This window comes from Vigna angularis, chromosome 1 (assembly GCF_016808095.1).
Source record: "Vigna angularis cultivar LongXiaoDou No.4 chromosome 1, ASM1680809v1, whole genome shotgun sequence".
In the NCBI taxonomy this organism is placed as follows: Eukaryota; Viridiplantae; Streptophyta; class Magnoliopsida; order Fabales; family Fabaceae; genus Vigna; species Vigna angularis.
In genome coordinates this window covers 42,738,480-42,799,427 of record NC_068970.1, presented here as the reverse complement: position 1 = coordinate 42,799,427, position 60,948 = coordinate 42,738,480, and the positions used below count along the sequence as shown (strand labels likewise).

At 33.5% G+C, this 60,948-nt stretch overlaps 2 protein-coding genes and 1 non-coding gene across 3 annotated transcripts; all 3 read left to right on the top strand.

The window, feature by feature from the left end:
* The first annotated feature begins 1,185 nt into the window (after nucleotides 1–1,185).
* On the top strand, nucleotides 1,186–12,540 carry LOC108319726 (putative clathrin assembly protein At2g01600). Its single transcript, XM_017550962.2, has 15 exons — nucleotides 1,186–1,488; nucleotides 1,586–1,655; nucleotides 1,762–1,859; nucleotides 3,088–3,226; nucleotides 3,345–3,472; nucleotides 9,448–9,540; nucleotides 9,663–9,713; nucleotides 10,131–10,196; nucleotides 10,281–10,346; nucleotides 10,447–10,527; nucleotides 10,630–10,710; nucleotides 10,881–11,051; nucleotides 11,121–11,202; nucleotides 11,305–11,426; nucleotides 11,940–12,540. The coding sequence occupies exons 1-15, from the start codon at nucleotides 1,399–1,401 to the stop codon at nucleotides 12,291–12,293; spliced, it is 1,692 nt and encodes a 563-aa protein (XP_017406451.1). The 5' UTR covers nucleotides 1,186–1,398; the 3' UTR covers nucleotides 12,294–12,540.
* A 1,840-nt stretch (nucleotides 12,541–14,380) lies between these two features.
* On the top strand, nucleotides 14,381–15,895 carry LOC108319683 (uncharacterized). The gene is made up of 2 exons (XM_017550906.1): nucleotides 14,381–14,959; nucleotides 15,791–15,895. The coding sequence occupies exons 1-2, from the start codon at nucleotides 14,381–14,383 to the stop codon at nucleotides 15,893–15,895; spliced, it is 684 nt and encodes a 227-aa protein (XP_017406395.1).
* Nucleotides 15,896–22,678: 6,783 nt separating this feature from the next.
* LOC128195155 (small nucleolar RNA R71) lies at nucleotides 22,679–22,781 on the top strand. The gene has a single exon (XR_008246727.1). It is a non-coding gene; the product is annotated as a small nucleolar RNA R71 (small nucleolar RNA).
* Nucleotides 22,782–60,948: the final 38,167 nt, after the last annotated feature.

Here is a 60,948-nt window from a genome sequence, read left to right as displayed (position 1 = left end):
ATCAATCCCACTATTTTTTTCTTTTTCTAAAAAACGTTCATTAAATATATTTTTATTATCAAATGAGGAAACTTTCAACCAATCTTTAACTCAAATTCTTTAATATATGAGTTAAGAGAGCTTTTTAAGTGATATTAATGAAAATAGTATAAAAAATACTATATTTTCATGTCAACATCAATTGAAAGTTATTATAAGTTTTGATAGAAAAATAAAGAAAATGATATTATTAAATGATGATTTAATTATTAAATATATTTAATATTACATAATTTTTTATTTATTAATAATTGAAATAATCTTCATCAAAATAAAAGATAAAAAGTAAAGAAATTAAAATTATTTTTTATACATAATAAATCAAATAATTAAAATTATATATATTTTCTTTAAATTATGAAATTCTATAATTTAGTTTGTATTTATCGATGACAGTCAAACTTTGTATCTTATTTGAATTGTCAAGTCAGTCCGATCCCTTGTCAGCATCCCCTGAATGAATGAATGAATGAGTGAATGTGAACTTCAAAGTTTTTTATGATATAATATCTTTTTCATTTATAAAACTTGAACTTGGTAATGCTCTTCATTCTTTTATTCATATTATATTAAAACATTGTAATTAAAAATTCAACTTTGTTATATTAATTTTTAAAATGCTTTTTAGTTAAATTAAATATAAAATGGAATAAACATTTTGTTTTCAATGAAGATTGATGAACTTTGAATAGTCGAAACTAATTGGAAAAGTTGGACTTAATTACCTCTTGAGTGCTATTATTTATTAATTTGATTTAGTCTCTCTTCTAATAAAAGTCCAATCAAATCCTTTAATTTTTAAAAAGTGCAATATTTTAGATCTTTTAAAATTTAATAAAATCCCAAAATTTAAAAAAGAAATGATATATCTGTAGTTGGATAATCTGAATAATTTGGAGTTGGAGATAGCCATTCCTTAATTAGCACTTCTGTTGTGATTGTGGAGTGAGGCCAACCACAAATTTACTTCTGCACCTTTCATTAACCAAAATTTAGTTTCATGACACACATATACATATTCAAATTTCAATGTCCTTCATTGCAAATAGTTAACATTAACTAAATACTAATTATTGCGGACACCGACCCTTGCTAATAATACTATATAATCATCGTTATCATAAAATAAAATAAAATAATAATTATAAAAAAAAGAAAGTTATTAAAAAAGAAAAAGATAAAAAAAACCGATGATGATTCACAGCGAAAGAGGGGCCGCAAAAAGCCAAGGTTGTCGGAACTGGATTTGATTCTTCACTTGCGCTGAGTCTTACGGATTTCTCCGATCGAAGTTCGTTACTTTCTCTCTCTTGATCGACACCCACCACGCGTTAGAGAGAGAAACTCGAGAGATCGGAGATGGGTACGCTTCAGTCTTGGAGGAGAGCCTACGGTGCGATCAAGGACACCACCAAAGTGGGTCTTGCCCATGTCAATAGCGATTACGCGGTAATCCCTCTTTCCAAAGATAGGATCTTTCTTTGCTTTTTTCCTATCAATTTTGCCTATTTGGGGGTGCATGTTTGATTTTCGTTCCCAATTTTAGGATTTGGATGTTGCCATAGTCAAAGCTACGAACCACGTCGAGTGTCCCCCCAAAGAGAGGCACCTCAGAAGTGAGTGATTTGTGGGTCTCAGATCCGAATTTATTTGATCTTCTTTTTGGTTTGGTATGGAGAGATGATGTTCATGATATTGAATCTTTTTACGGGTTTGTTGTAGAGATTCTGTTTGCCACGTCTGCTGTTCGACCTAGGGCTGATGTTGCTTACTGTATTCACGCCCTTTCCCGGCGGTTGGCAAAGACGCGCAATTGGACGGTAGGATTGATGATAATAGTGATGTTTAGACAAAGTTCATCTGATCACTTGATTTGATGTACAATTTGATTTTGTTTGAGTTTTCGGTGAATTGTTTGTTTGTACGTTCTTGGGCTTGGATTGTTTATTTACTTTATGGATTGATGTTGTTAGGCTTGCGGCATTTCTTGGTTTTTCTATTCCTTTTGGTAGGAAAAGAGAAAATAGAGATTGGTGTCAGAAGATGTGATACAAACTTTGGAAGTAGTTCATCGCTTTTAAATTCTTATTCGGATTCATGATGTGAAATTGCATGAATGTGAACCTAATCGTATTTGGATCCCCCACTCTAATTGTGCTATTTCTGAATTTCGATGATGACTTGTGGCACGTGGCCTACATGATACCATATACTGAAAGAATTCTTTTGATGAAGGATTGAATTCAAACCCATTTTGATTGAAGATGTGTTAGTTGATCCAATTGTTTGATGATTCCAGTTCTTATTTTTTTTTCTTATTACCGCTAACAACTGCACTTCCTTATGTTTTGTTAATTTGCTATGCTCTGGTTTGATAGGTTTCTCTTATAAGTTTATTATTGTGTGCCAAGAAATTGTATTCACTATTTCCCATCATTGTGGGAGGTTGTCAGTGTCTGCATTTCTCACATTTTATTGAAGGATCAAGCAAGCAGTGATCCGAGTCTCAGAATTTGCTTTGTTGTTTCTTTTCTAATTTTCATTTTTAGTTGATTAGTTTTCACTAATAACTAAGTAAATGCCACCTTATTCTGTTCCTCTTATTAAACTTCTGTGATGGAAATGTTGAAAACATTTTTTTACCCGATTAGTAGTTAATTTCTATAGTTGTCTGGGAGAGAATAGTATTCCATCAAACAAAATGACCATTATTTCTCTCTCTCTCTCTCTCTCTCTCTCTCTCTCTCTCTTCCAGTTATTGTTTAAAAACATGGGAAATTCTTGTAATGTAATGGAAGTTCTAAATACCACCAACATGGTTTAGTTATTTTTCTTAAGATGTTTTCATTATTGATTTATCAATCGAGCGTCTAATATTTACTCAATTTATGCCTAGGTCTAAGAAATGTCAACTTTGAGCATAAAATATGTTTTCTGTATCTGTATTTTTAATATCGGTTTCTCATTGTTATTATATAGTGCATATATAAGTAAATATAGATGTAGATGTACGAAAGGTTTTGTTTCACTTACCTGGCTTGTTCACAGGTGGCATTGAAAACACTGATAGTCATCCATAGGTTATTGAGAGAGGGTGATCCTACTTTTAGAGAAGAACTTCTTAATTTCTCACAAAGAGGACGGATTCTCCAACTTTCGAATTTCAAGGATGATTCTAGCCCAATTGGTTATTTTTTTTTACCATATCATCTTTGTATTTTGTTCTTTAACTTTCATATGGGCTTAAGTTAAGTTTCTGACTGCACTATATAACTTTTTGCCTGTATGATTTTATTTGCTTGCAGCTTGGGATTGCTCTGCCTGGGTACGTACTTATGCACTATTTTTAGAAGAAAGACTTGAATGTTTTCGGATTCTGAAGTATGATATTGAAGCTGAGCGTCTACCCAAACCTGCCCAAGGGCAGGAGAAGGTAATATCAATAAACATCTATCATACTCTTTTGGGATAACTAGTAATATGTAGCTTTTGCTGGTCTAGTTCAGAAATAGTAGCCAACTTGTTCTGCGGTATTTTGATAGTTGTGGATTCTTGGTTTACTATTTGGTGTATCTGTTACCCTTGAAATATTTATCTAGAAACTGCAAGTTTTTGGCAAGAAAGAAGTCCTTTGTGTGTGTGTATTTCATGCATGTTTTAGAGGATTCTCAGTATCATTAGTTAGAGAGGTTGGAACTTGGAGGGACAGGGATTCGGCTTAAATAGAAGGAGTGTAGAAGGGAGTGGATTTTAAATTTGTTAACGTTGGGTAAACAAAACTGTGGTTGTAAGGCGAAACCATTGGAAGAGAGATTTTTCTGCTTGTTCTATTCATTTTTCAGTCAAGCAATAAGATAACTCTTTCTCTTTATTTCCATTGTGCTATGATGCACAAACATGATACAATATAACGCGTATCAAATATGTCTAGTTGTAACATCTTGAAAAATATAGGATATGATGTTTAGATACACACACACACACATATAGATAATTAACAAAATAAAATAAATGATATTGTAATTTTTTAAAAACCATACTAAAATTGAAAACCATTACTAAATATTATTCAATTTGAACATACTAAATATACTAAGCTCAAATGTATATATGAACTTGAAGTGACAAATTATAGTTTTAAACATTGCTCAATATAAAATAGATATTGTAAATCACTACTAATTGTCTATTGCGTTGAAATAGGAATAGTATCAATTTCATCCCCTCCTTGAGCATCATTGTCCATATCTAGAAAATACTGCCATTCTGAGGTTTCTAACATCATAAATACCATTCCGTACATCTCCAGTAATGTGCCACTTCTTAGTGTTCCCCTGGTTGTATTCTTCACATCTCCTAGCCAAAAGTCACAAATTAGTATGCACATAAACCAAGTTTTCTACTCATTTAGAATTCAATTTTTCTTTTCATTGAGTTAAGGAATGAATAGGTACTCCAATTTTTTTCGCCATGAGATGATGTGCAATATTGCACAATGAGCTTCAATGCTAGCTTTTGAAGGAGAGGTGTAGAAGAACCATGCATCACCCACCAAGATTTAGGATAGAATATCCACCTATGTTCAATTGAGTTAAAAGAATTAAATTCTTTTGTTTTTAGAGAAGTCAGCATATTCAAGGGCAACCTCTTGCCTATCCTCATGAGTTGTGAAAAACTTTTTCAAACACTTATTCCTCTCCCTAGAATTCTCTTCCTCCTCATGTTGGGGATCCTATTTGAAGTCTCTTGATGCCATTCTTCTCTAGTACCAATAAATACAAATTGAGAAAAAACTTTATACTATAAAAAAATTAGTAACTTTCCAATTATTTACATATGAATTATTAAAAAGATGAGTATTGATAGGATAAATTTTCCTAGGATTCAAGGACTGCGCCATGCAAATGAAAGGAGTGCAACTTTTAGTCTACCTAGCTTTGAGTACATTATAAACTTCATAAAATGTTGATGTATCATTTTCTTCTTCTTCTTTCCTATATACATGTCTTCACTTTTGTATTGTATTTCCCACATCTCAGAGACCAAATGAGGATGTCATAGATAGGCTAGGCTCAACCAAAGCTAAAGTTATATGCAATTTTGTTTTATCACACATCATTCAAAACAAAGTCTTTAAGAGCTTAAACCTTGCCCATATCATCCTTTCTATAAGAAGTCTATTCTTCTCCAATAACCATGAATTGCAAAATTTGTCCAAATTTAAAATCTTCTCATCATCATTATAAGAGATGACAATTGTGTATCCACAACAAGTAAATTCAAATGGTTAAAATAAGTGGAGTGGTTTGTGATAAAGTTTCTAATAAAAGAATTATCATTAGTCATTTCTGTAATCCAGCTTCATTCACCATAAATGACATTATTTCTTTCAATATACTTTGCTACATATATGTTCTTCAAGGCAAAACTCAGTGTGTACACAACATAAGGTGTCCAAAAGAACTATAAGAGATGCCGATTGTGTATCCACAACAACAAATAAATTCAAATGGTTAAAATAGCCAATCTAGTGGAGTGGTTTGTGATAAAGTTCCTAATAAAAGAATTATCATTAGTCATATCTGTAATCCAGCTTAATTAACCATAAATGACATTATTTCTTTCAATATACTTTGCTACACATATGTTCTTCACCGCAAAACTCAGTGTGTACACAACACAAGGTGTCCAAAAGAATCTAGGAAATAAATTTAATGCTTAGTTTTATTTAAGTAGAAGCATCAAGAACTTTTGAAAAAAAAATGGGAACCTCCTCACAAGTGGCCATAAAATTAATTAAAGGTCTTAGGGAATCTGTTCATCCATCAAAGGTTGTGCTGACTCTTCTTTTGTTCCATGTTGATTTAATTAGTTTAAGTAACCTTCAGACACGTGCTTTCTCTTGATGTAATAGTGTTGTCCTCAAAGCATTGTATCTTATAGGAAGAAAACCACTAAGATTATGATTTGCGTCAAACAAATATGAATTTACATAATATATGTTTCTTTGAGGGTTTTAAGGAAACCTAGTAGAATAGAACATTCTAGCTATGAGAGCTTTGAGATTTTCTCTATCTTATAAGTCCAATGCCCTTTCTAGAGGACCACTCTTTTTTTTTTTTTTCAATGAAGTTTTGGTTATCTTTAGTGGATAAGGGAACATGTTCGGGTTTAACTCTATTTTTAGCCAATTCAATAATCAATTCTATCAAATATTTATCATTGGAATTTGAGCACATACCAATTCCAGACCCATAAATTTTCAATAAATAGGCCTTTACTCTAGAATAAGACCTTAATCAGTTTTTTAACAAAAGTTACAAGACCATCTCTTGTTTTCCCCTCCTTCTATTCGACTGTCTAATAAACTAACATAAGCCCATAAAGGAGTATAAACAAGTTGAACATCTTTTTGAAAGGAACTTAGAATTTCTGAGTTAGAACTAGAATACATTGGTATTGTTGTTGATGTTTTCTTTACTCACCAAGTTATCATAAATAAATATTGTTTGTTTAAAAGTGAATAAAATAAATAATAGGAAAGTAGTACGAAAGAATAAAAAAATTTGTCTACAAAAGAAAGAGAAATACCTTAGGATTGTGTCAAGCTCTCCCTTGTAAACCGTAACAAGAATAGAAAATTGAATACAAGCACCAATCGGCATCAAATAGTTTTCCATCTTGCACTGCTTCAAACAGGTTCCAGAAGAATAAACAATTTGACAGACATTGCTTCAAATAGTTTTCATGGCTGCCCATGGCATCAAATAATTTTCACTTGCCGTACACATTAATAGAAAACTGAAAGTGACATTTCACGTATATAAGAATGTCTTTAAGGTCGTTATTGTATCTCTGGCTATCTACCCACTATATTGTTTTCTCTCAATTTCAAAAAAGAAAGAAAATATATCCCTCAAAACCACAATTATCTTTTCTGATTTTAAAGTTGTTATAAATATTGTGCATTTTAAAACTGTTATGTGAATTGAGCATTTAAAAGTTATTATGCGTTACTATCTATTTTTATTTTACAACTGTTATGCATGCATATTGGCTGATATGCGTATTGTGCCTTGGCTGATATTCATATTGTGCATGATATCTTATCTGCATTTTTTAGTTATTGACATGGTACAAATACATATCTGTAGACTATTTGTGTTAGATATGTCCTCGACAGATACGTTGGAGTGATCAGTGTGTTGGTGACACAGACAGTGCAATTGAGTGCCTAACTATGATGTGCATGATCTATTTTGGGTTCATAGAAAATTTTAGGGTATCTTTTAACTTGGGGAGAAGCGGCCCTTTGTATGTATATATGCTTTGTATGTTTAAGGTGTATTTTCATTCCAAACTTAAGAGTTACATTTGCTATACCAGATATGGAAAAAGATTGAACTGCAATTCTGCGTTCTAAGTCTTTGTTCCCCCTTTTTTCTTATTGTTCTGGATGTCTCCCGTTTATCCAAAAGTAGGCTACCCCTCCTTGTCGGATAAGCTTCTTTTCTAAAATGCTGCATTGTGTACTTAACTATGTCTGGCTTCTATTACGCTTGATCCTTCAATTATACTGAAATGTTTTTGAAGGTCAATTTAAATTGTAGGTTCCTCTGCCATCTTTTGATTTTCAAGTTAGTCCTTGCAATTTAAAAGTTTGTAATTGGGCTTTTATAGTATAAAAATTTCTAGTTGGGTCCTTGAAGATTTGGCTACTATTAGAATCAGAGATCTGTGGGGGGATCTTCAGAAATTTAATCAAATTATGTAGTTGTGAAACCATAGAAAATTTGAATTTGGATCCCAGCAAACCAAAAAAATTCGATTGGATGCCTTCTCCTTTCATGGTGATCATTATTGTTAAAGGACAGTGTATGGCAGCAGATCTAGGTGGGTTTGAGGAGTGTAGATGCAGCCTTATCCCTGCAAGCAGAAAGGCTATTTCCAGGATTTGAATGTGACTTCTATAAGGGAGCACTGTACATTGCAAATTACTTAATTACCTAGTTACCTATATTAAGGACTAATTACCAGGAAGCACTGGCATGGCAAATCAAGGGCGTGTTGTGTGGCCAACACCTCTCGGACACAGACATAGATGTCTCTAAATGATAAAATTTTTTTTTCTTGTGTCTGGCATAGCTTGGCAATGGGCTAAGACATCAAGCCGGCACCTATTTTTGGCCAAGCGCCTCTCCTACACTATAAAATAATTAAAAAAATTCAATTTATATTATATTATAAACAAACAATAAAATTTATTTTAAAATGATCTTTCTTAGCATTTTATTTTGTTTGACTAAAGGGGTTCTTTTAAGAGATTTGTTTCATCTTGTAAAGAGAAATGGTAAACATTCATGTGATAAAACCCCCTTGTGTGTATATGCACAAATGAGGAACATATACATATATGATGTTAAACATTACATAGGGATGGGACCAAGCCTATATACAAAATATATCTAAACTCTCTCTCAACTTGAAGCATATATAAATCATATGCACCAAGCATGTTATGAATGTGGGCTCCCAATGGTTTGGTGAGTATGTTTGCTTGCTAATTATTAGAATTAACAAAATGAGTAGTAATGTGTCTTGATAAAATATTTTCTTGGATGAATTAGCAATCTATCTGGATATGTATGGTACTCTAGTGATATACTGAATTCAATGCAATATCAAGAGCAACTTGGTTATCACAAATGAGAGTCATCATATAAATTCCGAAATCTTAGTTCTTTAAGGAACTTTTGAGCTAAATAAGCTCACAAGAGGCAAAAGCCATCACTTTGATATCATGTAGAGAGAAATCCCCTCGGGTGTATATGCACAACTGCGAAACATTTATACATATATCTTACAAAGCATTACACAGGGATGGGTCCAAGCCCATATACAAAATGGATCTATAATATATCTAACTTATTATGTGGAGATTATTTTGTAAGCATGCTTTGTAAAATGACCCCTATTTCCCTCTTCATATTCTGTGTGAGGATTATTATCATCTGAAAACGTAAATAACTTTACTTTTAAAGTTGATATATAATTTTTAATTTAATTGTCAAAACACGCTCATATATGTGGAGTTGTGGAATCTTATGTTTTTATTTGTCATGTACCTTTATCGGTGTTAAGGTTGGTGCTTCATAGGTAATTAAAATTTGTTTTGAAATTTTCAAACAGTGTGTAATTTTTAGTTTTCTTAGTAAAAAAATTAATTTATTAGAGTGGAAGAAATTCAACAAAATATTTTTATTTACGTTAATGGAATTGTGAACATTTTCATTGAAATTGTATTGCATGCTGTTTGACGTTAAAAACTTCTAAATATGTTTAGTTATGGATTTATTGGATATTTTTGTTTTTGAAGATCTTCATGTTTATATCTGTTCTTTCAAGCAGGGGTACAGTAAGACCAGGGATTTGGATAGTGAGGAGCTATTGGAGCAGTTGCCTGCTTTGCAGCAGCTGCTGCATCGCCTTGTTGGTTGTCGGGTAAAATTATGTATCTATTATTTTTCTTTTATGTCGACCAGTTTATATCAATTTGTTTTAATGATTTTTATAATAGTGCATTTTTCTGATAAAACAAAGTGATTATGTTCTTGATTTTGCAGCCAGAGGGAGCAGCTGTTAGCAATTATGTGATACAATATGCTTTGGCTCTGGTATATGCATTTTTGTCTCTTTATCTAAATTTCCTCTTTCTATTGAGCCAGATTAGCATTTACAGATAAAATATATAAACATTTTAGAATGTTATATTAGTTTTTTCTCAGCATATTGATCTTGAGCCTATGGAATTTTTTTTTCTTTGATTTCTGTTTATATGGATTAAACATTTAAAATGTGAATGTTGGATTAGAATTTGAAGTATGATTGGGACTTCGACTATCATAAATATTAGGTTGTTGATAGTTGGAACTGGTTTCAATTATTAAAGTCTGTTTAGGAAACGAGCAACAGCATGGCGCCAATTTATGATCATTGTTAAATGATTCCTTGTTAGTAAATAGTTGTTAATTTGGGGCTGATGTAACTGATGACCAACTTGATATTGATCTTGCTTCTTTTGTTCATTCTAGGTACTGAAAGAGAGCTTTAAGATTTATTGTGCTATTAATGATGGCATTATCAATCTTGTTGATAAGGTAAATTTTCTTATCCTTATTTATGCAATGGGTATCAAATTTAAATAACTTGTTATGTACTGAAAAATAATAATTTCCTTGTAGTTTTTTGAGATGCCCAGACACGAAGCTAACAAAGCCCTTGAAGCTTACAAACGTGCAGGTCAACAGGTGATATTTTGCTGCTTGTATTGCTTTAAGATAAATACTTGGGTTTTTCATTTTACTTTCATCATGTGGTGCTTGTATTAAAACACCCAAATTGTTGCAGGCAGCAAGTCTATCTGATTTCTACGATGTTTGCAAAGGGTTGGAACTTGCTAGGAATTTTCAGTTTCCTGCCTTAAGAGAAGTATGTCTCTACACTTACTGCAATCTCATACTGTGATTTATATAGCTTTTCCTGTTCAATTTTTGTATAGACTTATAATTATTTGCATTGTTGATTCTCTAGCCTCCACAATCTTTTCTTACAACCATGGAAGAGTACATTAAGGAGGCACCACGAGTGGTTACAGTTCCAAGTGAACCGTTGGTTAGTATTGTTTATTTAATTTATGCAGAGCGTAGGTGTCACAGTTCCTTTGTAAATTGGTTTTGTTGTGATTTTGTTAAGCTGAATTTTTGTTGAACAACAATGTATATTTTTCCATGTTTTTTTTACATTCTAGTTCTAGCCACTAATTTATTCTGTTGTATCAACAGCTACAATTGACTTACAGACCAGAAGTTCTTGCAATTGAAGATACCAAACCATCTGATGAAGAACAGGAGCCGCCACCAGTTCCGGTTGACAATAATGTTGTCTCTGATTCTGAACCTGCACCTCCTCCACCACCACCATCTCATAACAATTTTGAAACTGGAGACCTGCTGGTAGGCTTTTGGATCCCAAAGGTATATGTTTTTTTATGATTTATTTTCCTCATTGTGTCCTTGTTGCAGGGACTGAATGACACTGCGCCTGATGCATCCCTCATAGAGGAAAGAAATTCTCTTGCCCTAGCCATAGTCCCCACTGAAACTGGTGAGTTTTGTTTTTGGCTTCTTCTCAAAGGCGCTGCTGCTTAGCAACATTTAGTGGATTGTTTTCTTCATCCTATGAAATGTGACTGTTTTGTGCTAATAGGCACTCCATCAGCTTTTAACTCAACTTCTGCTCAAACAAAAGATTTTGATCCAACTGGATGGGAGCTTGCCCTGGTCAGCACTCCAAGTACTGATATTTCTGCAGCCAATGAGAGACAATTGGTAGGTCCTTCACCTGAACTTTTCTAGATTGTTAATATAAATATGCATTGATATCATTGTGAAAAGTTTCTCAATCGAAAGCTACGTAAAATATTCACAGTTGGCTCATAAGCGGACATCAAGTTAAATGTAGATCACAAGGGAACTTTCATATCAACAAAAAAATTAGTTTCCACTCTATTACTTGCTCCAAAAATCAATGTATTATATGATTTCTAAGCCATAATATTTTAACTATTTACACCGGTAATATTTTCCATAGATAAACCTAATAATATCTCATTATTCAACCGATTAACCATTGAAAAGCGTAAATTGGTGATGCATAAGATTTGGTGTTAATCCACTGTTTCAACATATGCATTACAAGAAGGAACTGAGGGTATGAATCTTTTATAATGAGACGTTTGATCTGTGAACATAGGGTAGAGAACATAAGTGTAGATGGTCCACAGTGAATGATGAGAAATATAATTGAGCTGTGTTTGTCATACTTTGATGATTGAATGTCAGGCTGGTGGATTGGACTCTCTCACTCTTAATAGCTTATACGATGAAGCGGCATATAGATCTCAACAACCAATATACGGAGCAGCAGCGCCAAATCCATTTGAAGTGCAGGATCCATTTGCTTTATCAAGGAGCGTCCCTCCCCCCCCTGCTGTTCAAATGGCAGCAATGCAACATCAAGCAAATCCTTTTGGACCTTACCAACCATTTCAACCTCAGACACAGCCACAACAGCAGCAGCAGCATATGTTGATGAACCCAGCAAATCCCTTTGGGGATACAGGATTTGGAGCATTCCCCCCCAATGCTGTTTCTCACCCACAGAACAATCCATTTGGAAGCACAGGCTTGTTATAAGAATGCATGCCTATTTGGAGATACGAGGATGTATTTAATCAATCAAGTTGGGTTGGTTTTGTGCAAATTGTAACATGGGTTTCTCATTTGTTGTTAGATATAGATGTTTTCTGGAATGGGAGGGTGTTGTGCCTTGTAAAATCGAGATAACACAATGTATTCATCATTTTATGATATACATAATGGTGGGAGCACTTTCTTTGAACATTTCCCAGCTCGAGTAATTGGAATGGAATACTTTTACACATGTTCATATAATCCACTACTGTGTGGTTGTTGTATGTTTGCAAATTAAGTGTCTTGTTTATAGAATAAACTAGCATTACGCATATCTAAGCCCTAGAAAACTTATTAGGTTTTTTTGAATTGGGGAAGATTGCGTTACCCGCCCATCTCTAATTAATTTATTATTTTAAATTGTTTTAATTCTTCTCATTTAATTATTTTAATTACGTACTTTTACAACAATTAATTATATAACGAATTTCCACTTTTACTATACTCGACAATGAAGCCTTTCTATCACTTTTATTTTTTATTTCTACTTTATCGGTTATTTATTATCAATAAATTGATTGATTAACTATTACTGTTTTTTTTAAGTTTTGAATTCATGGTTTATTTTTATTCGAAAATGAAATGTTTCTATAATATGTTTGTTATTTTTAATCTAATTTATTTTGTTATTTATTAATTGACTTTTATTATTTTTTAATTTTAGAATTTAGAGTTTATTTTTATTGGAAAGTAAAACTTTTTATCAATTAAGTATAAAAAAAATACTTGAACAAGAATATCAAAATTAGTTTTTTTAAACTAAAATAAGATCATGTAAATTTGTTTTTTCATTAATATTTTACAAAATAACACTTTCATTAAAAAATTAAAATATTTTTCTGATATTAATCTATTTTTATATATTATAATTATTTATTAAAATTTTTAAACAAACTATAGTTTTCTAAAGTTGGTGTATAAAAATAATTTAAAACAAGTAATTATAATATTTTTTACTGTTTCTTAATAATTATTTAAAATTTTATTTTACGAAAGATAAGTTTATATAGATATACACATTATAATAAATTTGATAACAAATAGTAATAAATTATAATAAATCATCACTGATAATAAATATAAATGATAATAAATAATATATATATATATATATATATATATATATAAATAAGTAAACAATGATAAAAAATAAAAATAGGGTTAAATATGCTTTTAGTTCCTGAACTATCATGCTATTTTGGGTTTAGATCTTCTTCGAAAGGTTTATTCATTTTCGTCCTCTTAGTTTGAAAATTCGTATTTTTAGTCCTTAAAAAACAACGACATTAGGTTTTTTATGAGGTGGCTAATAGTGAGCTACCTGTGATGCCAACTTCCTTGATAATTGTGTCACGTTGCTTTTTTATTTTTTTCTAAAATCAGATTAAGTATGTGCCACATATGTTTTATTTTCTGAAATCAGATTAGGGATTTTTGTTCGTTGAAAATAATTAGGGTTCTTAAGTTATCTTGAATCAATTGAAGGAAAATTAGTTTTACTCGAAGCAAGGAAGCAAGGAAGGTGTTCGTTGCAGTGGTTGTCAAAGAAACGGTGGTTGTGAAAGAAAGACGTAAGAATCAAGGTAATTTTTTGGTTATCTTTTTCGTTTAGGGTTGGTCGAATTTGGGCATAAAATGTTGATGTGTCAATGTAGGTGTAAAATGGTTTTCGATTGTGTTTGCATCACATGGGAAAGTTTTTTAACAATAAGGGACTACAATATGTTGGAGGAAAGATACAAGTGATAAAAGGAGCTGATCCCGATCGTTGGTCGTATTTTGAAGTAGTGGGAATTGTTAAAGAATTCAAGTATGATACATAGTTCAAGCTATGCTGGAAGGGGTCGAAACAAAGACTGATGAATAATCTCAAAATACTGAGTGATGACAGGGAATCACTTTACTTGGCTAACTATGCAGAGGAGAATAACGAATAGGTTGAAATCTATGTGCAACATGTTCCTAGTGAGGCAGTGGAAGTTGACTTTCTTACTTTTGGTGAAGAGGCAAATGAAGGACACATAGATGAGATGGAGGAAGAGGTTTCCAAAGTGGGTCACGAAGAGGTTAATGTACATGAGGAAGAAATGACTGAGAAAGAGCGTTATGGTGGTAAGGAACATGATTATGGTGGTCACGAACAAGAGGAGGTTAATGTGGTTGTAGAAGAGGTTGAAATGGGTGAGGAAGAGGGTGATGATAGTGAGGAACAAGATTCAGATGTTAATGTGGCTGTAGAAGAGGTTGAAATGGGTGAGGAAGAGGGTGATGGTGGTGAGGAACATGATTCAGATGTTAATGTGGCTGTAGAAGAGGTTGAAATGGGTGAGGAAGAGGGTGATGGTGGTGAGGAACATGATTCAGATGTTAATGTGGATGTAAAAGAGGTTGAAATGGGTGAGGAAGAGGGTGATGGTGGTAAGGAACAAGATTCAAATGTTAATATGGTTGTAGAACAGGATTATCTTCATGGTGAAGAGGAAGGGGGAAATGTGGTTGAGGGGAAAGTAGAAGCTTCAGGTGTAGAATCTCTGGATGATAGTAAAGAAGAAAGAATGGCAAATGATGATGATGGGTTTGGTACTCAAAATGATAGGTGGAGCAAGATCGTAAAAATATTAATCCAGTTTTGGATAGGTGGAATAGAATGAAAAAGAAGAAGAAAACTGTGAGGAGAAGAAGCAATGTTGGGGAAGGTTCATTTATAATGAATGAAGAAGTTGGACAACATGACATCAATGAAGAATACAATACTGATGAATTGGATTCAAGTGTAGATAATGATGACGGTGTGAGGTTGAAAAGGGAGAAGTTTCGAAAGTATAGATGAGATGATATGAACAAGAGCTTCAAATTCGAATTGGGGATGAAGTTCTGTTCATTAAAAGAGTTTAAAAATGCATTAATGGAGCATAGTGTTTTAAATGGAAAAGAAGTTAAGTTTGTGAAGAATGATCTCAACAAAGTTAGGGTAGCCTGTAAAAACAAATGTGGTTTTCTTATTATAGCTAGCAAGGTAGGAGGCAGGGAAACATTTAGGGTCAAAACCCTAGTTGGACGACACAGATATGGAAAGATTTTTGGAAATAAAAGTGCAAGTGTACAATGGATTGTAATTTAGTCTTTAGGTTGCAGGCCCTTCATTGGGGTAGATGGTTGTCATCTGAAGACAACATATGGTGGTCAGTTGTTGGTGGTAGTGGCTAGAGACCCCAATGACCAATATTTTCCACTAGCTTTTGCTGTGGTTAAAAATGAATGCAAAGACACATGGAGATGATTTTTGACACTACTGCTGGGTGATATTGGTAACATTCATTTTCAACGTTGGGTTTTTATTTCTAATCAACAAAAGGTAATTTCATTTTGGTGATTACCTATTTTTCATTTCGTAGCATTCACATTATTTAATATTGACCATAATGTTATTGTTTTTGCAGGGATTAATGATAGTTTTTGATGAAATTTTGAATGGAGTGGAGCACAGGTTGTGCTTAAGGCATCTGTACAACAATTATAAGAAGAAATTGGTGGAGGGGTGCTGATTCGAGACCTTATGATGGGGGCTGCCAAGGCAACATTTCAACAGGAGTGGGAAAAGAAAATGGGTGAGTTGAAGAATGTTAACATTGATGCTTATAATTGGTTGCTTGCAATTCCAACTAAATGTTGGTGTAAACATGCATTCAGTAGTTATCCTAGACGTGATGTGTTGATAAATAATTTGTTCGAGTCATTTAATAGTATAATTTTACTGGCAAGAGACAAACCTATCATAACTATGATGGAATGAATTAGGACAAACCTATCATAATGGTAAGGGAACAGTTTTAATTTCTTCACCTCTAACTTTATTTATGCCAAGGCTATTGTTATCAAGAAAAATTTATGTTATATACAGTTTGGATTGTGTTTTGGTATATTCAATTTCAAAATTTTACTTCTTAATGGACAACATAATATGCATTGTGTTTTTTCAAAGTCAAGCTTTGACATTTAACAAGGACAACATTAATAAGATGAACCATAATTTTGAGACAAACTGAAGTACCAAATTTTATTCAACCATAACTATTAATTACAATTCATCTTCAACAAAAATATAATACAAAAGAAAACTGTTAATGTCCATGACAAAACAAAGAAGAACAATATCATTTTCCCAACTTTCTTCTCTTGCTCTAATTTCCTCTTTAGCTTCTCGTTCTTCTTCCTTAGATAACAAGTTTTTCATTTTCCAAACAGACTTCAACTTCTTTACGTTTTCTTTCAAAGCTTCCTTCAATTTCAGGAACTCCTTCATAAACCCATTCAAAGTAGTTACAACTTGAATTACTCTACAATTAAAATTACACACCATTAATAAAAAATTCAACACAATAACTAAAGGATTTAGTCACTTACTGCCCAATTTCTACATCTAAAAAATAGTCTTCCTTTATTCTTCAAAGTATTTGCCTTCAAAAGCAATAATGTTTCCCTATAACCACACAATTTTGATGGTAACCGAGAAGAGGATCCACAACTTTGCGACATTCCCGAACCAATGATCCTTCACGTGCAACCAATTCCTCCACTGTCACCTTTCATTTCACTACAACAATGAAAACAAAAATAAATAACCTATATCAACTTACTTCCCACTATTCCCACCAAAAACCTATATCCCCAATCCATCCCTCTATTCCCACGAAGAAGACCAAAACAAAACGTATAACTTAAATAAACTTACCTCCTAAACAAAACGAACTCCAACCTTCTGATGTACAACTTTCTTTCAACCTTCAAATCTGATTTCGTGTTTGCCCCCAACTGCATACACAACCCACTTGATTAAAATCTCATTTGTAAGAGATGACGAAGTTAGGTTCAACGAAATATACAATGCACACACTTAACAGTGCAACTGACACATACTTAATCTGATTTCAGAAAAAAAAGAGCAACGTGGCACACAATTATCAGGGAAGCTGGCATCACAGGTGGCTCACCGTTAGCCACCTCATAGAAAATCTAACGCCGTTGCTTTTTAAGGACTAAAAATATGAGTTTCCAAACTAAGAGGATGAAAATGAACAAACCTTACGAAGAGGGACGAAACTCAAAATAACATGATAGTTCAGGGACTAAAAACATATTTAACTCATAAAAATATATAAATATAATTTAGAGTTTATTTTTAATGGAAAATAAAACTTTTGTTTTATCAGTGTAAACTTGAACAACAATATCAAAATTTGTTTTCAAACTAAAATAAGATCATGTAAATTTGTTTTTTCATGAATGTTTTACAAAATAACACTTTTATGAAAAAATTAAATATTTTTGTGCAATTAATGTATATATATAGGTTTAAACCCTCGGATCGTCCTCGTATTTGTTGGGGAATCTCAAGTGGGTCCTCGTTTTTTGAACTGTCAAAATTTGGTCTATATACTTGTAAAATTGTCTCAATTGGGTCCAAATATTTGAAAAATTGAGTCAATTAAGCCCTGTTCGTTAAGTTTTCATAGACGATGTTAAAATTTGCTGACGTGGTGTACATTTAATGTGTTGATGTAAAACTATTATGTAAAACTATTATATTACGTGGAATTTTTAACTAAATTAACAGTTTTTAATGTTGCAAAAAATTGAATTAGTAATGTTAAGAATTTTTTAGGATTAGAATTTTTTTTAAGTAAATAGGGTTAGAGAAAGGGAAATAGGAATTTGATTAGTTAACTCAAAACACACGAGAGAAGATGAAGAGGAACCTGACCCAGCCATCATTCTTCGCCATCATGCAAGCGCTAAACTTGCTCACCCTCCGCGTTTCTCCCTTGGACCCGCTTCGCGCTCCCAACAATGTCGCCAACAGAAGAGCCGCCGCCACCAAGCCCGTCTTCTTCCTCTCTGCATCGGCGGGTGTTGAGACCTCGGCAAGTGTACCGAATCGTACAAGTAATAAATCAGTAAGTCCGAATATCGTTTCCCAAGAGATTTGTTTTGATTCACAGATTGATTAAAGTTTACTAATTTAGCGATTAATAAACGTAATTTAATAACACAGATGAATTTTAGCATGCAGATGAAATTAAAGTGGTAAAAACAGATGAATTAAAGTTCACTGGGGTTGATTTTTAAGTTCATCACTCAAGTAATTTTTCTACTAACACAATTCCTCAAAATTTAGCATCAACATCCTAGGCGCATGCAGTCCTGATCTCTCAGATGACCGTTCAGAATCATTCAAACTAAATCCTAATCTCTTAGATAATTCAGTTATCAGATTTGCCTTAATCACAATGTCACAGATGACTAAGAATTTCCTCCTATGTCTAGGACTCGAAATCCTTTAGCAGTTCTATCCTAGGTCCGCGGTCTCATACATTTCTCAATGATTTAACCGTTCAAATAGCTCAGATTCTCATCATAGGCATGAATAATAAAGATAGAACACAAAATTCATACAAGATCATGCATTAATATAGAAATTACAAAGAGTTTCAGAAATGTACTCTCAACCCCAGTGAAATGGAGTTCTAGCTACACATATACATCATAGAAGCGATAAAGGATGGATTGGATGGTAGAAAGTGGTGAAATTCCACTCCGAAGCACCCAAAACGAGCATGGACACGAGCTGCAGAGTTCCCCCTGGCTTCTCCCCTCCAGAACTCTCTGGTTTCTGCCTCTGGATCGCGTTTTTAAAGAAAGAACCTTAAGTGATTTTTCGCTGGGCGACGAACGTACGCTCGCTGGGCGAGCGTCGGTCGCTGGGCGAGCTGGCTCGCTGGGCGAGCAGAGTCAACTCGCTGGGCGAGTCAAACAGTAAAGTCAACGCGTGAACAGTACAGTCAACGGATGAATAGTGCCGGTCAACGCGTGAATAGTGACTCTTTATTTTCTTCTCCAATCCTTATTTAACTGCAAAATAAACACACAAAAACACTCAAACTGATACAAAATCAACAATATATACATATTATACAACTTTTCATGAGATTTTACTCCATAATGCATCAAAGGAGATTAAAATAAGTGCTTAGGATATGCAATTCTTGGCACTTATCACACCCCCAAACTTGAACTTTTTCATGTCCTCATGAAAAGCAAATTCAACAGAAAAACGAACCCAACAAAGCAGTTAGTATTCCATCACATAATCTCTGTCACAAAAGTAAGGATTGTACCTACACCTCCAAATATTCAGATCAAGTGTTATAACTTCTATATTAACAAGTTCTTGAATCTGAAATGATAAGACAACCAGAAAAAGAATAGTACAAATGTGCTCAATCAGTGTTTACCTCAACCTGCAAGTGTTTACACTCAAATTCACGCTCAAAGTGTCATCAACTACTTCATCAACTTTTGCAAGTCATCTCATATACACATCAAACATTCTGATTTAAATCGAAAGGACTTTCTCAGGTTATAACTTGGCTTGGCTAGAAGAAACATGGTTTTACAAGGAAACAAAACAACACTAAAGAAGAGGAGAACAAGAACATAACAACATTGAAACTTTATTCATCAACTACCTCTTCATTCATCACATAATATATATATATATATATATATATATATATATATTTTTTTTTTTTTCTCTAACTTTGATACTTTATCATATTTACATGATACAATACAATTTTTTTTTTCAGTTTAAGATTCAACTGATTATGATTTCCCCCAAACTTAATTTCTACCTATCATCTTGACAAATATGTTTCTTGTTCTCTTCTCCAAGAGTGTTGGATAAGGTAGATTTTTTTGTAAGAAGCTCAGGGTTCACAACAAATATATATAAGGCTCAAACAGGATAACAAAGGATGAATATTCACATATGGGTAGTCATCTGGCCAAGTAGCTAATTTCATCAAACAAAACTGCCTTTCTCATTTCTAAACCAGAATGCATCTGTATCAATAAGAATTATGCAAAAATCGAATTCATAGCAATAACAACTTCTCACTTGCTTTCAAAGCTGTCTCAGTACACTCAGATATTCAACTTCTGGGTCACAATCAATCAGATTCAAGAACAACTCATATATAATCATAACACAAGTTCTAAAACTCAGATTTTGCAATAACAATCTCACAATCATGCCAGTTATCATGGACAGAATTCCAAATTCAAATTCAAACTTCAAACACACAATTCACAATCAAATCATTGCAGAAACATAAATCAATCCACACAACCAACAGATTCAGATTCAATCCACACAACCAAAAGAACTGAAAACATAAATAGATAGAGTTAGAAAGCTGGGTTGCCTCCCAGTAAGCGCTTGTTTAACGTCTTTAGCTTGACACTAAGAAGCACTCTGTGGTTGAGCCAACGGTTTGAAATCATCCTTCATGAATATTATATGCATGGAATAAGAAGAAGGACTTATTCCTTTCAGATCAGAATTTGACCAACCTACAGCTCCTTTGTCCACTTTCAAGAATTCAGTTAACTTTTCTCCCTCCAGAGTGGATACAACATTGCTGATGATCACAGGTTTATTGTCATCTTTGTCAAGAAAAGCATACTTCAAATGTGAAAGTAGCAACTTCAAGTCCAGCTTCTTTTCTTTTATCTCTTTTTCATCAGATGGAATCTCCTTCAAAGCATCTAGACTCTGTATACATTCATCAATTAACTTCTCTTCATCTACAAGTAAAAATTCACAAGCATCAACAAGAGTTCTTTCAAGAGGTGATGATATGTGCATCGTCTTCTGTGCCATCATGCAAACTTCCTCAAGCTCATCAGTTTGAAAGCATGTATCTTCATCATTTGGGTGAGACATTGCTTCAAAAACATTAAAATTTACTTCTTCATTCTCAACTCTCAATTTAAGCTTTCCATCATCAACATCAATCAATACTCGAGCAGTCTTCATGAATGGTCTTCCCAAAATCAAAGGAATTTCTTTATCCTCTTCCATCTCCATGACAACAAAATCCACTGGAAATAAGAATTTGTCTACCTTTACCAACACATCTTCTACTACTCCATGCGGATATTTGATTGATCTGTCTGCCAATTGTAGAGTCATGCGTGTGGGCTTCAACTCTAATTCTCCAATCTTCTTAAACATTGACAGAGGCATAAGATTGATGCTGGCTCCAAGATCAATTAACGCTTTCCCAATAGTCAGTTTACCAATGGTGCATGGAATTGTAAAACTGCCTGGATCTTTAAACTTTGGTGGAAGCAACTTCTGAATGATAGCACTGCACTGGCCCTGTACTTCTATAGTTTCTTCCTCAATATACTTTCTCTTCTTTGTGAGCAAATCTTTCATGAATTTTGAGTAAGCAGGTATTTGTTTCAGTGCTTCTGAGAAGGGCATCTTGATTTCCAACTTCTTGAAAATATCAATGAAACTCCTGAACTGTTTTTCCTTCTCGTTTCTAGAGAAAACCTTTGGATAAGGAAGAGGTTTCTCATACATCTGTTCTTTCCTTTTCTCTCCCTCTCTCTCTTTTTCAATTTCTCTATCCTCTTTCTCTTCTTCTTCATCTCCCTGTTTACTCATATTATCTTTTTCTTCACTCACTTTTTTCTCATTCTCTTTTTCTTCCAGCATTCTTCCAGATCTTGTAGTAATAACATTGCAGTCTTCCTTTGGATTTACTTCAGTGGTTGCCCCAAAGTCCTTCACTGGTTTTACTTCCAACTTCTTAGCTAATTGACCCACCTGAATCTCCAAATTCCTAAGTGAGGCTTCTGTACTTTTATGGTTGGAAATTGATACCTGCATAAACTGCTGAAGAGTTTCTTCCAGTTTTGAAGTTCTGTCTGTCAGAGTAGGTTGTTGCTGAAAGTTCTGTGGAGGTGGTCTATTGAAAGGAACAGCTTGTCCCATACTCGGATGAGGTCTCCATGCTTGATTAAAACTTTGACCTTGATTATAATTCGTCTGAAGACCTTGATTTCCCATATAATTCACTTCTTCATGAGACATGCTTTGCACTACACATTGACCACTATTATGATTTCCTCCGCATAATTCACAACTTTGAACCATCTGATGTTGAGTTTGAGAAACATTCTGCAATTCTTTAGGTAGCTGAGATAACTTCTTCATTAATGTCTCAAGTTGCTGAGTCATAATCTTGTTTTGAGCTAGTAAAGCATCTTGAGATTGAAGTTGAAGAACACCTTTTTGTTGAAATTGAGCTCTTTCACTCTGAACTTCATTATCATTTGTAGCCATGTTTTCAATCAGATCATGTGCTTCTTCAGGCGTCTTCCATCTGATACTACCTCCAGCTGATGCATCTAACATTAACTTTGTTTGAGATTTTAGCCCTCCAAGAAACAAATTTAACATTGTAGGCTCATCAAATCCATGAGTAGGGGTTTTTCTCAGTAGGCCTTTGAATCTATCCCATGCTTGACCTAGAGTTTCATCAGCATCTTGTTGGAAAGAAGAGATCTCCTGCTTTCCCTTATTGACTTTGGACTGAGGGAAAAACTTATTCAAAAATTTAGCAACCACATCATCCCATACTGTCAGACTATTCTCTGGAAAGGAATTCAGCCACATTTTTGCATTACCAGCCAATGAGAATGGAAATAAGCTGAGTCGAATTGCTTCATCTGGAACCTGATGAATCCTCACTGTATTACAAATCTCCATGAAAGTAGCCAAGTGAGTGTATGGATTCTCGTGGTATAATCCATGAAATTGATTGTTCTGCACCAGATGAATAAGAGCTGGCTTCATCTCCATGTTAGCAGCATTCACCACTGGTCTTGCAATACTGTTGAAGTGCAGAGGTCCTGAGAAAGTATTATAATCTGCAAGAGTACGTCTTCCTTGCCCAGAACCTTCTCCAGTACGATTATCTTCCATTTCTTCTTTGTCTTGACTAGATGAAAAGTTCAAAATTTCTTCAGAAATAGCAGAGGCTTCTCTAGATTCTCTACTTTGTCTCCTTCTTCTGCTGTTGTTTCTTCGAGCAGTTCTTTCAATTTCCGGATCAAAAAGTAGATTTTCAACCTGTTCTCTGCTTCTCATACAAAACACAAACTAAAAGAAAACAATCCAAAAATACACAATCTCTACAGATGATAACAAATATGTACAAGAATTCAAATATAATCACAATACACACTTAGACAATAGATAGCTAAAATCAACTAAACCAGATAAACAACAAACAATCAACGAAAACAAAAACAAGTCCCCGGCAGCGGCGCCATCATTCTTCGCCATCATTCTTAGACAATAGTTAACTCAAAACACACGAGAGAAGATGAAGAGGAACCTGACCCAGCCATCATTCTTCGCCATCATGCAAGCGCTAAACTTGCTCACCCTCCGCGTTTCTCCCTTGGACCCGCTTCGCGCTCCCAACAATGTCGCCAACAGAAGAGCCGCCGCCACCAAGCCCGTCTTCTTCCTCTCTGCATCGGCGGGTGTTGAGACCTCGGCAAGTGTACCGAATCGTACAAGTAATAAATCAGTAAGTCCGAATATCGTTTCCCAAGAGATTTGTTTTGATTCACAGATTGATTAAAGTTTACTAATTTAGCGATTAATAAACGTAATTTAATAACACAGATGAATTTTAGCATGCAGATGAAATTAAAGTGGTAAAAACAGATGAATTAAAGTTCACTGGGGTTGATTTTTAAGTTCATCACTCAAGTAATTTTTCTACTAACACAATTCCTCAAAATTTAGCATCAACATCCTAGGCGCATGCAGTCCTGATCTCTCAGATGACCGTTCAGAATCATTCAAACTAAATCCTAATCTCTTAGATAATTCAGTTATCAGATTTGCCTTAATCACAATGTCACAGATGACTAAGAATTTCCTCCTATGTCTAGGACTCGAAATCCTTTAGCAGTTCTATCCTAGGTCCGCGGTCTCATACATTTCTCAATGATTTAACCGTTCAAATAGCTCAGATTCTCATCATAGGCATGAATAATAAAGATAGAACACAAAATTCATACAAGATCATGCATTAATATAGAAATTACAAAGAGTTTCAGAAATGTACTCTCAACCCCAGTGAAATGGAGTTCTAGCTACACATATACATCATAGAAGCGATAAAGGATGGATTGGATGGTAGAAAGTGGTGAAATTCCACTCCGAAGCACCCAAAACGAGCATGGACACGAGCTGCAGAGTTCCCCCTGGCTTCTCCCCTCTAGAACTCTCTGGTTTCTGCCTCTGGATCGCGTTTTTAAAGAAAGAACCTTAAGTGATTTTTTGCTGGGCGACGAACGTACGCTCGCTGGGCGAGCATCGGTCGCTGGGCGAGCGTCGGTCGCTGGGCGAGCTGTTCCAGCTCGCTGGCTCGCTGGGCGAGCAGAGTCAACTCGCTGGGCGAGTCAAACAGTAAAGTCAACGCGTGAACAGTACAGTCAACGGATGAATAGTGCCGGTCAACGCGTGAATAGTGACTCTTTATTTTCTTCTCCAATCCTTATTTAACTGCAAAATAAACACACAAAAACACTCAAACTGATACAAAATCAACAATATATACATATTATACAACTTTTCATGAGATTTTACTCCATAATGCATCAAAGGAGATTAAAATAAGTGCTTAGGATATGCAATTCTTGGCACTTATCAGCGGGGCCCAAGGTCTCTGCCCCGCAGCGCCAGAAGGACCCCAAGAAGTGCGTGGTGATCACCGGAATGCGCTTTGTGTTCGTGTTCGACAACGACATTGAGGGTTATTACGAGAACCTCCTTGCCGGAGAGAGTGGCATCACCACCATCAATCGCTTCGACGCGTCTAGGTTTCCTAACTGCTTCGGTGGCCAGATCCGCGGCTTCTCTCCCGAGGGCTACATCGACAACAAGAACGACCGCCGCCTTGACGATAGTCTCCGCTACTGCATGTTAGCAAAATAATGAAGATGAAGTTTTGATGATGTCCAAATCAAGTCAAGAACAACCATGACTCATGAAGAATGATCTTTGAAGACTTGTAATCTTTTGTAATAATTGTATGAACATAGGAAAATTAGTAGTTTTATGTATGCATTCAAAAGTGATGTAAAAATAAGCCATAAGCAAAATTCTGTGCAGTGTTAATCGATTAACAGAAGGTGTTAATCGATTTTTCCAGTGAGCCATGAAGAAGCCCAACAATGCAGTGTTAATCGATTAACAGAGGGTGTTAATCGATTAACGTTAATCGATTAACAAAGGGTGTTAATCGATTAACATAGTGAACGTTTGAAAAACTAGCCGTTTTTAGAGCCGTTGAACTATCCGTTGGGTTGTTAATCGATTAACCACTGTAGCTAATCGATTAACACAGTGTGAAAGGCTGAAAACGAAAAATGGAAGAGTCTTTGGATGAGTCTATAAATAGACTCTCATTTCCTATTAAGAAAAACATCCAGAGACACAGAAACTCTTCCCTTGTGCTCAAAATACTCAGAAATTCTTGAGACTTGTGTGTTCTTATTCGGCTTGTGAAACTCTTGTCTGTGGAGCTGTTGAAGTGCTGCTATGGTGACAGAGGAAATAGCCGGTTCATCCTTGGTGTGTTTAAGGAGGTGTTCGGAAGAGAATCATCCTTCGTGAAGTATTCGGAGGAGGTGTTCATCCTTCATGAAGTATTCGGAGGAGGTGTTCATCCTTTGTGAAGACTCAAAGGAGGTGTAGTTTCATCTCTTGTGGTATCAAGAGAGGTGTTTTCTAAACTCTTACAAATTGTATCTTTGTGATTGTAGTTTGTAATTGTTTTGTGTTAGTAAAAAGGTTTATCTTGTTTGAGATAAACGACTGGACGTAGGATTGGTAAGATCCGAACCAGGATAAAATCATCTGTGCAAATTTCTCTCAACCTTACTCTTGCTTTATTTGTCTTTGTTAATTGCTAAGTAAGTTTAATTGAGTAGAAATTAAAAGGCACACGTTAGTATTAAAAACCCTCTTGGTTTGTTATTCCACGCTAACCATTCCGCTGCAGCCGCTCCTGACAATTGGTATCAGAGCTTGCTTTGATAGTCATTCAAATGGCAGGATCACATCAAACCTTTGCAGAGGGTGCTTCTATCAATAGACCACCACTATTCACAGGTGAAAATTACGCATTTTGGAAGGTCAGAATGCAAATTTTTATGGAATCTATTGATATAGATATTTGGGATGCTGTTGCATTTGGTCCTTTTGTTCCAACTAACAATATGCAGGAACCAAAGCCCCGTGACCAATGGACTGCTCAAGATAAGAAAAAATTTGGTAATGATGTAAAAGCTCGTAATATTATTTCATCTGCTTTAACTGTTGATGAGTTTTACAGGATTTCTATTTGTAAAACTGCACAAGAAATGTGGGAAGTACTAAGAGTAACCCATGAAGGTACAGATGATGTTAAGAGAGCTAGAAAGAATATCTTAATCCAGGAATACGAGATGTTCAGGATGAAACAAGGGGAAACAATAGTAGATGTTCAAAAACGCTTCACCAACATTGTCAATCATCTCATTGGACTAGGTAAATCTTTCGATACTGATGAGCTTAATATAAAAATTCTGAAATCTTTAGACAGGTCTTGGCAACCAAAAGTGACTGCAATTTCTGAGTCACAAAATCTCAACACAATGACTATGGCGGCATTATTTGGAGAGTTGAGAGAGCATGAACTTGACCTCGGAAGACTTAATGAAGAAGAAGCAAAAGCCAAAAACAACAAGAAGAGTTTGGCGTTAAAGTCGGAGGTTGAAAGAAGCAAAGGTAAATTGGAAGATGAAGACTCAGACGAAGAAGAAGAATTGAGACTCATGATAAAAAGGCTCAACAGGTTCATGAAGTCTAAAGGTAAAGGAAAATTTAGATACGAAAAGAAAGATAATCCAGTATCTTCCTCAAATTACCGATGCTATGGTTGCGGAGAAAAGGGGCATCTAAAAGCAGACTGCCCAAATCAAAAGAAAGGTGAAGAAAAGAAATTCTTCAAGAAAAAGAAAGCGTACATCGCATGGGAAGACGACAATGAGGCCATTTCAGATTCAAGCTACTCAGATGAAGAAGCAAACATCTGTTTAGTGGTGAATGACGACGCTGGAAGCCAAGTAAGTACATCTAGCGATTCTGATAATTCTAGTCAAATTAGTGAAAATGAATTGCATGAAATTTATGCTGCTTTAATAGTAGAATCTGAAAAATTAGATAAAGCCCATCAAAAATTGAAAAAGGATTTCAAAAATTTAAAGTTAAATTTTGAAAATATTTTTGAAGAAAATAAAAATTTGAAATCAGACTTTGAAAATATTCTTGAAGAAAATAAGAATTTAAAATTAAATTTTGAAAATATTTTTGAAGAAAATAAAGATTTGAAAAATAAAGTTTTATTTTTTGAAAAAGGTAAATTTACTAGTAGTGATAAATGTGCATCTTGTGTTAATCATAAGAAACTACTAGATGAAACAACCGTAGGAGAATGTAGTAAAAATAATGAAAATAAGGTTGTTAAAAATAAGTATGTTCCTAGAATTAAAAATAAGCATAATTATAGAACTCGTAGAACTTGGGTAGAAAAAGGAACAACTTATAGGAACACAAATGTTGTATCATGCTTTTATTGTATGAAAAAGGGTCATACATATAACAAATGTAAAATTAAGCATTATGGTGTTCCAAGTGGTAGATATATTTGGGTTGTAAAATGATTTCAAATTTTCAAACTAACCTAAAGGACCCATACAAAATAGTTGGGTACCTATTGTTTAAAATTTAGAATTTCTTTAAAACAATATTTAAGAAAATTTAAAAAAAAAAAAATTGTTTTTGTTTTAAATATTTGAAAAGAAGAATTAAGAAATTTTTATTCCAAGGTAGATGGAACTATTTTTTTTATACAAAGCATATATAGTTGATACGGGTCGCACCGCATACAAATTTGATTGCAATTAAGAATGCAGCATAGCTAGGATGTGACTCCTAGGTCGTCTCTCAAGGACCAACATTGCGGTTCAGTCTCAGATCACACACGAAAGGGGGGTTTTGTGAATTTTGATTTTATGCAAAAAGATTAAATTAAACTGGAAATTAAACATGACTGAATTCAAAATGGCAAAATAAATTTCAAAATAATAAAGCAAAATTAACACAATGAAAATGAACTTGGAACAGTAAAAAAAAATTGCAAAGAGGCACAGTTAAAGAAATTAAATTTTTGAAAGTGAAATTGTCTCTAAAAATTCCTAAAAGCCATGACATGTTCCATATATTTTATTCAAAAGAAAACAAAAATAAAAATAAAATGAAGCAAAAGGGAATAGGTTCTTCAAATCCCGTGGCCTTCCATTCCAAATTCTTACCACTTCTTGTCTTCTTCTTGGCAATTTATTTCTCCACATACGTGCCTCCCCTTCCAATTGAACATATAATAAAATATTCCAAAACTTATCTATCATTCACGTGACTCAACAAAAAGTGAATTGGAGTTGCATGCTAAATTGGGATGAAGATTAAAGGGAGACATTCTCCTTCTTCCAGCAAGGACGGTGCTTTCCCAAGCAATCAATTAAACTTCTTTTCTTAACTTAACTACCATCCAAGTACCTTACAAATCAACCTCCTTCAAAATCAAATCTGCACTCTCTCCTCCAACACCACTCACGGCTGTACACAACCTACCTCTGCTAATTCTACCAAAACAATTCCACTATCTCCTTATTTCTTCCAGCTGCAGTACCTCAACTCCCAACACGTAATAACCACTTCACTTCTTCCTCGATGTGTGCCGAATGCAGAATTACATCCAACGTTGGTTTCCAAAAATAAAAATGCTTTCAATAGATCTTAAAGAAATTCATGAGAGAAGAAAAGAGAATGAAACCCATACATCTCCAGCTGGCTATGTATTAACGTGTGGTGCTTCCAAAAATCAAAAGTCAAGAACCAAAATTACACCCACATGCAGCACTCCAGTAATGAAACAATTGCTTACTTTCTAAAAGAACTAGTATAATGGAAGATATCATCCAGACCATAACATTCCACGGGTTCCACTAGATTAAAATGCACTTTTCATTCAATGAAACTTAAACAACAATTACTCATGAATCCATTATCAAACAACACAAAAAGATGAAATAAAATACTTAGACAGTAGAACAGAAGTGAAGTGCTTCAATTTGCTTAAACCTCTAACAGCAAAATACAGTGAATTCAGAAGGTGGAAGAGAGATACGTGGGTTCTTTCTTTCAGGCCATGGCAGTGTCTTTCTTCTCTTGCTCCTAACTCTCCAAGAAACTTTCAAAAGCAAAGCCAGCCAAGAAAAATTCTCTCCTTCCCCCTTACAGACCGAGAGCCTACACTCCAAGTTGGCAGCTGGATGCAGTCCTTCTATCTCCAAAAGCAATGTCCCAAAGACCATCCGTCCCCCCAGTGAGTCCCCCGAGAAGTGTATATCCCCTCTAGTTGTTCTGCCTCTCCTCTTCTTTTCTTTTTTTTTTTTTTCATCTCGTGTGTTTCCCACCTTCCAACTCTTTTCATGTCCTCTGCCAAGCTTTTCAGTGAGGATAATATTCCCTCCAGTAGCTGCTCCCTCTTTTTATCCCAACGTACATTTTTGATGAATACTTCCTTTTCCATGGCCCGTGTATTTTTTTATCTTTGCTGCACTGCACTGTGGCTTCTCTAATGAAAGGGGTAAATCCTCAACTATCACTCACTTACTTCAATCTCTCATGCGCTGCTTCTGCCAGATGGAATTTACTTGGGTCAGTCAATGCATTTCCTTCTTCCCAATATTACTTTCTAAGTGATGAAGGGACCCCTTGGCCTTTGGCCGTGACCTTCTTCTATAGAATAAAGGCTTGAGTGAGGAATAAAATCGTGAGCGGTTCTACTTCTTTGATCAACGTGATTTGTCCATTTGCAAGATTCAGAATTTAGTTGAAATTTCTGTGAGCTTTTCCATATTGTGGTGGCCCTTGTCTTTTAGCTAAAAGAGAAATAGATTCCATTTTGTGATGTTTTGGTGTGTGTCAATGTGAGTCTTCTTTTTCAGAATTCAGAAGTATGGCCGTGAGCTCTTTTTTTATGCTTCCCTTGGAGAATAGTTTGCTACCAATTACCATTCCTCTCAAACCGTGAGCACACAATAAGTGGTGGTTCCCACTTTAATTCTAACTTACTGATTGCTTTCCCAAATTGGCTCTAGGTCGTGTGCTTTTAACTGTGTAGCAATTATATCAAGCTAATGTTACGTAGCAAAACCATGAGGAACCCCTCCAATAAGCACACACCGAGAGTTTCTTGTCTTCTCCAATTGAATTTTTCCACTTCTAACACATGGAAATAAATCAATGGAACTAGCTTCTCCCAATTAAATAACACCGTGTACAATAGAATGCTCTCCCAAATGTCCAAGAATGTAATTCAAAATTTTCCTGCAATCATTAATTAAAATAATAAGCTCAGATAATTCAAATTAATTAAAATAAGAATTTCTGACCAAATTACGCACAATTAACAAAAACGGAATAATACCAGACATTTTAGCACAATTCCCTGATCAAATTTGGTACAATAAACTAAGTGAAATTGATAAAATATTGACTCATCAATAGTTTTCAAACGGAAAACATTTGAAAAAGAAGAATGTGTGCATGTTGTCTTTGATGAAATTGTAGACCTTGAGGCAAAACCTCTTGAGTCATTTGAATTACATGCAGGCAATGATGAAGAATTGTAGAAGACAACAAATGAAGAATGATGACAATCCTCAAGATGAAGATCTAAACAAAATGTGGAAACAACCTAGAGGATTATCATTACGAAATTGGAGGCATATCTAAAGGGGTATTTTATGCTTCTATGCTTTTTGTAGTATGTGTGCTATATATTTAACTTCTTTGTATGCTTGCCTCTTTAAAATTCAATAAAATGTATGTTGTTTTTTTCCTTAATATTTCTATGCATACATGCTTTTATTAAGGGGGAGTATAATTTCTAATAAATTTAGGGGGAGCAATTATACATCACTTTTTAATAATGATCAAAAAGGGGGAGAAATATTTAAAGCCTTAAACTTATTTCTAAGTACACTAACAACTGTTTCTTCCTTAAGTTGTGTTTTAAATACAGATTATTACCAAAAGCTTTAAATCAAGAAGGTTTTGATCATCATCAAAAAGGGGGAGATTGTTAGCAAAATGATGAAGATGAAGTTTTGATGATGTCCAAATCAAGTCAAGAACAACCATGACTCATGAAGAATGATCTTTGAAGACTTGTAATCTTTTGTAATAATTGTATGAACATAGGAAAATTAGTAGTTTTATGTATGCATTCAAAAGTGATGTAAAAATAAGCCATAAGCAAAATTCTGTGCAGTGTTAATCGATTAACAGAAGGTGTTAATCGATTTTTCCAGTGAGCCATGAAGAAGCCCAGCAATGCAGTGTTAATCGATTAACAGAGGGTGTTAATCGATTAACGTTAATCGATTAACAAAGGGTGTTAATCGATTAACATAGTGAACGTTTGAAAAACTAGCCGTTTTTAGAGCCGTTGAACTATCCGTTGGGTTGTTAATCGATTAACCACTGTAGCTAATCGATTAACACAGTGTGAAAGGCTGAAAACGAAAAATGGAAGAGTCTTTGGATGAGTCTATAAATAGACTCTCATTTCCTCTCATCCAGAGACACAGAAACTCTTCCCTTGTGCTCAAAATACTCAGAAATTCTTGAGACTTGTGTGTTCTTGTTCGGCTTGTGAAACTCTTGTCTGTGGAGCTGGTGAAGTGCTACTACGGTGACAGAGGAAATAGCCAGTTCATCCTTGGTGTGTCTAAGGAGGTGTTCGGAAGAGAATCATCCTTCGTGAAGTATTCGGAGGAGGTGTTCATCCTTCGTGAAGTATTCGGAGGAGGTGTTCATCCTTTGTGAAGACTCAAAGGAGGTGTAGTTTCATCTCTTGTGGTATCAAGAGAGGTGTTTTCTAAACTCTTACAAATTGTATCTTTGTGATTGTATTTTGTAATTGTTTTGTGTTAGTAAAAAGGTTTATCTTGTTTGAGATAAACGACTGGACGTAGGATTGGTAAGATCCGAACCAGGATGAAATCATCTGTGCAAATTTCTCTCAACCTTACTCTTGCTTTATTTGTCTTTGTTAATTGCTAAGTAAGTTTAATTGAGTAGAAATTAAAAGGCACACGTTAGTATTAAAAACCCTCTTGGTTTGTTATTCCACGCTAACCATTCCGCTGCAGCCGCTCCTGACACTGCATTGTCGTTGGCAAGAAGGCCCTCGAAAGCGCCGACATCGCCGCAAATAACCTTACCATGGTCTCTCATTCTCTCAGATCTATTATTTTTTCGCATTTCTCGCTTTTTTCTTTCCAAAGACAATTTTGTTTGACAAAATCTTGTTCAGGATACTAAATGTAAACACTTATCCAAATCGTAGTTTGCCACATTCAGACTACCTTTTTGTTGTTTCTGTTTCAGTAGGTTTCAATTGCCCCTGGTTTATATTTTGCAGGATAGTGAGTCTGACATCATCAATGGTGTGGGTGCTGAGACGGGGTCATTTGGGTGTTTGACACAAGTTCTTTGTTTGAGTTGACAGAACCCATATGGCTGACACAAGTTCATCTTTTCCCTTTTCCATTTCAGAATCCCTCTTTTCCATTTTCTAATTTCCATATCTGATCAATCTCTTTCTTCTTTTTTCTTCATTTTTTCGATTCAGTTCTTCATTTTTTCGATTCAATTCATTTTTCCCTTTTTATTTTTCTCAAAGCTTTCAAATTTCTCTAATGTTTTATTTTTCATTATGTTATCGGGGCGCCACCTACAACATTTCCTGCAGTTGCTTGCAAAATTCCGACCATCACTCTTCTTGAGGATGTCTATGTGAAGAAGTTCTATAAAAATTCCGACCATCATCGTTGGCAGAGGGGTCCTTTCCGGCCGCGACGCGACATAACTTCCGGCCTTGAGCTTTCCAACTTTGTCATCCAATGCTCCTTCCTCTGCTTGGGTCGTGTTCGGTGCAAATGAGTGGTTCATCAGAGTTGAAGAGAATGCTCTCTTGGATTCCAATTCGTCTTCTCACACTGACCAAATCAATAATTCCCTTTCTCTAACCCTATTTCATTAAAAATCTCCTAATCCGAAGAAATTCCTAATCTGAACAATTAAATAATATAACATAACACGCCATATAACACTTATACAAGATTTAATAACAAATTAAATAACAAATTCACGTAATACAAGACATATACATCAGCAGATTAAGTGTGCACCACGTCATCACAGTTTAACGCCGTCTATCAAAACTTAACAGAGAGGGAAAAATTGGCTCAATTTTACAAGTATATGGACCAAATTTTCACAGTTCAAAAAATGAGGACCCACTTGAGATTCCCCTACAAATACGAGGACCATCCGAGGGTTTAAACTTATATATATATATATATATATATATAAAATTATTTATTAAAACTTCTAAACAAACTTTAGTTTTCTAAATTTGGTGTATAAAAATAATATTTAACAATTAATTATAATATTTTTTACTGTTTTATTAATAATTATTGAAAATTTTATTTTACAAAAGATAAGTTGATATATATATATATATATATATATATATATATATATATATATATATATATATATATTTATTGTAACATCTGAATCACATAGTACAAATATTATAGAAGAGTTATCATATATTCAATAAAATAGAACAATTAACAAGACAAAGAATACAAAGTTGCATTATAGTTATACAAAATAACCACAATTTTACTTTATATGCAAGTTATTGATCCCAAAAACTATGTACAATAGGATTCTCTACTACAACCAAAAAGAAAAATAACATAAACTAGAATATCTACAAGTCTTAACTATCTCCATTGAGTATCTGCTCCACTAAGACATCATCTCCCTCTACTCACACCTACCAAATGATTGATAGGGGGAGCTATGGAAAGCTGAACCCATATCTCACATATGATTTTTTGATGATGACAACATAAATGTTTTATAGTTTCTTGCACATGGCAAAACTGTTGATTGTTTCTATATATGTATTTGAACTATCTGTGACATGTAGGGATGGCAACGGGTCGGGTCGGGCACGGATAGTGACTACCTGCAACCCGACCCGCCGGATAAAATTGTACCCGCTACCCGTCGGGTACCCGTTTAAAAAATACCCGCAGGTATTTTAAAACCCGCGGGTACCCGCGAATACCCGCAAAAAAAAAAAAATATTTACTACATTTTAAAAATAAAATTTAAATAAAAATACAAATATATATATATATATATAATATAAATTAAATAAAATATAAATTAAAATTTAATTTTAATAAAATTTAAACTAATAAAATATAATTTTATTTTATTTTTAATTAAATTTAATTAAAAAATATATAAATTATTTATTTTTTAATTTTTTGCGGGTAACGGGTACCCGCAGGGCGGGTAGTATACTACCCGTACCCGACCCGTTTAGAAGCGGGTATTAAAATACCCGCTACCCGTTACCCGCGGGTAATAAATATTCGCGGATAGTTACTACCCGCCACGGATTTTACCCGCGGGTACCCGTGCCCGTGGGTAAAATTGCCATCCCTAGTGACATGCATTCATATTTTTCATATGAATTTATGTTGGAAACTCTTTGCACATTACATATCTGTATGAATTAATTGATTACACAATTTGCATAATCTGTTAGATTCATCAGATATCAGTACATACTTAATTGTGGAAAAACAACAAGTTTTAACCGATTAGATTGTGGGTATAATCGATTAAAACTTGTGGTTATGCTTGCACATGCTTACTGAGTGCATTGATGTGATTTGAAGGAAAAAAATTTCAAAATTTGTTTAAGTATGATACTTAACAGATTATTTTAATCGATTAAAATGCATATTGTTTGAAAACCTTTTTAAAGAATAGTCATATCTATCTTAACGATCATATTTTTAGATGCTATGACTTGTATTAATTGCTTAATCGATTATGTTCTCTACTTAATCTGTCAAATGCTTTGAAATGTTAATATGGTAAAGTAGAAGGATTTGCTTAACCAATTACATTATTTAGCTAATCGATTAAAATGCGTCTGCATTGATATATCTATAAATACATGCATTGCTTTCTGTTTTCAACAACTTTTATGATTCATAACTTTCATATCTGACATTATTTGTTGAGATTTATTACAGGAGCGTCATACTCTCTTCAAGAATCAAGAATTCATACATTTGGACAATTTCATCAAGATTCTTTGAAGAATTGAAGAGCTTACATTGGTTGATCATTTTTTGCACAATAAGGTGTACTGTACCATACCAATTTTCATTTGCAATCCAGAGTGATTGTGGTTCCCTGTTGCTACTAGTCAGGAAGAAGGACTTAGAGGAGTTCTTATGATTTAGAGTGGGGTATCTCTAAGGGTTGACAAAAAGAGGATTGTTCTTTCTGAAAGTATTTGCTATAAGTGATTTGAAGTTTTGAGGAGAGTACATTGAGAAGGCTGTCTCTGTATCTTTCTTATAAGAACTTAATCATTATAGTGGATTTCCTTTCAATCTAAGGTTGATTGAAAGAAGACTAACTGTAGGCTTGGCCGAACCAGTATATATCATTGTGTGAATTTCTCTTTCTCTTTACTCTTGCATTATTATTAATTCTTTATTGATTGCATTCCAAGAAAGATCAAAAGATTTTGAAAAGATTTTTAAAGAACATATTTTTTATAACGGAAACCAATTCACCTCCTTTTGGTTGAGATACTTAGCCTATCCTTTTCTACAATCACCACAGAAAAATCAACGCATACAAACAAACAACAAAGAGTACACAAGAATGGTAAGCTATTACAAAAAGAATAAAAAATTATTACACAATAAGATTTCATTAGGTTTAATGCCTATTTTGGTCCCTTGAATTGTAACGTTTGTTCAAAGTGGTCCTACATTTTTTAAAAAAGTTCAAAAATGTCCCAATTTGTGTAAAAACGTTTCAAGTTAGTCATTTTTGTTGATGGCGTTAAAAACTATAACGGTGTAGCTGCTTCCCTCGCCAAAACTGAATGAGTTGTCCACTTCTTCATTGCGTGCCATGCTAAGTAAAATGAGGTGTCAATTTTCAATTTTAAAATATTAAAGTTAATGACGTGGAAATGTTTTAACAAAGGGTTAAAAGAAAAGGGATTTAGGTTAGAATTAATTCACGATTTGGGGTTGAAGAATCTAGTGAAAGTGGTGTGGAAATTGGGATCGTGGTTCGTTGAAGGTGCAATTTCAAGAGCGTAGCTGAGATCAGTGTTTTTCTTGGTATAATTTTGTGATTTTATGTTATTGTTTCCTTAAATATGATGATAGCTATCACATTTTGGGGGGTTTAAGTATGGGCTAAATTGTTCCTTCTGAAAAGTTGTCGCGTTTTAGGGGTTGATATTGGTCCCACAGGTGTTACTTTAAGTTAATTTAGTGGTCCCTGTTTCTATTTGCTGGGTAGGGATTAGGATGTCTGATGAAAGGTTTGAGGTAGTGGTCCATCACAGTGGGACCTTGACAACACAAGTACCCTTTACGTATATAGATGGGCAGATATCTTATTGGGACATTGACCCTGATAAATGGAGTTTTTTTTGAAATACTAGGAGCCCTTAAATAATTGGGGTACGTTTAAGTTAAAGAGTTATATTATAGTATACAACATGTGTTACATAAGCTGTATGACGATAGAGGAACAATGAATATGATGACGATGACAAATGATTTAGGGAAAGTAAACTTGTATGTTGTACATGGCATGGATGATCCAAAAGTTGTAGAAAATGATCTCAATCAAATTCTTTACCTTTGTAAAGGACCTGAAGACAATGGTGCGGTTAAGGAAGAAGCAAATGATTGTGCTGCACTGAGGGTGAACATAGAGTGTGAGGTAGACTTGTAGAATGATGGTCACTTTGTGAGTGAGGGTCAATTGATGGAGACAAATGGTGAGTGGATGTTGAGAGAGAGGGTGGAATAGAGGTGGAGACAAAGGGTGAAGGAGAGGTTAAGAGAGAGGGTGGACTTGAGGTAGAGGTGCACAGTAAGGGTGGAGTGGAGGTTAAGAGTGAGGGTGCAGTGGAGGTTAAGAGTGAGGGTGGAGTGAAGGTTAAGAGTGAGGAAGAAGTTCAATTGGACAGTGAGGATAAAGCAGAAATGGATCATCTAAGTGGTGATGAGTACGTGGAGGAGGGACAAGAGTTTGGTATTGGTTTGGAGGACAATGGTCAACAATATAGGGGTGAAGGGAGTGATAATGAAGCAAAACAACATAGTAGGGTTTGTTAGATGATGAATGGGAGTCTGATTGCTCTTAACTCTATAAAACAGTGCAAGTGAGGAGGATGACAGTGAGGATAAACCTAGTCGTGGTCCGTTTCATACATATGAAAAACAAAAGTCAATGTGAAATTATAGATGGAAGTGGGTACCATATTTATCGATAAGGATGAGTTTAAGGAGGCCATTAGAAGGTATGTGTGCTAATGTCTTTCTCTATTTATAGTGTCCTTTGTGTAACCAAGCTTATTTAGAGGACCAATCTTGGACTTTGAACTAATTTGATTTAGTGTAACAAATTTTATAACAAAGGGTCAGCATGGTAGACAACCCAAAGTAACAAATTTTGTTGCATGGAAGGGGACCAAATGGATCTTTAGAGGATTATACGATCCAATGATCCACACATAAGATTATCTAGTGGTGTACACATTAGACAACCAGTGGTCTACACAACAAATATTATAGTATTCCAAATATAAGATAATCCAGTAGTCTGCACAACAGATGATATAATGGTCAATATATAAAATAATCTAGTGGTTCACACATCAAACAATCTAGTGCACTAGAATTTTCACAAACCACTTTATCTTTTCATTCTTTAAAACAATTTATTTATTTATTAAGCTCAAAATTTTACATTTCCAAAGTTACTAGAATAATTGCCAAATCAAATTGCTAGTATAATAAATAGGTCAATTAGATTATCTATCACCCATATAAATTATAAAAGCTATATGACTTTGTATATCTATCAATTGCACAAAACACATCTTAGAATGTTTATATAAAATCTATGTATTAAACATATAAGCCACTTATCATAAAAAGTCATAGCCCATGAACAATCCATCAAACCATCTAGTGCAATTCAACAAACTAGACTATCTGATTAGATTAATCTATTTAGACAGTCTAATATGGGCTGTTTATCTAAAATGTCTAATGTCTATTGATGAGTTTATTTTCTCCTATTTTCTTAGCTTTTTGTAGAGATCTTAATTGTCCATTCGTGCCTAATTGTCTATTGTTAGTGCATTTTCATTAATTGGGTTTTATTGAGCTAGTAATTCTGATTTTAATTAATTTGAATTTACTTGGTCTAATTTTTGTTTATTTATTATTTTTAGGAGTAGTGTGAAATTGGGCTTGGACAAATTCTTGGGCTGAAGAAGTTTTGCCATGTCAAATGTGCCATATGTGCTACTTTTCCACGTCAAAATTAGTGTTGGACAACTAGGGTTTTATGAGGGATATGATGTCACCATATAATAAGCCTTTTCATTTGCACATTTTTGCTCTCTCTCTCTCTCTCTCTCTCTCTCTCTCTCTCTCTCTCTCTCTCTCTCTCTCTCTTCTCCTTAGTTCAATTTTTGTTTTTAGGTTCTCGAGAGCACACAACTTTATGATTTTACGTTTCCTCTACACTCTTCTCCTCTTTTATCTTCATTTTAAGGATGATTTTCGTTTTCTTATTGTATTGTAAGTTCATTTCAATGGCCAACTAAACTCTTTGTATTGATTCACCAAAGAGAATGCATGAGCTTTGAGGTTTTGTTCTATTCAGATTATGGGTTCTTGCTCTTCATCTTTAATCAGTGCTTTACTAAATGAACTATTTTGTGTATGCTTAATATGCAGTTTGGGTATTTGTGTTCTCGGTTTTGTTCATGCTTAATGAATGTAGTTTGGGTTATTAACACTACCACAAATTTATTGATGTGTTTATTAATTAGTGGCAAAATGAAACTTATTTTAATCTTCACTTAGTTGGTTAATTTCGAGTGGATTGAAAGTAAAATAGAAACTTAATTTTGTGATCTATGATAAGTGGATTTACATTTCAATAAGGGACACACACACACACACACAGACACACACACACAGACACACAAACACACACAGACACACACACACAGACACACAAACACACACAGACACACACACACACACACAGACACACACACACACACACACACACACACACATACACAGACACACATACACAGACACACACACAAACACACACATACACACACACACACAAAGATACACACACACACAAATTTGTTCAAATAGTGTATTGCTTTTTGTAATATGTTCAAATATTGTACACACACATGTAGTTTTGTTAAAATAGTGTATTGTGTAGTTATTTTACACGTATATTTGTTCAAATAATATATTGCTTTGTGTAGTTATGTTCAAATAGTGTACACACATGTAGTTTTGTTCAAATAGTGTATTGTGTAGTTATGTTCAAATAGTGTAGTGTCTATTTCAGAGAATCAAATAGTTTTTTAGTTCTCACATTTGATTATTTTCTCTCCTTCCTATTATTTTTATTTTTTGTTAATTTTTTGTCACTTGATAATATTTGACCCTCTAATTGTAAATGTTAATATATAAACCCTACACTTAGTGGGTAATTTTTAGAAACAAAAATACCTTTTTTATTCTCTTTGATTTTCAATTTTTTGTTTTATTTGTTTAACTTTTTGTTTCGCTCTAACAATTTAAATTGTTTGTGAACAATTTAAGTAATTTGATATGTAGAAAATTTTCTTAAATCAACTAATTTTTTTTATTCTAATAAGGATATTTTTGTCATCCAAAATATATCCGTTTCGATGAAGATAAGAAAAATAGTCATCAATTCAGTTGTTGTGGATTACTCTTCTTCTAGGAAAAATCCACTACCCAGTGGATGAGGAGTTAATTTTAAAAAATGTTCAATTATCTTGATATACAGATTAACTGACTTTGAAATCATGTTTAATTGATCTTTTCTTGTTTCGGAGCTATTTTCTCATATTTAGGATTTTACCTAAACACCATACCCTTAAAGAGAGATGAACCCAATCTTAAACGAAAAGATTAGTGTACTTGAGAAGAACAAGTATTAAAAAAAGTATAAGTGATCTTATTGAAAGGAAAAGAGAAAAAGAAAAAGGAAAGTGTTGTGTGAAGTTGAATGATGAAAGAGTTTGAGCATGATAGATATGAGTAGGTGTGAGTTAGGGTTGTATTGTATCCCGTGCGTGTGTGTGTGTACGTGTGGTATATATGGAATGAATGATGTGGGAATAGGAGAAGAGAATGAGAAGAGAATGAGAAGAGAGGATAGGTAGGTAGAACAACTTAGAAGGGTGAAAAGTAAGAGCTTGTCCCACACACTCCCACTTTCAACTCATCATCATTGCCATCATTTCTAACTTCAATTTTTTTATTCATTACTCTTTTTTATTTCTCGGTTAAGGAACCACGACTCACAGTTCTACCCAACACTTCCATCATTCTTACTTTCTCTCTTCTCTACTTTTTATTTTTATCATACCAGAATCCCAAGTTTTCCAATAACACAAAAGCAAAACCCACTATTTATACTGCTAAAAGATCTAACTGCTTTGAATCTTGATTAATCAATGTATTTGCTTTTTGTTCCTTCATTATATCCATGTCATCTTTTAGAATCAATTCTCCTTATAAGAATTTTCGACTTTCACATATTAGATATCTTACTATGTGAGTTGAGAGGTTCAAGTCAGATTCAGTGAACCTTTAAACTTTGGACTAAGATAAATATTCTGATAACTAATTTTATTAAAAAAACAATTATTTCACTTTTCAAACCTCATGTCATCATTATAGCATTACGCAAATAACTCACTTTTTATTTAAAAATGTTCAAGTACATACAGACAAAATGCCCCTTTTTAGTATAAAAAATGAGTTTTTAAAATATATTAATATCCATCATTTAAAATTAAAATATAAAGAAAGAAAAAAAAATTACGAAATATTTGAGTACCAACAAGCTAAGCTAACATGTGTTATGATCATTTTCACAAAGTGGACATCGAGACCATAATATTATTTAAATGCCAGTGCAACTTCATCTTAGAAGCAAAGTTGTCTTTTGGTTTTTTAAAATAGACATTATACTTTTAATGTTGAATGTAGTATTAACTAGCCGTGGAAGCCTAAAGCCATCATAAAGTTTAAAGAAATTAATAATTATATAGTGTATAATACATGTGAGAACTTAGAAAATACAGTACTAGTGTTTTAAAATAATAAGACTGAGTATTTTAAAATTTAAAATAATTTACTAATATAAATATACTTTTTTAAACTTGTTTTACTATTTAAAACACAAATAATCTTTTTAAAACTATTTCTCTCAGTTCTCTTTACCTTCTCTCTCGATTATCATATTCTTTGATCATCTATTTGACGATCAGGAAGTTTCTATGAGATCACAGGAGAGTAATATCTAATTCTAACAGATCAGTTCTTGGTTTAGAACAAGTAAGTTTCTACCTCTTTTTTCTTTCATTTTCTTTTTATGATCATGCTTAGGAAACCCAACACATGTATCATTGGTATTCATTTCTTGGTTCTTTGTCAATTTGTGGTCCTAAGGACTCTTTCCTATCACAATGTGGTGATTCATCGATGTTTCTAGAGTTCGATGACATCAGCGTAAGGTAAAGGAAGCTAATATTTGTTTTGAAATTAAATTATAATGTATTAAATTGTGATTATGTATGTTGTTATATATATATATATATATATATATATATATATATATATATATATATATATGGTTGACTATGTATGAAATTTTTGTTTTGGTGCTAATTGTAGTTGATGTGAAAATAATGAACTAAATGATGCTTGAATCTTTGTATAATATTGTGTGAAATTGGGGGATGACCTGGTGAAGGAAATTGGTATGATGATAATGGTGTGATCCTTGGTTAAATGTTAAGAGAAAAGAGCATAAGTAAAATTGTAAGTCTATTGATAGTATAAACTTGAGATTTGAGAGACGAATTGTTGAAATACTGGTCTAAGATAAAGATTTAAGTTTTAGAATAATTAATTGGATCTTTTGTGTCTGGTTTAGAATGAGAATGAGTTAATAAATGGTCTAGAGTGGAATGATGGTCTTTATGGAAGGGTTACCAAGTTGTTTAGAGGTTATCTTAGGGGTTTCGATACGTGGAATCATGTGAAAAGGGTTGGTTGGGTAAATAGAAGTTTGGGGACTGTTTTGAAGTCATTTAAGACTTGTTAGAGCTTTAAACCAGTAAAAATCTGGTGTATAATACACTAGAGGATTTGTGAGGATGTGTTTGCACGGCTTTTGGTACAAATAAGGAGGTTTTGGGTAGTGACTTTCTACGGGAGAGTATCTGGGTTGAATTAGAGGGTTTGAAGTGAGTTGTTAAGTCTATTCAAATTGGTTTAGACCCCTAACCTTCAAATTTTTAGAGTAGAAGTAATATAATTGAGTTTGAGTGACTTAAAGAAGTAAGTTTAGTTTGGAGTGGTCATTTTGAGTTAGAGTGGTGTTTTATGAGTTTTCTCTGCGTTTAGAGGATCCTAGGAATCAATTAAAGTTATGGAAAAAGTGTTCAAAGTCATAAAAATTGATTTGGTCATAGTTTCTGGTTCTAATCGATTATGACAATAACATAATAGACTAAAATATAAACTATAGTCTAATAGATTATGTTAATACCATAATAGATTAAAACAGAAACTACAGTCTAATAGATTATGTTAATAACATAATATATTAAAATAAATAGATTATGTTAATAACATAATAGATTAAAACAGAAACTAATAGATTATATATATTAATATTAAAATAAGGAGTTTTTTCCTGTTTTGCTTTATATGAATTCTGGCTTGCCTTAATAGATTATATTACCAATCTGATCGATTAATACCACAAAAAATGTGCCTTTTTTTTATCAATCTATACCAAATTCACTTATATACATATGAACTAGGTATTTCATTGTTTTCTTATGATCTTAAGAAATCTTATTATCAATTTTCATTGTGAAATAGTGAAATCTTAATGGGATTGTTTATGGTTTTGGGTTGAATGATTTTGATGTTTAATGTGATAGCAGGCAATGTGTGTGTGAAGTTTATGTATATATGATTATGATATGGTTATGATGATGAAGAATATGTGAATGATTATGTGAGTGGTATTGATAGACGTAATTCCATGATCCTCATGGAGGGGTTACATGGTGGTGTCTTGTGATGTTGTTGTATGAATATATGGAGCTTTGTATTGGTAGTTTATCTTGACACTCTCAATAACTCCAACTCAAGTATGGATGGTTATGTCGTGGAGAGTAGTAGGAGGTCTTAGCCTGAGGGGCCTTTCTCCAGTTGGCAAAAGGGCATTTGAGGACTAAACTTATGTGTGGTAGGGTGAAAGTCATTGACAATGACTCTACACAACAATAGAGGCTACCACAAGTGCAGGAAACACCATAGTTTGACATTCATACTATATCCGGATGAGTCATATCTAATGTTGTGATATGATTATGATGTATGTTTATTATTTGTGTGATATAATGTTTAATGGAATTCTATTGTATTATGATGAATCGTTTTACCACTAGATTATTCTTGTTTTTGTGTTGTTTGTCTTTGTGTTGTTTTTTCTTTTGCAATAATATTAATGAGAATTTTTATTTACTAAATAAATTAAAGAGATGAATCTTTAAAATTAACCATTTAAAATTATAACTAAATCAACACATTATCTAGGACTGATATAATTAATGCATATAGAAAATTTAAAACTAAATGTAAATGACAATGATTTCAAAATTCAGTTTTTCGAGAAAGAAAATAAAATCTTCAATACAGTATTGAATCACAATTCAAAGTTTTGTTTCATAGTACTAATTATTTGAATGGAATACAAAACATTCGAAAATAAATATTTAAAATTATATGATTGACAAATAATAGAATTCTTAAAATTTTAACAAATAATAGAATTCTTAAAAGCATTATTCTTTAACACTGAGAATTTCATTTAATATATATATATATATATATATATATATATATATATATATATATATATATATAAACACTTTAGGACTCTCAACTATGTGTTAGAAAAATTTAATTTAATCAAATTTATTTTGTTTCACTATTTAATCTAAGTAGAGATAGATCTTTTAGGTTAAGAGATATTGTGTAAGTCACAATCTCACAAAGAGAGAAATTAGACAAAAAATTTGTTGGCATATTCACTAAAATGTTACTATAAAATTGTGATTGTGTCTTTGTTCATCGTTAGATCAGGTTGAAACTTTAACACAAGGTTTGCAACATAAGGTTCTTCATTTTGATCGTTGAGATCGTTAATTTGAGGTTTGTGGTCTCTCATTGTTGCTCTATATTAGGTTTCTCTTTCTTTGTTCTTCATATTTGAAAACATTATTTCTTTGATGTATTGAGTAGTTATAGACACTTGTTTATGCTTTTAATTTGACTTTGTACCCATCTTGATTTAGTGGAGCTTGACTTACTAATTTGTGTTTGTAGGTTTTTACTTCTCATAGGGAAAAAGTTTTCCATGTTAAAAATATTGACGTTCTCTTTTGCTTTTATTGTTGTTTCTCCTCATAGATTCTTACAAGTTTTGGAGAATTATCTTTGCTTAATACTTTGTTTTGTTGTTGTTATTGTTTTATTGTTTTCCATTAGAGTGACATCAAAGCTCTTTGTTTTGTGGTTATATTTAACTGCTTGAATGATGGAGGCAAATAAAATTATGATTGCTTGAAATGATACAAATTATCATTTTTGGAAGGGCAATATGAAAGACTTGTTGTTAGCGAAGAAATTACATCTTCCCACTTTTGCTACACAAAAATTCGGATTCTATATCTAATGGAGAAGGAGACTTTGAGCACCAAAAGATGTGTGCTTTTATTTTGCAATATGTAGAAGACAATGTCTATAATCACATTACTAATAAAACACATGGTAAAACTTTGTGGGAGAACATTAAGTCTTTGTATGTTTTTAAGTCAAACAGTAATAAATTATATTTGTTGAATTGCTCGATGATTTTAAGATATAGGAAGAGTTCTTCCATTTTAAATTATTTCAATGAATTTTTAGGGCTTCTAGATTAGTTTTCGAGATGTGTATCAATTTTGATGGTGAAGTTTTACGACTATGGCTACTGAATACTTTACCAGAGTCTTGTGAGACATTTCTAACTTCAATCACTAAAACCAAGCCATCTAACCACAATTTCTCATTGTTTCTGTGCACCACTCACTCATGGATTCATCCATCATGCTTAAGTCATATAGCTTGGAGGAGGACCCTTCCATTAGAATGGTGGTGACTAGGTTCTCTCAAGAGAAGATAGGCCAATTCTCAAGGAAGGGTGGCTAGAGGAAACCTAGAAGAGGAGTTCTAGCCAATTCATAAAGAAGGAAATGTATGATGTGATCTTAATAGAGTTTCTCTACTATATTCATGAATTAATTTACAAGAGGGGTGATCCTATATTTATAGGAGCAAAAGGAATAGGGAAATTAAAAGAATAGGGAAATTCAAAAGGAAATTTGAATTTTGGAGCCAAAAGATAGTATACCTCTAGTGTGACTTGCCTAGGTGGTAAGGTCATGCTTCCCACATTGAGAAGGCCCATAACACACTCCATGAAGAGCAGTAGGTGCACCAAGTAGGGTTGATTTAGGACCAAGCTAGCCAAGTAACCATGATTCTCACGTCTCACACATAAGGCCATCCTATCTAGGCCCAAGCCCAAAATAAGGTCTAAAGAAAACCCTATACTACTTGGTTCAGAATAAAAGGCCTAAAAGAACTACTTGATAAGTGACCAATATGAGTTAATTTTGATATCAATTTAGCACTTATCTTGTTTTGATTTGTTAAATATATGTAGAAATCACCCCAAATTTACTTGCTTTTCAAATTTTGATGAACATAAAGAGTCAAAGGAGAAAAATGAAGAATAATATAGAGGAATTCTAAGCAAATTTTGGCAAACTGACTTTGGCATGGTTGAAGCGTGACATTTGAGGCCTGAGCCACATGAAGAAACTAGTCTTAGAAGGAAACCTCAAGCATTGAACTTGAGGTTAAAGCCATGAAGAATCCTTCTCCTAGAAGTTATCTTAGGGGCTCCAACACAAAAGTGTCAGGCCTAAGTCATAGAGGACAGTCACCTTGGAAGGAAACCTCATAGTTGGAACCATGATGTCACTGCCGAAGTCACACTCTGGAATGTTTCTAAAGACATAATTGCTCCTTTATTTTAAGAGACCCCTAGAGAAATTTAAAGAGAGGCTTTAAAGAGTTTTCTCACATACTTTCTTTGTACTTAAAATAACATTATTAGAGGGTTAGGAGATAAAGTTTCTTCCTTGTATTAAATCATTTCCATCTATCATGAGGAATTAAATTTTTGAAGTGAGATGTAAACCCTTTGGAACTCTCTTGTATTTGATACTGTTTTATTTATGAATGTTTGCTTTTAATTACATTTTGTAAACTAATTTATACTTGTTGGATGAACTAACCACTCGTCTTATTTCACTATTGGGATTGAGTGGGAATTGGTTCCAAGTTGTGGTCCAATAAATTCTTCTACTACTTTTAGATGCTAGGAATATATCTAAGGCTTTAGTTGGTTAGAGAGTCTCAATCTTAATATAGGTGATCCATTCAAGCACTCACTCAAGAGTCATACTGAAGTTTGGTGATCTTAGGCTTTAAGTTTCAAGAATGGACCTAGAGTTACATTTAGGGAGAACTCTCAGGACATGATTACTTGTGGCTTCATATTTAATAACAAAACCATTACAGGAGAGGGACAAAATAGGGTAGTCAAGCTTCAAAACGTTTTCATTATCTGGAAGTCAATCATTTTCAAATCTAAAGTTTTTTTACAACATATTTTGCTTTATTTTCATAAACCAACTCCATTTTACACTTTATGCAATCCATTTACTGTTTTATTCATAGTCAAATCCTTGTGAATACAACACTTCTTGTACTACAAACCATCCAATTTACTTGTTGGTATACTTTGTTATTGTGTGGGAAAACCAACACTACTTTATATATTTTACTAGTGTTGAACCTCTTCATGGATGATCTTTAGCCCAATACGACTATTGGAGGTCAAATGGAGTGCATACCTCTTTTAAGCTCTTAATTCAAGCTCTAGCTCTTTTAGTGTCTTTTATTTCATGGATGACATGGTGGGGCGTTTGTCATCACATGATCATCTTCTTTATAATCACAAATTTAATACACTACTTACACCCTCTCCAAATAGTATTTTCTCCTTGAAAATATTTGTAACATCTCACCAAATATTACATTATGAATTTTAAATCGTAACACTGTATTGTTTAAATGAATGTCACCTCAATGAAAATTCATCACTTCTGATGAGTGCATATTTATGTCCACATTTATGTTTTAAAATTCAAATTTTTATTGAGATTCTTGTGCTTAAATGATTGATTTAAAGTGAATTTGTGACCATTGAATTTATTGGGTTTGAGAATTAAAGATGCTTAAAATGTGATTCTTAGTTGCATAAATTATTTTCAATGTTCTAATGTTTATTTGTGCACCTGAAGTTAGAATTTTATTCATTTAAAGCAAGAAATTGAATGGTCAAAGCTAGTCTAATCTGGTCAACTCAGGGCTCCTATGCAATTTTGAAAAGAAAGAAATGACTAAAGTGAAATTAGAGGAAACTTCTTGACTTTTGTGTAATTTTAAATAAAATAAAAAGTTTTGAAATGTAATTTTGGGAAATCAAAAGATAATATTTGGCAAATCTTTTTGAATCTAGAAAAAAATATTATCAAATATTCTCAAAAACTGATTAAATATGTTGAGTATTTGAAAGATATTATATATAAGATAAAAGATATTATCAACAGAAGATTAAGAGTCCAAGCCCAATCAAGCCTATATAAAGAAACCTAAGGAGGACAAAAATCAGAACTCATTCATCCACCACTCCTATCACTTTTATTTTACCATGTCTACTCCATCCATGGAGGGCTAAGCTTCTAGGGATATTTCACTGTAATTTCATTATGGATTATTAGGTTAAGTTGAATTAATGCAATTGTTTCTTTTGATTATTGATTTGAGTTGCTCTCTTTCTATGTCTTTCATCTCCCAATCATATTAAAAGCAATGATTTTTACATCATAAGGTGTTTGAATCTACATGCATATTAATCGTATGAGTTCAAGGGTTTCTGTTACCAATAAGGAGTATTGGTAAAACCTGAAGATGTGTTTTGATGATGCTGCAACTTATAGATTTTGGATGTCGTAGGAAAATATTTAAAAAAGCAACTTGTAGATTTTGAATGTAGTAGGAAAATGTTAAACATTGTAATTTTTACTAGTATAATCGATTATGGTTAAGCAATAATCGATTATCACAAGTCATACTTGAATAATCGATTATCACTTCATATAATCGATTATCACATTTTTGAAAACCTGTAACAGACTTGAATAATCGATTATCACTTACAATAATCGATTATTCATGGTAGTTGAGAGCTGACATTTGGCACTCAGTGTACTTGGCTATATAATTTGATTTGGAGAAATCAGAAGGCAACGTTTTTTGAACTGAGAAAGCTTAGAACACTGTGTGTCAAAGGAACGTTCTTAGAGAGCTTTTTGTTCATTGTTCCCTTGCTTGGTCTTGTTAAAGGAGAGGCTCGCGTATCGTGTGTCGATAGTCGGAGAAGACTCTCTTCAAGTTAGCAAGGTGCTCTGCCTGGTCTTGTGAAAGGAGAAGCTTGTGAATCGTTGGTCGATTGCCGGAGCGGTTCTCTTCAAGTTGGTAGAGTGGTTCTTTTCGTTTTATTCCTGTTCATTTGATTGTAATCTGTTAAACCATTTTTAGTGGAACTGTTAATCACTATTTATAGTGATTAGCGACTGGACGTAGATTCTGTTGAATCGAACCAGGATAAAAATATTTGTGTGATTTTTCTATTCCCTACACTCATATTATTTTATGTATATCAACTGTTTGATTAATTTTCTGAAAGAAAATTATTTTTACTAAAAGGACCAAATTAATTTTAATTGTGATCGAACACGCTTTCCGCTCTCTGAGTTTTAATTTCGCTGCGCTATACTCTTCGAAAAATACCCCCTCCGATACCATCAGTTTCTAGGTTTGATTGAGAATCTACTTTGATTAAATTTAGGAACTTTCATATGATTAAACGGGTTTTTGCTATCAATTGAGAATGTACTTTGGTTGGTGGCAATAATTTCAACTATAATTAACTGAGAATTTACTTTGATTAATTAGCTTTTAATTTAGTTAGGAGATTTAAGAATAGACATGATTAAACACAATAGAATTGGATTGAAAATGTACTTTGATTGAATTCTTGGTGAATAATCTAGAAAGGTCTCGCATTTGATTGAAAAATCTACTTCGGTTAAGTGCATGATCGCCCTCAAATTAATTCAGAATGTACTTTAATTAATTTGGAACTTGAACAATAATCAATTGAACAATGATATGTGAATAACCGATGATGAATCTATCTTGGGAAAGTAGTGGAATTAGCCTATTTCTTCATAATTGTTTCTAAGTTTCCTCTTTGTTCTTCAAACATTAATTCTATTAGCATAATTTCTCACTTTTATTCTTGAGCATTGCATAACATTCATAAGATTCAAATATTAAAAAAAGATTCCGTATTCGTTGGGAGACGACTCAGGGTTACTTTAATCCTATCTACTTTCTTGAATACTACTTGGTAATACTGAAGTTGCCTTGAAAAGTAGTATTAATTTGATAGCTTCAACGACAACGTATCAACTTCGTATCAATCATATATATCGTTTATCTCAATTTATTTTTAGATATCATCATCCATCTCATAAAAGCATACAATCCCAATTATTTATCGAAAATAAAAATATCGTGAAAAACTAACAATTGTTAACATTTATAAGCATTTAAAAGCATATTTTAATTTTTTTTTAAACACTACCTAGCTTACTAGAGGGCTTGCTCAAGACACCTTACTTACCCAACAAGAGGCATGACTCACTCAATGATCTCATGTACTTGCCCAAAACAATGTCTGAAAACTATTATTTAAATAACTTGTCTAAGGACGAAATTAGCTAGCCCAATGATCCAAACGTTGGAAAGGCTCTCGTAGCAAGACATGACTCACCCAACAACCAATCCTCCTTGAGCTCTCAAATTTTTGAAAAATTAATTTTTCCTAGTGAAAGATTAGTTCGCCCAACGAACCAAAATTCTAGGAGTCTTATTTAAGGGCTTGCCCGACAAGCAACAAAATTTAAGCTCTTTAGATTTTCAAAATTCAATTTCACTCAATGAGAGTATGGTTGAACGAATAAATCTGCATAATTCAAAATCGCAAACATCAAATTAACTTGGATTAAGTTTTTTTCTTCATTTCTTATGCCAAAATTGATATATATAGTTCAAAATAACATCAGACTGAATCACCAAAATTTATATATATTTCAAAATAACATCAGATTGAATCAATTTGACATAAATAACCAAAATGTAAATTATCCAAAATACTCAGCATAGCATAAAAAAAGTCAAACATGTCAATTTCAATATCATACCTTTGGAAAATTAATATTTATTGTCATATCACTTCTACAACCAAATAATTTATCCTAGAGTATACTTGTGTATAAAATATTCATTTCAACTTTTTGAATATATCCAAATAATTCAAGTCAAACAAAGATTCATCTTAAATCCAATTGAGTTGCATGATAGCAATCCATAATGCATACATACAAAACTTCTAAAAATTGTCTCAAAAGAATGAGTAAAGATGAATTTACTATGATAAAAATTTTGATCAAACATATTGCACTCTACTCCCAAATTTTTAAATTTGTCTTAAATATTCAAAAGATGAACAAATTCATCATAATCTTAATGAAAATCAAAGAAAGAAAACAATTTATAAAATGAAACCTGACTAATGGATTTTTCTATTTATAAACTTTAGATTCAAACTTCACTTAAAAAATATAACTTTTAGTTTAGTTATTCTCTAAGTCATTACGTTTACCCATCTTGTTTTTAGATATTTTGTTATCTTTATCAATTATCATAAATTAAAAAATCTGTTTTCAAAAACTTATATCAAAATTTGATAATTTGTTAGTTATTCAATTTGTTTTGACATTTATAATAAAAGTAATAATATAACAAAAACTTAAAACTTATTTAAGTTCACTGCTACAGCTTTTAAGTCTATTAATTTAAGTCTATTTTCAATATAATAGATTTAATAAAAGTTTAATACATCATTTGGTACCTACTTTTAGGGATTTGGTTCGAACTGATCTTACCTTTTGAAAAAGTTCTGTAAGACCCCATATTTCGTTTAAAAATGTTCAATAAGGTCCTTTTCCCTGACGCCGTTAAAAACTTAACGGTGCAGATGCCACCATGGTCAAACGTGAATGAGATGTTTTGTTTGATGATTACGTGGCAGTGTGAAGTGAACTGAGTTGGTTGAAATGCAAACGGGGACCACTTAGCTGGCCTTGGAGTCTTTGATGAAGAAGCAAATAGCTAATCCCTTTTACCAGTTTTATTAGTCATTTCACCATTGTAGCCTCCGCCCTCTCTCTTTATTGGAGTCTTCTGCTTCTGTCTATTAAGCATTTATCAATCCTATGATTTTTTTTTCATCCATGTTCGATACTAAACTACAGATCCTTGAATCTTTTCTTGCTATTGTGGGTAGCATTTACCTTCCTTCCATGGGTTCTATAATGTCACACTCTCAGATCTACACTTTTCTCTGTTTGCTTTGTCATTCGTTTTCATATCAATTTGTAATTAAAAATTAATAGATCTAAGCACCACCAGTACAAAATAGAAAAACCTTTTTTAAGTATGGCTGTATTTTCTTGTCTGTGCTGCTGAACGTTGTGAGTTTTTCAATGGGCAACTTTAAATTTTCCGTCTTTTTAATATATTTCATTTGATAGTTGAAACCCTAATTTGCACAATCAAAGAAACAATGTGCAAGATGGTTCCTTTTGTATCGGTCTAGGTTTGATGTTGGCAAAGAAGAAACAAAGGTAAAACGAAATTCCCATCATTAATAGTTACAATTCTTCGAGGAAAAGGTAATTAATTTTTTTTATTTAGGATAATGAGTGTTGATCGTTACAATTGATAAGCATTACAATTGCGCATTTTAGCCCTCCCTCTAATCACAAAAGCAGCAAAAGAAAGTGAATGCTTCGTTAGGAAGCAAAGATATCTTATGTAGGTTAGTGTTTGAGCAAATGTACATTGTCCCATTTCACTTCACATTGCCACCTAATCATAAAACAAAACAGCCCACTCAGGTTTGGCCATGGTGGCATCTGCACCGTTATGTTTTTAATGGCGTTAGCGAAAAGGATCGTATTAAACATTTTTAAACGAAATATGGGGCCTTACTGAACTTTTTCAAAAGGTAGGATCAGTTTGAACCAAAGCACTAAAAGTAGGGACCAAATGATGTATTAAACCTTTAATAAATGTGTGGTGACACTTTTGTAAATAAATGTCTATATTTTAAATCTGTTAATCTCATGAGAGACTTAAATTTTGGTTTTAATTTTGTTAAAATAGAAACAAACTTAATTTTTGTAACATCCCAAAATATAGTATAAACTATATTGTAGAGTCATCACATGCAATGATAAAATAGAACAGTTTCTAGGAATAAAGTTAACTTACAATTATCGTAAAATAACCATAAATTTAAACTTTACAAAACTCTATCCTAATACAAAACTATATGCATGATCGATCAGTCCCTACAAAACTATACACATAACCAATCGGTCCTAGTCTAAGCAGCTGAGTCCTCTCCATCCAGTGCCTGCTCCAGAGAACGCTCATCATCCTCTACTCACACCCACCGGATGATCATTGCAAAGAAGAAATATCGAACAAATAACATAGACAAGACAAAAAAGCAAGGGTAAGCTAGAGTAATTTAATTGATTACAGTTATCATGCAAATTAAACAAATACATAAACACATGTCAACCGAACACTTTAAAGCATACAATGAACGACCATACATTACAAAAAGAATGACCGAACACTTGACTTCACCATTCGGATTGTATGAATATGTAGCTTAGGCCTTTCGTGCACTTGGGTGATGTAGTAACTGGATACCCTCAGCTGCCACCTAGGGTTAGTCCGTTATAACTCACCTACGATACCCTATAGGCTAGGATCTCCTGCTATTCTCATGACATGACATACCTATCTCTACTTGAGACTTGGTAATCATTAGAATGTCAGAATGAACGTCGTGGATTTCGCTGTCCATATTCATACTTTACCACCACCTTGATACCAAATCACTGAGACATTCCTCCTTGGAATTCTCTTTCACATCCATATTACAATTATCATACCCTACTTTTCCTTTTTACACCATTATGATAATGCATACATAAGCCATCAAAGCAATTGGATCAATTAATTAAAATAACACACTGGAATAACTATGAATATAGGCCAAATAGAAATCACCAACATAGAAGACCAAGACCGAAAACCCTGTGAATGTTGGAGAGCGAACGATCAATAATAGATACAGCTGAAGAGAAAACCGAGCGCTATTAATGACCGACAACTAGAGGATTCCGAGTACCATATCATGACCAAATACTACCACTAGTCCAAATACTAAGTTTAGACCGAACACTTATGGCTTAGGCTGAACACATATAACTTAGGTCGAACGCATTTAAGACTGAATACAAGTACGAGGTCGAGCACTAGTACAAGAACGAGCGCTACTAAGAGACCACACAACCCACTAACACCGATCACTACTAAGAGACCATACAACCCATTAAGACCGATCGCTACTAAGAGACCACACACCCACTAAGACCGATCGCTACTAAGAGATCCCACAACCCACTAAGACTGATCACTATTAAAAGACATAACACCACACTAAGAACGATCGGTATGACTAAAACAGAATACGAGTACAAGATCGATCGGTCATTAACTGAAGCTCTACAGAAGTAGAACTCAATTACGACCGAACACAAGAAGAAAGTCGAACAGTCAATGAATGACACTCGGCGATCTGCATAATTCTGCAGAATAGCTGCAGAATTATGATCAATCACTATCTTCACCAATTCCTACCACTTCCCAACTTCTAATCCTCAAAACATGATTCATATACCAAATTACACCTATCCAAGGATACCTCATCCTTTCTAACATCATCCTAAAGAAATTTGTATCAGATTAAACTCCAAATTATGCAGAATCACCGCTCAATGACCAAACATCCATTTTTCACTTTTGACACATTTTTGAGAGGCTTAACGGTTCTAACAGGTCTAAAGAAACTTGCCTAGACTTTCCCTACTGACCAAATTCTCTCTCGACCCCAAAGTCTCATTTTCACCTCTCCACTTCCTTAAAACCAGAATCGAACAATGATATAATACACCTCAGAAGACTCCCAACCAGTTCACAGATTTTAGCAAGCATAAAATCAATGCAGAACAATCAATCATGCAATTTCCCACACATGTAACCATCCAAACAACAATCTCATATATCGAAAATCATAATTAAATTAACTAGCTTCCCTTACCTCTCAGCCCAACCGAACAACTTCTATCCTTCTAGAAAACTTGCTCACAACACCAGAAAATCTTAAGAACACCTATAGCTCACAGATTTGTGAGAAGAGACCAACCAAAGGACCAAGACACAAGTCAAAATTGAGGAGAGAAAGCTGATGAACACATGCAAATCGAAATGTTGCTTGCATGTGCTAAAAGTTTCAGAATTTCACAAAACTCCAAGGAAACAAAACTTACCGGCTCTAAACACAAAATTGATCGGTGGGATACAAAGCTCTTGACGTCTGGATCGTCTAGGAAGCTTCTGATCGTCGATAAGATGAGTCACTAGTGAGAAAAATCCAAAGAGAAGGGAGAGGAAGGGTAGAGAATAGTGTTTTTAGAGAGATAAAATGTATTTATATAATGAACCGAGTGTTTTAAATAATGGTTGGCTTATTTTAACACAAATTCTCGGTCCCATTACTTTAATACATCTATCTACTCTTAACAGGCTATTTTCTGAGTTCTTACAATGTTTGTATCTGTTAAATTTTCTACCACTTAAATTAATATTCTAAGTCTTTCCAAATAAAACAAGAATTTAATTTTATATTAGTTAAACCTAAGTCCATTTTTAACCTACTTTTTCTTCACATAACACATAACTCTTCTTTCCCCACTTTCTCTCCTCACACGCCTCCTCCATACCTTCTTACGCCCTCCACTTTCATCTTCGTGCGAGATCTCTCTTCCTCTGTGTCTAAGGGCACACATGTCATAATCGTCGTGTCTTGTCTCCCCTCTTGCGTTGTTTTTGCTGCTCTCGTTGTTGCTTTCCCAACTCTCCTTGTCGTTGTCGCCGCTCTCGTCGCCGCTGCTACTGCTCGCGTTGCTGTTGCCGTCACCGCTGTCGTTGTCAGAACCCTTCAAAACCCAAGTGAGTGGAAGCCAGGTGTTAATGAAAATCAGAAAGTGGAAGACAGGTGTGGGCAGCGAAGTGGCCGATCGGTTTTGACGGTGGTGTAAAACTCAAACTTTCAAATTTCGTGCTACTTTCTTTGCATGCACCATTCTCTTCCAAACATTTTGAGTTTTCATTTTCTCCTCCTTCTCTCTACAAATCTCGTACTTCTCTCTAAAAATTCTCATTCCTTTCTCCTTCTGATCAACAATCAGACCACGTTTGAGATCTTCTGGTGGCAAGAGCTCTCTTTTGCACCGATCGAGTTGTTGGTTGAACTGGTAAGTTCATTCCTTTCTCGGCATTGTTGTTTTCTGGCACATGCAAACCAATTTTTGGTTGCATGAGTTTATCTTCTTCTTCTATAAAATTCTAATAGCAATTATGGTATTGTGTTTGGTTTAGTTTCGTAAAAATCTAAAAGTGTATAAGACTGGTAGTGGTGATCAACATTCTTCAACTGTGAGCATTCAGCTATATCTAGAGGTAAGCGAAGCTTATATAATTTGATTAGGATTTCTTGTTTTGAATGTTTGTATGTTTTTTTGATCCATGGATGAATATGAAGTATTGCTTTTAGTGCATGTTTTGTATGTATAAGTGTTTGAGTTACAAATGATGTGAACTGACCGATATAGGGTTTGCTCTTAAGTTTGTAGTATTATGTATAATCCTGTGGTTGTCACCGAAATTCATTATTGATTGTTTCGTTTTCCTTTGAGTATTCGGTCTGGACTGAATTCTTCTTCTGTGGAGAATTTCAGTTAATGACCGATCGATTTTTCTCTTAGTATATTTGTAAGGTCTAAGTATAGTTTCGTCTTTATGATTCCTAAACAGTTTAGTTAATGTATTCTATCATACTCAAAGTCGCAAATGTTATCTTTATCCTTCATTGAAAATAAGTGTTGTTAAGTTATATATATATATATATATATATATATATATATATATATATATATATATATATATATATATATATATATATATATATTCTTTCTTTTTTATATAAGTTTAGTAGTGCTCGGGCTTGAACCCAGCGCTCGGTTTCAGTAGTGCTCGGTCTTAAACCAAGTGCTCGGTAGTGTTATCATACTCCATTGTATAATATATTTGGGCTAAGAGTGTTCAGCCAAGCTCAGTAGTGTTCGGCCAAGCTTAGTAGGGTTCGACCAAGCTTAGTAGGGTTCGGTCAAGCTCAGTAGTGTTTGGCCAAGTTCAGTAGTGGTCAGCCAAGCTTAGTAAGGTTCGGTCAAGCTCAGTAGTGTTGGCCAAGCTTAGTAGTGTTCGGCCAAGCTTAGTGGGGTTCGGTCAAGCTCAGTAGTGTTCGGCCAAGCTCAATAATGTTTGGCCAAAACTTGTAATGTTCGACTATTTCCTCAAAACTTACCTAGTGTAGACCATTCGGTCCTGTTCTGTGTATAAGTGAAAGACCGCTCGGTCTTAGACTAAATGTTTGGTTAGATTAGTTTAAAAGGTATTCTCTCATTCGGTCTTGTCTCTAAGATGGGATATTGTATTATTTGTTCAATTTGAATGTATTGATGATGAAGTATGATGGTATTTAAATTGTGAGATGAATGAAATAGTATGGTTATGAAAGAGTATTCCAGGGAGGAATATCTCAGAATTTGGTTATTGAATAGTAAAGTATGAATGTGGTCATGCTAAGGTGGCGTTTATCCTGATATTCTGTGATTACTCATTCTCAAGTAGAGAGGAGTAAATCATGTGTGAGAATGGCAAGAGGTCCTAGTCCATAAGTTAAGATGGACGAATTTTACCAGACTAACCTCGGGTGGCAGTTGTTGAGTGCATCGCAGTTACTACATCACCCGGGTGCAAAAACGTCCTAGCTACACAGAATTCATACAGTCCGGAGAGTCGGAGTATAGTGGTCGGTTTTTGCTTATATTGATGTATGGTTATGATTGAAAATGTATAATTGGTTGTTGTATGATTGACCTATTGAATCATATCAGATTTATGTGAAATACATGTTTACTGAATTAATTAAATTACATAAGCTTACCCTATTTTCATGTCTTGTCTGTATTGTCGTTCGATGTTCATCTTCCTGTTGCAATGCTCATCCTGTGGATGTGAGCAGAAGGAGAAGAGTTGCTAGAAGAAGCCTTAGAAGAAGCGGAGGTTAAGGCTGAACCTTGAGACCGTTCGGCAGTGAGAGTTATTCTTGTTTTGTATAACCGTTCGGTTAAAAGATTAGTTTTGGAACCATTCGGCATAGTAGCTCGATTTGTAAAATTCAAAAAACTCTGTAGTATTTTAGTAAGACCGTTCGGCGATAACTGTACTCTTTCCCCTCTTAACTGCATTGTAATATTATTAAGTGTGGGTATTCTATAATATGGTTTTACACTGTATTTTTAGGATGTTACAGTCGTCGCGTCTTTTTAGGGTTTTAGATTGTAATCTTTGTGTTATAGTGATTTTTAGGGTTAAATTTTTTTAGGATTTTAGGGTTTATTGGGAGTGATTAATAATTGCTCCAATTTCTCTTCCCATGTTTCTGATTTGTATTATGTAAAGAATGTGACTGGATTAATTTATGGGTTCTTAGTGTATTTCTTTGGTTTTGAAGATGAATTGAATTGAGGGAATGATTGTTTGTATTATATTCTAATTTTATCTTTATTGTGTATGGGAACTTATATAAGAAAGATGAATTTTCTGGTAGTTGATTGAGGTGCTAATGAAGTATATGATTGGATTTACAATTTTGAGTGAAAATTTTAAGTCACTTGATTCACAATAGAGTTAAAATTTAAGTATATTACTTAATAATAGATTTAAAATGTAAGTATGCCAAATTAAAGTCTATTCTAAAACAGACATAAAAAACTCAACATAACATACTTAAAAACTCTTTTCGCAGCAGTGGTTTACTCATAATTGAATTGAATTTGTTTTGATTGAATTTTCATTTCTACCACCAAACTCCTCAATTATGATCTCTTTTAGTTTTAGCAATGTTTTTGTCCCATTTGGTTGATCAAACCCTTAAATGGTTGCTTGGATATGAGTTAACTTTGATTTAAAATTATTAAGGAATGATATGGTGTCCGAATAATTTGTTGCTATCTAATTTCACTTCATTCCCCATATATGTTTCAGAAAAAGTTAAGATGATATAAATTAAGAAATACAAAGCATATGGAAGAAGTCAGTCCATGACAGATGTCCTTTCACTCCTTTGCGATGTTTGTATAGACATGATGTCGGGATCATTCAAATCGATACTATTGGGTGCTTAAAATCGAAATAAATAAATAAAAAATAGGTAAAAGTTATATAAAAAAGAAATATATAGCCATCAACGTGATATGTATAGTGCTAATTCCCTTTATTGGTTGGCATATGTATGGATAATGTGGATAAACACAGATAACTGCAAGCCATCTTTCTCCTAGCCAAAGCAAAAAAATTGTACTATGGATTTTCTGTCCATTGTCTCTACCTTGATATTTCGTTGTGATTTGATATATTAAGACGGCATAGTATCAACATTATTTTCATTAATTACTTTTGTTCTGATCTCAACTGTCATTGTATCAGGAAGGATTAATGAGAATTAAAGGAAGAAAATACATTTAAATTCTTTACTGATTCAATTTCTCCCAATTGAGAGTTAAGGAAAAGAGAATTCACTTTTAAAATCTTCCTTTTATTATCTTGATAACGAAAGTTCGTAGTTAAATTTCAATTTTGACTTTAATAAAAATAAATAGTCTATGTAGTAAATGTATTACAAACATATTTAATGCAACCACTAAACTTTAATATTGTTATGAAAAGGGATAAAAAGTTGTGAATTAAGCTTTACAAGAGTTATGGTTGCAGGATTAGTTTTTCATCATCTTGAGAATTACAATAGACGTTAAAAACTAAAAGCAAAACAAAAGAAATAACTCGAGAGTTATTAAAGTAAAGAAGATCTCTATCATAATCTTTTTTAGGATTATAGAAGTTCTATCATCAACAATTCTTTTCATTATTTAAATTTATTAGTGAGTGAGCTTCTGGCATACTTAGTGACATATTCTATAAATTATATTGTGAAAACATCTCAAATTAAATTGAAGTGTGCATTTAAACTTTTGAAATTTTTGAAAGATATTATCTCATGTTGTATGAGTACACAATAGTTTTATTTCATAATAATCTATTAAAATATTGTAAAACTTAGTTTTAAAATTCATTTTCTAAATTAGTTTAAGATAAATAATATAATATAAAAATATTAGAGGAAGATTTATTTTTAATATTTTTATTTTTAGTTCTAGTGCAGTCAGGGGAAACGACAGCGGTTATTTTCGTCCATAGGCAGCGGTTCCTGAACTGAGACATATTTAGGCGAGGCAAAAAGTGATAGACTTTTTGTCTCGGTTCAGAACCGAGACATAAAATGATAAAAATTTTCCTCGGTTCAAAGTTAACCGAAGCAGTAGGATTTATTTTTCTTTTTTAGTAAGACTTTATGTCTCGATTCTCTCTAAACCGAGGCAGTAGAATCCTTTCTTTTAAAAAAAATTAAAAATTGCTTTACAAGAACTTCAAATATATACATGATAGTTTAAAATCCAAACCGAAAAATTCACCAAAACAAAAGACATTATGCAATTCAAAAAGGTACCTCAGACATACAAAATGTGTTTATTGTAATCATTATAGCAAAAGTGTAAAACAACAAAAACATATGCCTTCCAACTTAACATCCCCAAAATTATAACCAACACTCTTCTATCAGTATACATTAGTCCTAAACTCCAATATGGTGTATTAATACTAGTCTTGA

Bases quoted from the DNA above. Each gene is read 5' to 3' on its own strand.
- LOC108319683 (XM_017550906.1), top strand. From the start codon at position 14,381: ATGGAGGAAGAGGTTTCCAAAGTGGGTCACGAAGAGGTTAATGTACAT. The intron at 14,960-15,790 runs GTAAAAATATTA...TTGTTTTTGCAG, and splicing joins ATGATAGGTGGAGCAAGATC to GGATTAATGATAGTTTTTGA.
- LOC108319726 (XM_017550962.2), top strand. From the start codon at position 1,399: ATGGGTACGCTTCAGTCTTGGAGGAGAGCCTACGGTGCGATCAAGGAC. The intron at 3,473-9,447 runs GTAATATCAATA...TCTTTCAAGCAG, and splicing joins CTGCCCAAGGGCAGGAGAAG to GGGTACAGTAAGACCAGGGA. The intron at 10,197-10,280 runs GTAAATTTTCTT...ATTTCCTTGTAG, and splicing joins TTATCAATCTTGTTGATAAG to TTTTTTGAGATGCCCAGACA.